The following is a 72,089-nucleotide window of genomic DNA, read 5'->3' as shown; positions in this document are numbered from 1 at the left end:
CAGACACTGAAAAAAGTTTCAAGAGTTACAAATATTGTCTTTCCATGTAGGAATGTAAACAGTTCAACTTTAGTAAGTCCCTTATGATTTCTCTTTCCTGTTTATTTTTCCATGCTTCTCTTGATTTTTGTGTTTGAAAGTCAAATTTTCTTTTCAACTCTGGTCTTTACATCAAGAATACTTGAATGCTTGAAAGCCCTCAATTTCACTGAAAGACCATTTTTTCCTGTGAAGTACTATGCTCAGTTTTTCTGGGAGGTGATTCTTGGTTTTAGTCCTAATTCCCTTTGACTTCTGGAATATCCTATTCCAAGGCCTTTGATTCCTTAATGTAGAAGCTGCTAGATCTTGTGTTATCCTGATTGTATTTCCACAATACTCAAATTGTTTCTTTCTAGCTGCTTGCAATATTTTCTCCTTCACCTGGGAACTTCGGAATTTGTCTACAATGTTCCTAAGAGTTTCTCTTTTCAGATCTCTTTCAGGAGGTGATCTGTGGATTCTTTCAATATTTATTTTTCCCTCTGGTTCTAGAATATCAGGGCAGTGTTCCTTGATAATTTCATGAAAGATTACGTCTAGGCTCTTTTTTTTTTTGATCATGGCTTTCAGGTAGTCCCATAATTTTTAAATTGTCTCTCCTGGATCTATTTTCTAGGTCAGTTGTTTTTTCAATGAGATATTTCACATTATTTTCCATGTTTTCATTCTTTTGGTTTTGTTTTGTGATTTCTTGGTTTCTCATAAAGTCATTAGCCTTCATTTGTTACATTCTAATTTTCAAAGAACTATAAGCTTTTGAACCTCCTTTTTCCATTTGGCTAATTTTGCTTTTTAAAGCATTCTTCTCTTCATTGGCTTTTTGAACCTCTGTTGTCAATTGAGTTAGCCTATTTTTCAAGGTGTTATTTTCTTCAGCATTTTGTTGGGTCTTTTTTAGCAAGGTGTTGACCCACTTATCATGCTTTTCTTGCATCTCTCTCATTTCTCTTCCCAATTTTTCTTCCACCTTCCTTGCTTGATTTTCAAAATCTTTTTTGAGCTCTTCCATGGCCTGAGCCCATTGAATATTTATTTTGGATGTTTGGGATACAGAAGCCTTGACTTTTATGTCTTTCTCTGATGGTAATCATTGTTGTTCCTAATTGAAAGGAATGGAGAAGTTGTCTGTTCACCAAGAAAGTAACCTTCTAGAGGCTTATTTTTTTTCTTTTTTCTGGGCATTTTCCTAGCCAGTTATTTGACTTTTGGTTCCTTTGTCAAGAGTAGGGTATACTCTGGGAATCTATAAGATCTCAGTTCCTCCAAGGAGACACAATCAAGCATTTACACTGGTCTGGGAGCAACCAGAAACTTTTGTGCCCAGAATCTGTGAGTATTAGTTTCCTCTCCACAACCACCTGGCCTCTATTTCCACCAAGCCAGCACTGGGGGCTGAGATTCAGATAAGCTTCTCAATTCCCCCAGAGGCTTTAGGTCAGGGCAGGGCAGCCATTCAGTGTGATATAAAGATCAACTGCTCAATTCCCCCAGGAGCATTAGGTGGGCCAGTGCAGCCACACAGGGCTGAGGTAAGGATCAGCTGCTTAGTTCCCCCAAGGACTTTACAATCTAGTAATGGATGTTGGCTGCTATGGGAGCTGCTGCTACCTGATGCAGCCTCTACAGCTGCCACTTGAGGGCAGAGCTATGGGAAGACCCTGTTCCCTTCTCAGCCAGCTGAAACAACCCTCTCACTGACCTGTGGTGCCTGTGGGTTGAGGGGTCTGCAAACCCCACTACTGACACTGGGGATTCTGCCCCCAGGCCTGCTTGGGTCCTCCTACCAGTGCCATGTCTGCAGCCAAGGCTGGGCGGGGCTTTGCTCTGCATCCCATGTAACAGACCTTTCCCATAAGTCTTTCAGGTCAACCTGGCCTGGAAATCTCCTCCATTCTGTTGTTCTGTGGCTTCTGCTGCTCTAGAATTTGTTGAGAGTCTTTCTTTACAGGTATTTTATGGGCTGTGGGGGAAGAGCTAGTGTATATGCATCTTTGTACTCCACTATCTTGGCTCTGCCCCCTGGCATTCTCTTTTTCAAAAGTATTTAAGTCTTTTAGGCTCTCCATGGTTTTGCCTTTGGTTACTGAGAAAAACTCTTCACCATCAATTTATTGCTTGTTGGCTAGCCTAATTAGTAGATCATTAATTACCCAGAAACTCTGTCTTTCTGGGGTTTTTCATCCCTCATCATTTCAAGTCTTTCCCCCTCTCTAAATTCCTTTTCCCATGCAATGTTTTTTTTTTTTTTTTGGAAGCTGGAAATAGAAACATAGACTTAGAGATTTAGAGGTCAAAGGGAAATTAGAGGGTATGTAGTCCAACCATTTTATTTTATAGATAGGAAAACTGAAGTCCAGAAAGATTATATGGTTTGTTGAATGCTACAAAGTTAGTAGCAGGGAAAGGATCTGAATTCATATCCACGAACTCCAAATTCAGTACTCTTTCTCCTGAACCATGAAACCTTTTAGATATGTTTTTTCCTGATCTGCCAGTTTGGTGGTGTTACAAAGAAAAGAACTCATGCTAATCCAGTATGATTTCAATTCAATAATGATTTAATGCCTACAATGAGCAAGATGACATTCCAAGTGCTGGGGACAAGGAAAAAAATAAAACCTAGTTCTTGTTCAAGGTCTACTAGGGATAAGAAGCCACACACACAAATACTACAAAAGAGAATGAGTGCAAATAAAAGATTCAGACTTAGTGCCATAAGAAATTCTAAGAGGAAGAAAGGATTTTCTGTGAGGTTTGGGGTGATGTTATAAGAATTCAGGACCAAACACAATTTCCCTTCCTCTTTTTCACTCTCCCATTATTTTGCTTACCAAATATTCTCCCTTTTCATCTCTGGCTCCTGGCATATTTGGCTTCCTTTCATTCTCAGAAAAACTTTTACATTCTATAATAATCCTTTCCTCATTCCCTTTAATACTAATGCCTTCTCTATGTGATTGCCTCCTTGTCATGCTGTCTATATTTTATTTGTACATAGTTCTTTGCTTATTTTTCTCCCTCATTATATTGGGAGCCTTTTGAGGTCAGGAACTTCTCTCTTTCCTTTCTCTTTGTATCCCTAGCTTTAGTATATTATCTGGCACATAGCAGAAAAAAATAATACTTGTTGACTTGACTTAGTGTGGAAGGGAGGACCAAGGAAATCTTCAGAGAGAAAGCAACATTGGAGACTGGAAATGGAATTGGAAATGGAGGAGGAATTTCAATAGGTAGATAGGGGGTCAGGATCACTTCAGTCACAGTGAATAGAAGAAGGAAAGGTATAGGGATGAGAGAGGGCCAGGGAAGAATGAGTAAGTAATCCAATTTGTCTCGATATAGACAGAACTTATTAAGAGGAAGTTGAGAGATAAAGCTGAAAGATCATTTTGAAACACATTGTCAAAGACCTTTAGATCATAAAAAGCTATTGCTCTTTTCCATACATAATGAGAATGTTTCCATTATTTCAGAACACTGGAATGGTGTGACAATATTTCTGTACTGAGTACCATTATCAGAAATAGACATGTTAGAGAGAGGGTATGTGTTTTCAAGAGAAAGATAAAAAAATTAATTTGAAATATGTTGAGTATCAGATAGATATTGGAGATTTTTTATCTTAACCAACCTGTGTTGGCTTCTAGTTGCCGTGAGTTCTTTTCATGTAATTAGAAAAAAAATTCCTTTAATAATCAGTTCTAGGATTTTTCTAAGAATCATTAACAAACTCACTAGACATAATTTGAATCATTCTTTTTCTTCCTTTTAATTTTCTTTTTAAATTGGCACATTTGTGGTCTCTGGTTATGTAGCACACTTCCCACTCCTCACCACTCTTCAAAGATTATCTTTGGCAGTTTAACGATCACTTATCAAAATCACTTCAGTTCCTTTCATTCATTATGAAAAAGTGACTTAAATGCTTTGAAAGCAGCTGTCTTACTATCTCATTTATACTGCCTTTCAACTACCCATTAGCCATTTTTATTATATATATATTTATATATATAAATAAAATACATATATATAATATATATTTATATATAAATAAAATAAAATATATAATAAATATAATTAAATATTATAATTTACATACACATAATTATATATAAAAATTATAATAAAATAAAATATAAAAATAAAGAAAAAATATATATATATATAAAACCGAATATATTTTTCCCTTGATAGAGAAAACAGAAACAAATTAGAAGTTTAATAATTTTGCCTTCTGTTTCATTAGCTCTAAGTACGGGTTTTCCTTTCCTTCTTCTTCCTATTATACTCACAAAATGTTGTTTTCTATAACATTTTTTCATTGTCCTCTATATTTATCAAGATCCTCAATTTGCCTTCTTGACACCTTTTCTCGTAATTTACCATCCTTTTTTATTTGCCCTGAGATACCTTTTGCCATTTCCACATTTTATACATATTCTTTCTAAATCTGTACTGGCCAATAAACCTCTGCAGTCACATCAGTCTCCTTAGATTTTTTCCCAACCCCCTTTTGCTTTATTTTTGTTAGAATTTTGTCCATGGAAGTCTTTTCATCTCCCTTGAGCAGGTTTCTTTCAGGGTATCAAGCCATGAAATACTATCTGTCCTTTTTTTCAACCTCTGAAATCTGCTCTCTTAAAACCTAGAATATCAGCAGATAATTTCTGGTTTATTCATTATTTACAATGAATGCTAAGATTGTGGGTCTAAGATCATCCCAAGATTCCCAGCATTTCTACTTTTACAATTAGTTGCTAATCAATAGTCATCAATTTCAACCCTAATTCTTGCATAACAATATATTTTTCTGAGCAACTCTTTATAGGAAATGAACTCAGGAAGATGCATAAAAAATTACACATAAGAATAAAAAGTGCATGAAAGATATCAAGATTCTTTTTAAAAATTTAAAAAGTAGAATATCATCATCTAGAATCTTTCTTCTTCTAATTTCCTCTCCTTTCTGTAGGACAAAATTATTAGCAAAGAAAAGTGGGAATTTACCATCTGCTCTGTTTAGAGCAGAGAGGAGTCCAGCAGATGACTTGTCAAAGATTTGTTTTATATTTGTTAGAGACTGAGCTGCAGTTCCTTTTCCTTTACATCCACTCACTTTTTTGGCTGAATGTGACAAAATGCTCCACTGGGGCAATTAGTAAACATTCTAATCTCATCAGAGCTATACCATTCTTGACTTAGTATATAACAGACCACAATGTTAATGAGGAAAGGGGCTCCCTGTATGACTCATGTGATTGAACCCCATTATACATGGAGTGCCACAAATGCCAATATTTGGAACAATCCTACAACCAATGACTGCTAACATCCAGGTATCATTCTCTCATTCATTATCATCATTGGTCAATTAATCTCTGCTGAGAAATGTAAGAAACATTATAGGATGAGCAGAAAAAGAATTAAAGAGATCACACAACTTGTTATAGCTTTTTAGATCCCTAAAGACCTGAGTGACAATGTGAGGAACAATAACAGCTAATCAGAGTTTATCTTCTAACATAATTAAACAGAAAGAAATGGAAATGAAATTGCTGGGATTAAAATGAGGTCACTCATCTTATCATGATAGGCTTCTATAGTATGGCATATCACATTATTTTCTCATCCTAGTAATGAAATAATTGACTGAATTCCCTTGCTTTTTACCATTTAATTCATGAAAGTAGTGTTAGTTGGGGATCCTGAATGAGGATACATTTTGGATTTTGCTAAACAGTAGTCTTGATTCCTTAGCATTGAAAATACTTGATCCAGTATGGGGAAAATGGCTTGGATTCTGTAAATGGGCTTAGACTGCCTTTATCAGATTTTGCTCTGTTCATTCTTTACCAGTCACCTGCTCTAGTTAGAGGTTCTCTTGCCATGGTCATAGAATGTTATTGTGGCCTAGAGCCTGACCTTATACAAACCAGAGATTGGTTTGCAGTCCCAGGTAGTGGGCTCCGAGATGGAGATTTATAGGTATGAGGAGTTAGTAGGTCGAAGGGGGAAGAATATTGGTCCTACAGTCAGAAAAACTGGGGTCAAGTCCCAGCACCACTACCTATGCACCATATGTATACTCTTGGGCAAATGATAAGACTAAATTTTTTTGTAAGAGTATTAACCTAGATTTTCTGTGAGGTCTGTTCAGCCCAAAGCAAGCCTTTGGACAAGAATAAAAAAAATTAGAAACAGGCTTAGTGGGAAGCAAAATTTCAAATAATGTTGAAAAAGCAATGAAATAAACATTTTTGGTGGTGTTCCACTCATTAGTTTCTTATTTTATATTTATTTTCTTGTGCCAGAGAGGACCCTTAGATGTTCCACAGGCATCCTAAGGACTCCAAAACTCTTACATCATTCCTGCTAGAGTCATCTAGTTGTCAGGAAACAGTGTAGGAAAGAAAGTAATACTGGAATGCTATGTAAATTTTTGATAGCTGCATCTTGAGAATGACATAATTAAGCCAGAAAAGGATAAGTAAAGAGACCAAAGGGATGAAGGGAATTGTTTAAGAATATGCTAAAACATCTGAAATCCTTTGCTGAGAAAGATGAAGATGTGACTAAAGTTCATAAAATCATGATAAGTATGAATAGATGAAAATATACTAATTCATTCAATTTCAAGCTTTGAGGTTCGACTGTGAGTCTCTCTTAAAGGTTTCCACATCTCCAGCTGCCTTTTTGACATTTCCAAATAAATGTACCAGAGTCATCTCAATACATCCACAGCAGAACCCACTGCCTTTCCCAAAATCCCATCCCCATCTCTTCCTCACTTGTCTATTTCTTTTTGCAACCTCTAATTCTTCCCTCTCCCTCACCTCACATGAACAATTAGTTCTCATGGCTTGTCAATTCTACTTCTACAATATCTCTCACATCTGTCTCCTCCACTCACCTGACTATCACCTCTTCCTGCTTGGACTATTGCAAAGATCTCCTTATTGGTTTATCTAGATTGCCTCCACCTCTAATCTTTCCCTTTTACAATTAATTGATTCTTCACACAACTGCCAAAAGTACTGGTGCCACTCCTCTGCTCAAGAAAACCCTGTGGCTCCTTCTTGTCTATAAGATAGGAGTGAAACTTCTAATTTACTTTTAAACCCCTTTACACATCATCTCCAGCCTAACTTTCCTTCTCTGCTTGCACATTACTGTCCCTCACATATTCTATTTGCCAGATAAACTCCCTTACTTATTCCCTGTGCCCTATATTTCACCTTAAATTTCTATTATTTTGCACAAGTTGTTCTCCCACACTTAAAATACATTTGCCATACATCTCTGCCTTGTAGAATCATGTTACTTTCAAGACTTAGGTAAAGTATTTTCTTTCACAGGATACCTATTCTGAACTATGCAGGTGCTAATGTCCCATACAATGGAAATTACTTTGTCTCTACTTTGTATATATCTTGAATATACTTATCTATATTCTTGTTGTTCTTCAGCCTCTCCACTAAGCACTAATAAAATGTAAGTTCCTTGAGAACAGAGACTATTTTATTTTTTTTGACACATAGCAGGTGCTTAATAACTGCTACCAAAACAAACAAAAATATACTAAATTTAGAATCAAGTTTGCTTCTGACTAGTGCTTTGACCTTGAGGAAGTCTCTGGTTTTCTCTTGGTTCCAGTCTTCTCGTTTGTAAAATAAGGCGATCAGTCAAGAATCATAACATCCAAATTAACTACAAAGGACATATGAAGGAAAATGTTATCTATATCCAGAGAAAGAACTAATAAATAGAAGAAAGTATGGAATGATTTTTACGTTAGAGAGATACACACACACACACATACACACACACATACACACACACACACACACACACACACACACACATATATATATATATATATATATATATATATATATATATATACATAATATAATATATACATATTTGTGTCTGATAGTAGCCGTCTTCATGGAGGAGTGGGAACACAAGAAAAAATAAAGAAAATGTACATAATAACTTTATTATATTTAAAAGGAATACCTAGTTGCTATTTGCATTTTCATGTGCAATCATCTTTTTTATTGTACTTTGTTATGGAAATGCTTCCTTTATTCCATAAATTTAAAAGAAAATAAATAAAAATTAAAGAGAAAAAGAATCATAAGTTCATAGACATAGAGTTGAAAAGGACCATGAAACACATTTGATACAAACGTTTCATTTGATGAAGAAACTGAGACCCAGGAAGGGGAAGTGGTTTTCTAAAGTAAAAAAAATAAAGGACATATTGTCAAAACTGGAGATCAAAATCAGCTCCTCTCACTTTAAAGTTAACATTCATTCCACTGCACAAATTCTGTGGTCCTTTGAAACCCCATGATCCTTGAACTAGAAAGCCACCTTTGAAACTTATAAAAAATTGTCATGTAAGATGACCATGGTTTATTTAACATAAGACATTAGTGGGTACCATTGCCAGGGATGGTATATGGAGATAAAAGGGACATTAATTATTCTCTTCTAGAATGATGGTCCCTATACTCCTATGAATCAGGGGAGTGATTAATACAGGCTCTTCAGAGAAAGGCTAACATCATTAGCCAAAGGAAAGCCCTCCATGCATAGAACAGGAGGGACTATCTGCTTACCTCAGTCTCTTAAATATAGACACTACTTTCTACTAGTTACATCATCCTGTTGTAACTTGCCTTTTGTGATCTAGCCATGTAGGTCTGACCATGGATATCAGGGTTCCAGAAAATTGCAGGAAGGTGGTCTTGGAGCTGACCTGGAGACTAATGGTCTTGAAAGTAGGGCATATAAGTTGCATTGGTAATAGTTAACTGAATGACTGAACAACAAACCCTTCACTGCTTTGTTGTGGCAGAGGGGCTTGAGTAGCTCAGTGAAACAATGAGCTATGAGTTGTAGTGTTACCCAAGATGGACAAATCATAGTGGAGAGTACTGGCAAAATGTTGTCCATAGGAGAAGGAAATGCCAAACCACTCCAGTATCTTTTTTTAAAAAGTAATTTATTGGTAGAGCTAACTGCTAAGATTCTGGGCACAAAAATCTCTTCCTGCTGCCAGACCAGTGTACACGCTTGATTGTGCCACCTTGGAGGAACTGAGATATTACAGATCCCCCAGAGTATACTCTACTCTTGACAAAGGACCCAAAAGTCAAATAACTGGTTGGGAGATTGCCCAAAAAAGGGAAAAAATAAGACTATAGAAGGTTACTTTCTTGGTGAACAGATATCTTTTCCCATCCTTTCTGATGAGGAAGAACAATGCTTACCATCAGAGAAAGACATAAAAGTCAAGGCTTCTGTATCCCAAACATCTAAAATAAATATTAAATGGTCTCAGGCCATGGAAGAGCTTAAAAAGGATTTTGAAAATCAAGTTAGAGAGGTGGAGGAAAAACTGGAAAGAGAAATGAGAGAGATGCAAGAAAAGTATGAAAAGCAGGTCAACACCTTGCTAAAGGAGACCTAAAAAAATGCTGAAGAAAATAACACCTTGAAAAATAGGCTAACAATTGCCAAAAGAGGTTCAAAAAACCAACGAAGAGAAGAATGCTTTCAAAAGCAGAATTAGCCAAATGGAAAAGGAGGTTCAAAAGCTCACTGAAGAAAATAGTACTTTAAAAATTAGAATGGAACAGATGGAGGCTAATGACTTTACGAGAAACCAAGAAATCACAAAACAAAGCCAAAAGAATGAAAAAATGGAAGATAATGTGAAATATCTCATTGGAAAATCAACTGACCTGGAAAATAGATCCAGGAGAGACAATTTAAAAATTATGGGACTACCTGAAAGCCATGATCAAAAAAAAGAGCCTAGACATCATTTTTCATGAAATTATCAAGGAAAACTGACCTGATATTCTAGAACCAGGGAGGAAAATAAATATTGAAAGAATCCACAGATCACCTCCTGAAAGAGATCTGAAAAGAGAAACTCCTAGGAACACTGTGGCCAAATTCCAAAGTTTCCAGATCAAGGAAAAAATATTGCAAGCAGCTAGAAAGAAACAATTCAAGTATTGTGGAAATACAATCAGGATAACACAAGATCAAGCAGCTTCTACATTAAGGAATCAAAGGCCTTGGAATAGGATATTCCAGAAGTCAAAGGAACTAGGACTAAAACCAAGAATCACCTACCCAGCAAAACTGAGTATAATACTTGAGGGGAAAAATGGTCTTTCAGTGAAATAGAGGACTTTTAAGCATTCTTGATGTAAATACCAAAGCTGAAAAGAAAATTTGACTTTCAAACACAAGAATCAAGAGAAGCATGAAAAGGTAAACAGGAAAGAGAAATCATAAGGGACTTACTAAAGTTGAACTATTTACATTCCTACATGGAAAGACAATATTTGTAACTTGAAATTTTTTTCAGTATCTGGGTAGTTGGTGGGATTACACACACACACACACACACACACACACACTCACACACACACAGACACATACAGAGACAGAGTGCACAGGGTGAATTGAATAGGATGTGATCATATCTTTAAAAAATGAAATTAAGCGGTGAAAGACAAATATATTGGGAGCAGAAAGGGAGAAATGGAATGGGGCAAATTATCTCTCCTAAAAGAGGCAAGTAAAAGACTTTTCAGTGGAGGGCAAAAGAGGGGAGGTGAGAGAAAAAACATGAAGCTTACTCTAATCACATTCAACTAAAGGAAGGAATAAAATGCACCCTCATTTTGGTATGAAAATCTATCTTATAATACAGGAAAGTGGGGCAGAAAGGGATAAGCAGAATGAGGGGGATGATGAAAGGGAGGGAAGTGGGAGTAGGGGGCAACTTGAAGTCAACACTCTTGGGGAGGGACAGGATCAAAAGAAAGAATAGAAGAAATGGGGGGCAGGATAGGATGAAGGGAAATATAGTTAGTCTTACACAACACGACTATTATGGAAGTCATTTGCAAAACTACACAGATATGGCCTATATTGAATTACTTGCCTTCCCAAAAGGAATGGGTGGGGAGGGAGGGATGAAGAGAAGCTGAAACTCAAAGTTTTAGGAATAACTGTTGAGTATTGTTCTTGCAACTAGGAAATAAGAAATACAGGTAATGGGGTATAGAAAGTTATCTTGCTCTATAGGACAAAAGAGAAGTTGGGGATAAGGGAAGGGAGAGATGTTAGAAGGGAGGGCAGATTGGTGATAGGGGTAATTAGAATGCTCAGCATTTTGGGGTGGGGAGAGCGGAGAAATGGGGAGAAAATTTGGAACTCAAAATTTTGTGGAAATGAATGTTGAAAACTTAAATAAATAAATTTTTATAACAGTAATTTATTTATTTCTAGTTTTCAACATTTACTTCCATAATTTTTTATTTTCTCCCCTTCCCTCACCAAGGCAACACACAATTTGAGATAGTCTCTACACATGCATTCTTATTAAAAACATTCACATTAGTCATGTTGCATAGAAGAATTATACTGAATGGGAGAAACCATGAGAAAGAAAACAAAACAAAGGAGAAAAGAGCCTGCTTCACTCTGCAATCCAACTCCATAATTCTTTCTCTAGATGTGGGTGGAATTTTCCATCATGAATCCTTTGGAAAAGTTTTAGGTTCATGTATTGCTGAGAAAGGGCTAAGTCTATCAAAAAAAAGCCCTTGCATAGTATGGCTGTTACTGTGTATAATGTTCTCCTGACCCTGTTCACTTCAGTCAGCATCAGGTCATATAAGTCTTTCCTGATTTTCCCAGTCTGCTCGCTCATCATTTCTTATAGCACAATAGTATTCCATTACATTCACATACTACAACTTGTTCAGCCATTTCCCAATTGATGGGCATTCCCTAGATTTCCAGTTCTTGGCCACCACAAAAAGAGGTGCTATAAATATTTTTGTACATGTGGGTTCTTTTCTCATTTGTATGATCTTTGGGATAAAGCCGTAGAAGTGATATTGCCAGGTCAAAGGGTATGCACATTTTTATAGCCCTTTGGGCATAGTTCCAAATTACTCTCCAGAATGGTTGGATCAGGTTATAGCTCCACCAATAATGAATTAATGTTCCAACTTTCACACATCTTCTCCAACATGTATCATTTTCCTCTTTTGTCATGTTAGCCAATCTGATAGGTGTGATATCTCAAAGTTGTTTTGATTTGTATCTCTCTAATCAATAGTCTCTTAGAGCATTTTTTCATATAACTATAGATAGCTCTCATTTCTCCCTCTGAAAATTCCCTGGTCATATCCTTTGACCATTTATCAATTGGGGAATGACTTGCATTCTTGTAAATTTGACTCAGTTCTCTATATATTTTAGAAATGATGCCTTTATTAGAGACACTAATTATAAAAATTCTTTCCCGGTTTTCTGCTTCCCTCCTAATCTTAGTTGCATTGGCTCTGTTTGTACAAAAGTTTTTCAATTTAGTGTAATCAAAATGATCTATTTTGTATTTCATATTTTCTCTATCTCTTGTTGCATCATAAATTCCTCCATTCTTCATAAATCTAACAAATAAACTATTCTTTGCTCCCCTCATTTGTTTACAGTATCAACCTTTATAACTAGACCATGTACCCATTTGGACTTTATTCTGTATACAGTTGATACTGTATTTTGATCTATGTCCAGTTTCTGTTATACTATTTTCCAGCTTTCCCAGCAGCTTTTGTCAAACAGTGAGTTCTTACCCAGAAGCTGGGATCTTTGGGTTAATAAAGAGTAGATTGCTATTAGTCCAGTATCTTTGTCAAGAAAACCCCATGGACAGTATTAGGGCCTGACATGCTATGAACCACAAGGTCATGAAGAGCGAGATATGACTGAACAAGTAGTAGTAGCAGTGGTAGTATTAGTATTGGTAGTAGTAGTAGTATAGTAGTACTAACAACAACAAATTAACATTTATATAACATTAAGGTTTGCAAAGCTCTTGACAGATATTATCTCATTTTATCTTCATAGCAACTGTGGGACATAAGTGCTATTATTTTCTCCATTTTCGATATGATATGAAGAAACTGAGACTAAGGGAAGTTAGGTGATTTACCTAGAATCACATAGCGAGAAAGAGTTTAATGCAGTCTTGGAACCCAGGTAATAGAAATGAAGTATCATAGCTGTAGAACTGGAAGGGACATTAGAGGCCTTTGGGTCATCCTCTCGTCCCCTATTTTATTGCTAAAGAAACTGAGGCCCAGAAAAGTTAAGTGGCAAATCTAATTACATGAAAGTTAAGAGTAACACTCAAATCAACTCAACAAATAATCATTGAGTGCCAACTATAAGTAATGCACTGTGCGGCATTAAAAAAAAAGTATAAGATTAGAGCCAGAACTGGGATAGTGTCCCTGCTCTGACAGTTATTAGCAACTTTAATGCAAATATTATATGGCATTTAAATAGATGTTTAAAGTTTTCAAAGTACTTTTATCACATTATCTCATTTGAGGTCATGAGATAGACACGACATTTACAAATTGAGTTGAAAGAGATCTTGGAGTTATTTTAAACCAACTCCCTCATTTTCAGATGAGGAAACTGAAGTTCAGAGACATTCAGCGAGTTGTTGATTGCACATTTAGTAAGTATCGAAATGAGGATTCCATCTTGGAGTCTTCTGATGTCAGACTCCAGCACTCTAGCAACTATGCAGTGCTCCCCTAAGCCTGAGTGCTCCTGCCTCACAGGGTTGTTATGAGAAAAGTCCTTGGTAAACCACAAAGTACAATACAAACGTAAAATACTGCTTTTTTCCCTTGCAGAAATAAAATCCAAAGCTGTGAATAGCTAAATAATAATAAAATAATTAGCTCATTAAAGAAAATAATGTGATGCCATTAAATAGTATTTATTTGATAGTTAAATTAATTATTAATTAACAATTTGTATAGGATTTCTGTAGTTGGCACAGTGGATAAAGTGCTGGGCCTTGAGTCAGGAAAGCTTAGCTCAAATCTGGCCCCAGATACTTACTGACTGCGTGAGTGGGCAAGTCACTTAGCCCTATTTGCCTCAGTTTCTTCATCTGTAAAATGAGCTGGAGAAGAAAATGGGAAACCACTCCAGTATCTTTGCCAAGAAAACCCCAAATAGGGTCATGAAGAATTGGGCATGGCTGAAAATGTCTGAACAACACTAAAGAAGGTTTCAGAAGGAGGAGAGAGTGTGCCAGTTTGGAATAGTCCAAGAAGAAAGTTTAATTTAAATGAAATTTTGAGAGACACCTTGAATCTAACTCTCTTTTCTCTCAATACTTCTCCATCCTCACAAACACAAATACATCTTTTACATTATCAGCAGGGTAGTGTATCATATTTCACCATTCTACCCCAATAGTCCAGGACAGTACCTGGTACACAGTAGCTTCTTAATAAATACGTGTTGAAATGAGTGTATCTTCATGGAGAAGGGGATAGAGAGAAGTGAGACAGTGAGGAGATAGTCTTCTCATACTGTATTGTCATTATTTTGCAACCTTGTTCTTTCTGAGGCACCTGCAGGGGTCTGTTTTCCATGATGTTCCTTGGGTTGAGAAGGTCCCCAGGTGTTTGCTTGTGTAGAAAGTGCTGTGTGCATTAGATGTGTCAGTGATACAGTGATTCCACAGCCTATGACATAGGCATGTCTCAGAAAATAAGATTTAGTAGTTGTTATCAAAGGATCTCAGACTGAGATATTGATGCTACCTTGGAGGACCACTGAGAGATTGAATGACTTGCCCATGGTCATACATCAAGTAAGTGTCTGAGGCTAGATTTGAACCCATGTCTTCCTGATTCTAAGTTCAATGCTGTAATCACTACTCTATTCCTCCCCTCCCCCTTTTGGAATAATTTTCAGTGGAAGATTCCATTTTCAGTGATGAATGAATGCATGCATTCACACACATAGAGAGGGAGAACACTTATTTAGTGCTCATTATGTGCCCAAACCCAATAAATATATAAGAAAGATAGTCCTTGGCCTTACAGAATTTAATTTGAAAAGGGGGAGACAGCATATATATAGTAGAGGCTAGGGAAGGGAGAAATGTAAGGGAGGGCAAATGGAGTCCTATGACCACTGACTGACCCGTTCTTCTCAGAGGAATCGAGGTTGGAGTGGGGAGGCAGGAGGGACCATGGTGACCAGAAGATGAAGCAAGTGACACAGCAAGATCAGGTGGCTAAGGGATTGCCAGATGCTGCAAGCTCTCACTAATCATCATGACCCTAGGGCAGGAAGACTGCTTGTGAATGACCTTGTGATACATGCTCAGTGCTTTGATATACTTTGCCCAACCACAATAGCTCCTAGCATAGCCAAATGCATAAGACCCCTTCCCCCCTTCTACACACACTACATGAAAGAAAATAAACACAGGCACATAAGAAAAGCCACTCAAGTGACCAGACTTTCCAGAGAGGTATACAAAGTAGTCCCGCCTGATTCTTTTCATCCCTTCTCTCAATCAAATCAATTCTGTAGCCATAGTATGAGAGGACAAGGGTAGTTTAGAGGCCTAGAAGACCAGAGTAGACTGGAGGCCTGTGCTTTCATGGTATTCATGTAATGCTACAGATAGCTGGAGAAGGGGAGAGGTTCATCTCATTAGGCTTAGTGGAAGCAGCTGGCACTTCCCTTGTTTCCATGGCTTATCTTTCCTCCTTTCCTAATTGTGGGGTTCTATGCTAAACAAATCTGAAGGCAGAGAAGTAGAAAACAATAAGGACAGAGTGGGATAAGAATATGGAATGGGGCAGAAGAGAAATAGAAGGGCAGAGATGAGAAGAAGAATAGAGAGAAGGAAGATGGAGAAGGAAAAAGGCTCTATTTTATTTTGTAATAGGTTGTCATGACTAGCTTTTCTGTAACAGGATTTAATTGCTCAGGGCTAGAAATGATTGACAGTTGTGGCCCCCAGGGGATGGAGGCTATAGCAGGCTGGTTTCTTTAGAATTGAGACTCATGGAAGAACTTGTTGGTGCTTTTCACAATAGAGTTCTCTCCCTCTCCTCCCTTCTTCACCACCTTCTCAAATATCTGGGTGCTAGGAACAAGGACACTATGTGAGAAAAAAAGGTAGAGAATGCTACATTGAGCTCAGCTCCTTCCCCTTTGAAGGAAATCCTATTAATATTCCATTAAAAATTCACCACCAAGTTCATCTAAACTCTAGGTTAGGTATAGTTATTTTCCTCTAGAGAAATTACTCTGTTTCAGGGCCACAGATATTCACCTGGGAATAGTCCTTAATTAAAGTCTATTATTATAGGGGAAATTCTTCCTCTGAGAGAAATGGTTGAAAACAAAGAGGCAGGTTGAAGATGAATTCAGACACACCAAGGAAGGAAGTTGGGTTTCTTTAATTGCTAAAGGCAACATGGAGTCCTAGTTAAGGACACTTCTGGTTAGGCTATTAGGTCACGTATACAGCAAGAAATAGCAAATCCACTACCTTTCTGCTGGTTCTCTTGGGAAAGTATAACTATGAGAGCAGTAGAATCTGCTAGGGTTGGGCTTGTTTTCAGTAAAAGTCAGAGAAGTTTTCCTTGAGACATGATTAGTCAAGGGAATGAGGGCTTCTTGGTTACCTAGAGCATAAAAATCTAGCCCCTGAAAGGTATGGGCCCCTCATACTTTATTGAACAGATCCCACTTATATCCAAGTCAAAGCAAAACATTGATCTGACAAGATGCATTTCTATACGGACACGAGAAAGGGACTTAGATTTAAAGAAAAGGGACAAAGAGCTATTTATACAGGAAGATTTATAACAGGTTTTTTTTTTTTTGTGGTGGCAAAGAATTGGAAATTGAGGGGATGTCCATCAATTGGGGAATGGCTGAAAAAGGAGTGGTATATGATTGTGATGGAATACTTGATGCTATAAGAAATGATGAACAGGATGGTTTCAGGAAAACATGGTATGATGTATACAAACTGATGCAGAGTCAAGTGAGCAGAACCAGAAGAACATACACATTAAAGCAATATGGCAAACATGAAAAACTGTGAAAGACTTAGCTACTCTGAGCAAGAAATGATCCAATGATCCAACTGCAAGGAACCCATGATGGATAATGCTGTCCATCTTCAGAGAGATAATGGACGAATTCTGAGTAATGATGGAAGCATACTTTTTTAAATTCTTTATTTTTCTCTGTGTGTGTACACACATGTATGTGCGCATATTTTCTTTTTTAATGTGGCTAATTAGAAATATATTTGACATGACTTCACTTGGATAATCAATGTCATACTCCTTGCCTTCTCACGGGGTGGTTAAGGAGAGAAAGAGAGAATTTGGAACTCAAAATTTTAGAAAATGAATGTTTAAATTTTTATATGTTATTGGGAAATATTTAATGAAATTAAAATATATTTTTTTTTAAAAAAAGAAATGAATTCATTTGAACCAAAGGAGAATCCTTGATAACTTTCTTTTCCATAATATAGTTAAGGGCCCCCTAATTGTCGATCCTGGGTCATTTCTTTTTCCATTTGTAAGTTGATGATTCTCAGATTTATTTGTGTAGACCTCCGTCTTGCATTGGCCCTAATCTTGCATATTCACTTTCCAATTAGACATCTTGATCTGGATATCCCAGAGTCAAATTACAGTCAATGTGTCCAAACTTGGAATCATCACCCCTCCCTAACTTTTCCTCCTCTTAACATCCTGTTTGAGGGTATGACCATTCTTTCAGACACCCAAGCTAACAATCTAGATGCCACCTTTGACTCCTCATTCTCTCTCATCCTCTATATTCAATCAGTTGCCAATTGATTCTATTTTTGTCTCACCTCTCATATCTCTTATTCTCCTTGGATACTACTACCATCACCCTGGTGCAAGTTCTCATTATCTCATACCTGGAATATTGCATTCATCTACTGGTTGCTCTCACTTCTACAAGTCACTTTATCTATCTTCCAATCAGCAGTCAAATTGATTTTCATAAAGTGAAGATCTGACCATGTCAGTCTCCTATTCAATAGTCCACAGTGACTTCATATAATCTCCAGGATCCCATAGAAAATCCTGTTTTTAATGCCCTTGATAACCTTTCTAGTTTTTTTCTTCTACCTTACTTTTTTCCATCTACTTTGTGATCCAGGAATACTGACCTCCTGTTCCTTGCATGTGACACTCCATCTCCCAACCCTGTCCAATTTTACTGGCTCTATCTCATTCCTGGAAATCTCTCCCTCCTCATCATTTACCCCTGGCTTCACTGACTTTCTTCAGGTCCCAAATAAAATTTATCCTTTGCAACAAACGTTTCCTGATTTTCCCTTGATTATTAATGTCTCCCCTCTTTTCATGATTTCCATTTTATCCTATCTATATTTTCCTTGTACATATAGCTGTACAACTTTAGACTTGTGTCTTCAAACAACTCACTTCCCACCTGGTTGCACTCATTTTGGACTACTTTGACCTCTCTGGCAGCACTCAATTCACACTCCACCAATCTCTCTGGCATCATTTACTTTGGACTCCTCTCACAGCATTCATTTCTGAACTTCTTTGATCTTATACCCCTGAAACCTACATCATCCTCCCCTCACGCTCGACCTCAGACTTTCAGCTTCTTTCCCCCATTGTAATATAAGCTCCTTAAGAGAAGGGACTATCTTTCTTGTTTTGTATTTATATCTGAAGCACTTATCATATTAGATAGTGTGAATGGAGAGTTAGAAAGAAGGAAATGGCTTCCAGAGATAATTGTGAGGTAGTATTAATGACACTTCACAACTGCTTGAATGTGAAAGGTGAGGAAGAATAAAGTATCTAGGATGAGTCCAAGGCTGTTAATTTGTGTAACTGGAATGACAGGGGTGGTCATGGCAGAAATAGGTAATTTAGGAAGAGAAGTGGGTTTAGAAGAAAAATGTTGAGTTTGAGTTTAGACAAGTTGAGCCTGAGAAACTTAAGATACTTTCAATTGTGAATGTCAAATAGGCATTTGGTGAAGTTGGTCTATAGTCTTGGAGAGATACTGGTGTTGGTTGGATCTTAGAGTCTTTCACATAGGTCAGGGTTGAATGCATGGGAGCTGATGAGATAATGTCACACTTCACTGACACAAGGGAATTGAAGGGAGAGAGTAAATGCATCACTTCGCAGATACTTAATTAGAGAAGAGTAATACTCACAGAAGCTAACATTTCACATTGAATTCATACTTCTGGGATTACCTAAGTTTATAAAAATAAAAGGTGAGAATTAAGATACTCCAGAAGTTTACTATGCATAGTTAATTGAAAAAGTTGTTCTAAATCAGACAATTCACTTAATATCTTGAGGCTTACTTTTTTATCATCATGGTGGAGTTGATCTATGTCATGCCTAAGGTCCCATCCAACTTGAAATGAAAAAGAATCCATTGTGAATGTCTCCAATGAACTGCTATATCAAAAAGGCTTATGGAATAATTTTTCATATAACCACCTGTTGGTAATAAAATGTTTATAAGTATAATTAAAATGGATATTTCTGAGTTTTTCAAAGATTCAATTCAGTAAGTGTAATTATTTGTAAGGTACTAGAGATACAAAGATAAAATGTAGAACATTTCCTGCCCTTAAGAAGCTTACATTCAATGGAATGCTATTGCACTGTAAAAAAAACGATGAGCAGGTGGATTTCAGAAAAACCTGGAGACCTGTATGAACTGATGCTTAGTGAAGTGAGCAGAACCAGGAGAACATTATATACAGTAACAATAACACTGTGATGATTATGATTGATTTAGCTCTTCTCAACCATATAATGAGCCAAGGCAGTTCCAAAAGACTCATGATGGAAAATGCCATCTACATCCAGAGAAAGAAATATGGAGTCTAAATGCAGATCAAAGTATATTACTTTCACCTTTTTTGTGGCTTTTTCCTTTTGTTCTGTTTCTGCTTTCACAACCTAATGAGGAAATATGCTTTCATGATATAGCCTATATCAGATTTCTTGCTGTTTTGGGGAAGGGGGAGCGAAGGGAGGGAGGAAGAAAAATTTAGAGCTCAAAATCTTATAAAATGAATGTTAAAACTATCAGGAAATGTAATTTAAAAAATTATATATATATACATATATATATATATAATTTTTAAAGAAGTTTACATATTCTTGGGGGGAACCAACAGATAACTACATAAGTGTATATATCTATATCTTTATCTATATCTATCTATCTATCTATCTATCTATCTATCTATCTATCTATCTATCTATCTATCTATCTATCACCTCCTCTGGTTCACTCTTACATTCCAAACTTGAACTAGTAGAAGGTAACAAACTACTCCTTCCTTCAATGTTCTATGGGTAATGCAAAGGGTTGGAGCTTCTAGTGCTCACAAACCCTACTTCTGTCCTGCTTTGTCCAATATTGATTAACCAGCTGATACCAATTGGCTTTTACAAAGGGATATTTAATTAAAAATTATACCAAAGATAGAAATTACCAAAATAGGGAGGCATATTTTCTTATCTGCAAACACTCAGTTCCCAGGAAACGTGGGTTCAAAATTAAAGGACACAGGTACAGAAGTAGCTAACTCATCGGGCCAAGGGAAACCTTTTTGCCTCCCGGCCCAGTAGTACCTTTCTTTTTTTCACTCCATCAAATTGACTTGTCTATGTGTTGCTCAACTAGGTCAGCTTTTTGATGTTTCAGCTGTCTGGATCAATCCACTCCTGAGCTAGATCAAGTAACATGTCAGCACATGTTTCTTACTAGACTCAATTATTGTTTCTACTAGCCTTTGTGGTCTCTTCTACTGACCACTGTTGATTCTTTTGACTTTTCCAAGCATATAAATTGGCAATCTTGTCAGTTCTGTCACTAGACATATTCATCTAAGATGGGGAAAGAAAAAAAAGGTAGAGGAGAAACAGACACTGTAACACAGGAGCTTTTGGGCTCCAGCCTCTAACAGGTTCACTCTTGTTCCTGGCAGTCAGAAGGATGACAATGGAGACATGATAAAGGTTTAATTTACTTTATTTTTCCCAATGGCAGTGGTTTGGGAGGTTGTGGGGGAGCTCAGCTCCTCTAGCACCTATCTAGTCACACTTCTTTTAGAGGCTAGCAAGAATAGGAGCAACAACTGACCAGTGCTCACTTGCTTTATAAAGGAGCACACAAAGAAGTCATCTTGCCAACAATCAGCTCATAAGTTTACATTAACTTTGGCAATATCATGGTGACAGCATAGAACACATACAATGGGCTGTTTACAACTTGAACTCAAATGTTTACATTATCTTGGTTACATAATGGTATGCAAGTACAGTGAGATTGTTTATAGCCATGATGTTGGGAACTAGTACCTTAAAAAGAAAACAAATTCACCTTACATACACACTCAGGGATAATGACAGCTAGGTAAGGAGATAAGGTAGCTTCTATCATTACCCCTCCCCAGTTCTCAATATGTATATTTTTTCCTCACTCAAAAGCTGCTTAGGTTTAAAAAAAAAGAGGTGTATAAAACTTTTGGTTGTGGCCTCTTCGTAATTACTTCTGACTCCAAATATAGCAAGAAAATTCCTTGTCATCACAAAGCACTTCAGTCACTCATGACCAATAGAACATTCTCTAAGTTAATTGTATGCAATTAAAACAGTACATGCTCTTAGGACTGAGTCAGTCCTCTACTTCATAAATATAAAACATACTAAAGAAAATATCAAGTAATTTCTGGGGGAGAGAGTTAACAATCAGTGAAGACTACATGCAGGAGCTACAGATATGAGCTGAGATTTCAAGGGAGATATAGAGGGTGAGAAGGGAGTTGGCTGCAAGATCGGAAGTGGAATGAGAGATCTGAATTTGGAGTAAGGAGGGATCCATTTCTGTGTTCAGTCTCTGGAACCTTTTAGCTATGTGGCTATGGGCAAGACATCATACTTTTTTTTCAGGTTCAAGTTTTTGGTTAGCATCTGTAGCATCTTGATCCTTGGGTACACTGCTGAGAAAGCAAACTTAAAATCAGGTGATATTCTAAAGAGGTGGTCCAAATGTGAGAAGTGCCATGTAGTTCCATGAAACTAAAGTCATATTTTTTGAAATGAGTAAGCGAGCTCACTGTTACCACCTAATGATGAAAATGAGGAAGTGTCCTAAACAACCTGGAGTTATTTGGCTAAATGAGAACAATTATGCCATTTACTATGGTCATGTCCTAGAAAATGGGGAAAATTCATCTCACCCTGGTGAATTTGTCAGAATCCCTTATTTTACAAAGTTATGAGGTTAAATTCTTGGTTCCCAGGTCAAAATTTTAGTAAAGAATCTTGTACCTTTTATTATTGTAGTTAAATGAACAGATCTTTCGTCATCTCCCACTTAAGGGTTATGTGACCATGTTTTAATTCAAGGTGATGTTATGTATAAACATTCAAGTCATCTGTATGAAGCATCTTTCTTTAGCCCATGTATAAGACTTTACATTTACCCCTACTAGAATTGATTCTCTTAGATTCTACTCAATGTTCTAGTCTGCAAAGTTATTTTTGAATTCGAACCTTATTGTCCATTGTGTTTATTATCCATTTCAATCTTTTTCCATTTGCTAAAATAGTAGTATATGCTTTTCTGAATACTTCCTTAAGGTAAGATACTGTGTTGGACACTAAGGAGGATACAAAAATGAATAAAATATGCTTTTTATTCTGGAAAAGTGACAGCATGAGCTTGAAGTTGTTGCAGCATGCAGAAAATTCCAAGATGAAGAAGAGATTTTCTGCTTTGATGAAAGGGGGCTTAGATACTTTGCCTCTGTTAGCAAAATTGGACCAGAAGTACAGATAAAGGGAGAGAGGTGCTAGAAAATGCAGTTTAACTGTATGTATTGGCTTGAGAAATCTGAGAAATCGATGGGACGAGACCTATGATTTCTTTTCCTTCCTAGTAAGGAAACATCCTCTACTAATGCATATCAGGTAGTACCAGGCAACTTAATGATCTTAGATAGTTGCCTACAGACCCTGAGCAGTTAAATGACTTGCCCAGGGTTACACTTAGACCCACATAAGACTCACCTGTCAGAGGTGAGAACTGAACCTAGGCTTTCCTGATTTGAGGAAGACTTTCTGTGAACTATGGCATGCTATCACTCTTTAAGAAATTTTGTATAACAAAAAAATACAATCAGTTCCTTTAACTAATAGTTGCTTTAAGATTCACAAAGTGCTTCACAAATATTATCTCATTTGTCCTCACAACAACCCTGGGAGGTAAATACTTTACAGATGAGGAAACTGAGACAGACAAAAGTTAAGTGATTTTCCCAAGGTCACAAAGAGGTCTGAATTTGGATTTGAACTCAGGTCTCCTGGATTCCAGGTCCAGGAATCTAGCCACTGTTCCTTTAGAAAGGAAATCATTTTCACCCATCTTGAAGAGAGACTTTGGCACATGTGTGCTCTTTCCAAAGCTTTTTTGGAATCTTAGGTGAGAGAACAGGTACTTTTAAGAATTACAAACATTGAGATGGTGACCTGATTTTATTGGAATTCTTGTGGCCCCTGGACTGTATTGAATACAATTCTGAAACCTTCAGATATGGATCAGTGCATTGCAGTCTCCTTGGTGTGTCCAATTAGCTCTGTGTTGTAATAGGCAGTGAGCGCCCACACAGTAATATTTCCCAGTGCTGGTCAAGTTCATCAAAGCCCAGTGGGCTGTTAAATGAATCCTAATGTCTAACTAAAACAAAGATTAGAGTAAATTAGTATTTCATACTTCAATTGTTATCTCTGATCATTTCCTTATTAAAAAAAATAATGAAAACATTGAATGATTTTTTAAAAATGTGCAGCATCTAATCCAATACAATAAACATTTCTTAAGTGTTGGTACAGAGCACCCAGCCAAGTGCTGGAGATACCAAGACAAGATGAAAAGCAGACCTTGACTTGATGGAGCATGTGGCAGAAATGCTCTATGCAACAAAATGCAGACACGATAATTTGATGAGGAAGAAGAAAGTATTAACAACCGAGGGCATCAGGAAAGGCTCTCAAAGGAAATAGTACATGAGAAAAACTCCTGAAGGATACTGGGAATTCCAAGAGGTGAAGATGAGAAAGTAGCATATAGAAGACAAACTAGATGAAGATAGAGAAGGGGGAAATGGAGTACTAGAGTACCAAGTTCAGAGAATTTCAAATAGGCCAATTCAGCTGAAATGTAGAGTGTGGGAAGGGGAGTCAGGGCCACTAAGCCTGAAAAGGTAGCTTGATGCCAGATTGTAAAGGGTTCTGAGGGTAAAGCTGAAGAGTATGTATATTATACTACAGCAGAGCTTCTTAAACTTTTTTTACTTGAGACCCCTTTTTGCTTTTTGAGAGCGTTTGTTGGTGTCACGTGGCCTGCGGACATGTGCAGCGCAAAGTACCCATGCTTTGTATTCAGAACCAAGGCTACAGTGAAGTTGTAGATGCAACATGGGCAAGCACTGCCAGAAACAACTCAGACTTATTACCCATTTGATTTTTAATAATTTTTTTGGTCATTCCTTGTTCAGAAATGCTTTGCTGTTGCCAACCGTTTCATGACCCCATTTGGGGAAACTATTGAATTTTCTTGAGCTAGGTAGTAACAAGGTTACATACTTTAGGAAGTTTTTATTTTGTTTTGTTTTGCATCAATATGGAGGATGAATTAGAAAGAAGAGACAGCAATCTAAGAGCTCAATTAGGAGGCTACTGTTATAGCTTGAGTGTGAGATGATTGCAAGGAGTTTGCTGATCTGTGGAGGTTCCTGAATAAAATTATTTTGGCTGTGATGTGAAGGTGAAATGAGAAGCTAGGTGTCCAATTAGGAGGTAAGTGAAGGGAGGAGAGAGACAATTCTTGACCCACTGGAAAGTAGTAATAGATTGACAGCTATGTGAGAAGGGCTAGATGGGAGAGAGATTGTGGAAGAGACTCTACAAGACGAAGAAACAAATTCAACATGGAAGATATAAGACAGAGAATAAGTGAAGGGACCATGCTATCATTATCAGGGATATAGACTATTTCACCCAAAACAGTTTATTGAGTTCTGAAAAGATATTTTTATCATTTTTGCTGCCATATAGATGCGCAACAAAACAAGATTTTGATCAAAATGTTTTATACAATATCTCCATATAGAGACAATAACTCTCTGTAGAGACACTCTTACTCTCTATATGGAAGAATCCTAAGAAAAACTTTATCAATTTATAATCATTTTTACTTACTTAATCTGAAAATAACTATTATTTGGATGATTTGTAAGTAGCTTCTTGTACTAATTAAGAGGAATCAAACCATATTTCAATAATTTTTTTTTTCTAAATACTAATTTGAGATTAAGCTAATTTATTACTAGGCATATATTTTACTTTAAAATCTGTAATATTCCATTTCCATGTTCATGACCCTGGTTTACATCATCATTACTCACCAGGTATAATTCTATAAGAGCCTTCCAATCAAACTCTGTGTTCCCTATCTCCCCTTCAATCTCTCCCTCCCTCCATGTATGCTACAAATGAGAAATCCTTCCTTTTGTCACTGTCTGTGAGACCTTGAATCAGTATTTTAGTCTCTCTGAACCCTAGTTTCCTGATCCGTAAAATGAGAGGATTGGACCAAATAGCCTTAAATGTTCTTTTCAGCTATTTGTCTGATACAGAGGTCTGACCACTGATCATTAGATGTGAAACACCTTTCTAAAGGTCAGAGGTAGTATTGATACCCATGTCTTCCAAACTGCATATCTGGTACTCTTCAAGTCTATCTTGAAATCCATCTCATTCTTTGAAACCCAGCTCAAACACCTCTTCCTCTATGACTTCTTTCCTAGGCATAAAGCAGAAGTACTTTCTTCTGTGAGTTCCTTCAGCATTCTCTCATGACCCTTATCATATTTTGCCTCTTTCCTTAGGCTCTTTGCTTTTTATTTTTATTTTTCTGTACATGCATTAATTAACTAGATTGTATTTCCAGGGGGATGAAGATGTTTCCCTTTTTTTTTTTTTTGTATTTTCATAGTGTCAAGCATTAATAAGTACTCGATAAATATGATTATTTGTTTAAACTAGAATGAATTACAAAGCAGCTTTAATGGTTTAGTTTAAAATAGTGATTGGGAAATATCTCAAAATTTGTAGTAGCATTAATTTCACATATATTTATTTAAATTAAAGCAACTTTGGTAGACTCCAAAGAAAAATAAAAGTTTATTTTTCCTAATTTAGATATGAACCCATAAGAAAATAAAACCTACCTGTCAAGAGTTATAGATGTGTATAAATAGCATTTGTCAGTGGAGTAGAAATATATTACAATGCAATCCTACAACCAGTTCTCAAATATAATTAGACTGCCAAAAGTCTATCCAGGCAAAATTTGAATTATGAAATTCGTAATCAATCAGTGAGTAGAGAAGGATTTTGAGGAGGTAATAAGTGTCTTGTTAGAGCTCCTGCAATAGAGTATATAGGCAGTGGATTGCCATGGTTCCTGTAGGCATGCCTCAACTTATTACACCAAATAAAACAAATTAAAAACCCAACACATATACCCATGAAAATGGAATAGAAGGTTTAGAACAGAATCCTGTATTTCCATGTAACATCTAGGTTTTTATAAACTGTATCATTTGCTTTCCTTTAATCATTCACATCCCTTAAATTTTCCCCATTCTTTTCCCTCCCTCTGCTCTTGCCTCTTCTTCCTTTCATCCCACCATTTCTATTAAGCCTTTGATATATTAATAAGGGGAGGCAGCAAAGCAAGCAATTATTAAAGACCTACTATGTGCCAAGTACTATGTGAAGTTCTTTATATAGTTTTTTCTCATTTGATCCTCACAACACCCTGTAAGGTGGATGCTATTACTATCCCCTTTTACAGTTGAAGAAATTGAGATAGACACAGAAGTAAGTGACCTGCCCAGAGTCATACAAATGGCAATGTTCTCAGGCTGAATTTGAACTCAGATCTTCCTGATTTCATTCATCTCTTGTTCTTTCCAAAGGCTAATGCTTTTATATGTATTTTGTGTGTATCTTATATTTGCCTAGATAACTACACATGTATTCCCCATTATGTTCCTGGAAAGAAAGGACTATTTTTGTTTTTCTTTGTACCATTAGCACTTATCTCAGTGCTTGACATGCAGCAAGCACTTAATAAATGTTTATCAACCAATAAATCCATTGATTTTAGTACAGAGCAGCAGTCTTGAAGAGGAGCCATAGAGGAAAAGAGGTTAGCCCTGAGTTTCAGGAGAAGATTGTCCTCCTCGCTGTCCGTTTCCACCTTCTCCTGAGCAGAAGGTTTCTGTCAGTGAAACAGACACAGTGAAGGTTTCTTGTCGGTAACCCTCAAGGCGCCTTCAAATACCACCTTCCTAATTAGGCTGCCCAAGGTAAGCTGGTAGCCCTCAGGTGCCCTGAATCAAAAAACGTAACAGAATCTCTTAGGCTCCTATTGGAATGACAATTGCTGCAGACCTTTCCCAGTTTACAGAGAACTCTAAGATAGTAATTGATGTTCTTGAGGCTTCCTCATAGATGTTGAAGACTCTGAGACTCTTTTGAGAGAGTTTTTTTTTTTTTAACCTTACTCTGTTTCCTTGTTTTCTGAGGGTCACTTTGGTTACTTCAGTAGCATGTGAGAATATTTCAGTAGGAAAATCTCTGAATCTTTGGAATGAAAAAAATCTGGATTTAAATCCAGACTCTGATCCTATCTCCTGATATGAGCTTGGACAAGTCAGTCTATATCTCTGGGCCTCAGTTTCCACACCTGTTAAAACGGAGGGTGGTGGTGGGGTGGTTTACTAGAGGAGATGTAAGGTCCCTTCTGGCCTGAATCTGATGTTCTTTTAGAATCCCATTTCTTCTGACCTGAGACTGTGTAAGCATATCCAGGTAGATCACATTGACCAGTTAAAAGAAACGGACTTGATATGTACACATTGCACAGCAGGAGAGGCCCTATCTCAAGGAAAAAAAATCATCACCTTAGTAAATATTGTCTAATTACATATGAAAAATGGAAATGACCTAAAACAGAACAGTAGCTCTGCAGAAATTCGTTAGACAATTGTCTTTTCAGTTATCCATCAAGGAGTCTGATTAGATTTTCAAGGGCAATCATGTGAAAGGGTGAATTCCATTATAGCACAAAGCAATCACAAATGACCACAAATGCCACAAATCCAAAATAAGTAACTTGTTTACCCCTTAGAGGGTAGGCTGTGAACTTAATAAAAAATGTGAGACAATTGCCCTTCCTTCAGTTTGCACAACAGATGATGGAACGATAGTATTACTTTTCTATGAAATTCAATGATCATTTAAATGAAATTAAGGTTTTATGGAGGAAAAGTATTAAATGAATGCTGCACCAAGAAGTAGCAAATTCATTCAGTTTTCTAGTACGAATCCCAGACCTTCTGTTGATAGAACACAGAGGTCCATATTTCCACTTTGTGATTGGGGTTTTAATGATCACACTCAGGTGTCAACATTTACAGTGGGTTGCTACGGTAACTATAAGGGAAACCCCTGATCAGAACCCCTTCTGGATGAAGATAACATCCTAACCATGGATGCCATCTATGAGGCAACTAAGAGAGATGAGGGGCACTACAAAAGAACATTCTCTCTATATGATGCTCCTTGTGTCTCTTCTTCTCCAAATTGTAAAGAGCTCTCATACCTCACCAAACCCTCCTTCAGTCATGGAGTATGAAAACCAAGTTCCTAAGTCCAAATCCCAGATTCTGTTATAGAGTTATAGTTGTAGAGTTATAGAGGTATAGTTATATGGTTATCATAATCTTTAAAGCAGACATATCGATGGACATGGAATATGTAATCTATACTTATATCCTGTGTGTCTTAGGCTCTTAATATCTGTGTAACTATAGGGCAATCTCATGTCAAAGAGCCTTGGTTTCCTGTTCTGTAAAATAAAGGCTAAAACATTTGTACTGCTCATTTCACAGAGTTGTTGTGAGGAAATTAAAAAAAAAACCTTAAACTGTTATATAAAATTTATTACTATTATAGTTATTGTTGTTATTTGAGGCAGGGAGATAATTAAAGGAATATATCAATCTGTCCATCAGTCTTCAATACTTCAGTACTTCTGGTCCTCAGTTTCTTCACTATTAAATTGAAAGGAGTAAGATTAGATCATCTGTAGGGCCCTTTCCTATGATGGAACTCTATGATTAGTGTAGCACTTGTTTGCTACCCAGTCCTGGCCTGAGTTGAGTATAATGGAAGATGTTAGAGAATTATAAAGCTACAGTCCTCAATTAGCATAGAGTATGGTTATGGGAGCAACATGACTCTGCGTGAAAAAAAAAAAGAACAATTAAGGCTAACATAAGAAAAATATATAATAGTATATAATGCAATGTTGAATTGTATAGTGCAGGATATACATTCACTAGCCTGAGAGTTTAAATGGACACCTAAGTGACATAGCAGATAGAGTGTTGGCCTGGAATCAGAAAGACTCATTTTGCTGAGTTCAAATCTGGCTTCAGACACTTACTAACTGTGTGACCCTGGGAAAGTCATTTAACCCTGTTTGCCTCAGTTTCCTCATTGGTCAAAAGAGCTGGAAAAGAAATGGCAACCCACTCCAGTATCTTTGCCAAGAGAACCTCAAATGGGGTCATGAAGAGTTGGACACAACTGAAAATGACTGAACAACAGCAAAGCCCAAGAGTTCAGGGAGGGTACTGGAGAAAAAAAGTAACCACTTGCATTAGTATGCAAGAACCTCATCTGGAGGTTCATTATGTGAATGAAATTATAGGTCCAGTCCCTATGCCTATACATCACTAAGGGACCCGAAGGTTTGGTCTGGGGCAAGGGTTCTTAAACCTTTTTTGTGCCATGGATACCATTAACAACCTAATAAAGCCTATATACCTGTTTTTAGAATAATGTTTTATAATAATTGAAGGAAGAGCTAAATTTCACTTAGAAGTTAGTGAAAATAAAGATATAATTTCCCTCCTCCAAGTTACAGAACTTTCTGAAATGTGTTTGCATTGCAAACTTTAAATTATAATTATCTGCTATCACTGTCATCATCATCCTTATCCTCATCCACTGATCCTTGTTTAAGAATCTTTGGTCTGGAGTCTAAGCTGCAGAAAATTGGGAGGAAAGGAAGAGATAAAATTGGGTGGTCAGTGACTAGGTAATGACTGTAGAAAGGACACTGCATGAAATCATGCGAAAACTAAGAGAAACAAATCTTTGCTTTCACTTTCTCCTCCTTCCTTTTGTCTTCCTTCCTCCACTTTTCCTTCTTTGTCTCTTTGTCTCTGTCTCTGTCTCTGTCTCTGTCTCTGTCTCTGTCTCTGTCTCTCTCTCTCTCTCTCTCTCTCTCTCTCTCTCTCTCACACACACACACACACACACACACACACACACACACACACACACACACACACACACACACAGACGCTTCTCTGGATGCTGCAAATTCACAGCATCTTCTCCAAGGCCCTTCTTTGATTCCATTTCTGTCAGCATGAGTCCATTTATAAAAGCATATTCTTAGATTATTTTATGTTTCTACTGTAGGCATTATAGTTATCTGGAAGGGTCTCCATCGAGTCAGGGCCAGAAGGGTACTGACAGCAGCCACCGAATGAATGGTCTGCTTGGTTTGTTCAGTGCCACAGATACTGAGAGTGTGGGGATATGATCATTCCTAATGCACAAACTCAAATTTCATGGAGTTATAGCTCTGTATTCTGAGGTGCTACATTGCTTCCTATTCCTGTGGTTATATCCTTCTCTTTAATAAAGAAATTTCTGTCTAGACTTGATATAATATTAATTAAATATTCTACTTAAAATACCTCATATTCTTAGAGGTTTCAACAGAAGGGAAGAGCAAATCAGGAAAAAAAAAAACAGCCTGATATATTAGTTATTTGTAGAGTACATTCAGGTCTATGCAGACAATAGCTTTAGGATATATCTCCCTTTTTCTATTTTGCTTAGCATTTTTCTTTGTTTATTTGTCTAAGCCCTTAGACTTACGTGGTGATTTCAAAATGAGTTGGCTTCCAGCTCTTACCTCCTGAATTCCATAGCTGAAATTGCTTCTCTTTGGGCTTTCTTCTTTATTTCTTTTCCCATCCTCTTCCTTCCCCACCTCCATCCCTGAAACTCAAGCTCATCTCCAGATGGAAGGACTTCAGTTACCTTGCTTTTGGAAAGAGATTCAAGCTTCTGAAAAAGAAGAGCCCAGTTGGCTGCAGTTCACTTCTCTTTCATAAATGCTCAAACACCTGCTCCTGTTGAGGAGTTCTCTTTTAGTACTTGCATATAAACAGCCCTGGCCCTTGGACTATTCCTCTTAGACAAACACTGGTCAGAGAGGAAGGAGTCCTGGTGGCCTGAGTCTGATTGTGATTACATCAGCTCAAGGGGAGGACTGCATGCTGCACCTGTGGTTTGGCAGGATCACTTCCCCCATAGAATGCCAGCAGGGAGCGGCCCTAGAAATAATGGTACAGAGGAGGAAACTGAGGATGAGAGAGGTGAAGAGATTTGTTTAATATGGAGAGTTAATGGTGGAATTTAGACCAGAATCTCAGTTCTCCTGACTCATAGGCCATTGTTCTTTGTACCACATCTGTCCTCTTTGCCTCGGTGTACTTAAGGTCTTGGTGGCAGCTTGATGCACAGGAAAAAGGGCACTAGCTTTGGACTGAGGAGTGAAAGGACCCAGGTTTGAATCCTGCCTCTGATGATGACTATCTAAGTGACCTTGGATGAGATGCAACTTTTCTGTACCCATTTTTCTTCACTGCCAGATGAGGAGGTCCATATTATGCCTTGGAGATTCCTTATGTCCCTGATAGCTGATAAAGTCCAATGAATTTGATTATTCAGGATCTATCACTTCATCAGCCTTTATCCTCTTCACTACCCACCCCTGACCAGCCTCCCAAACATTACTTAGGTGAGTTTTTCATAAACGTCACAAAATTGTGCCTGGGATCTGGTTGAGTCCTGAAGAAATTCATAGCAGCCTCTGTCATGTTAATATGGCTTCTTGGTCAACTAAGGGCAGGGATATATTAATAAATGTTTATTAACAGTCTCTCTATAGGGGGAAATGTATTCATGATACACATTCCAAGTTTAACCTGCATTATTAAATTTTTCTCTATCACTTTCTTAAGTCTAGACAATCAACAAGATGATTTCTTAGATGCAAATTCTTATGATGAAAATTTAACAATCAGTTCTCCCCAGCCAATATGAACTGATTCCTACATACCACTGCTTAGGCATCAAAAGTTATACCTACCTGTAGTCCAAGTCACTTAGATTTTGGGGAAAACCCTGGTAGATATTTTTCTTATCATGGCAACTCATGAAATGTTTGAAAGCATATGTTAACATATATCACAAATATGAACAGAGACACTTCTCTTCCTTTATATATGCTAGGCAATGTTGGCAATAAAAAGCAAAGTGCCCGAGAATGGCATAATCCTGATGCCCCTCAAGCCCATACCTCCAACTGTCTGAAGAATTTAGGTAATCTCAAGATCACTTATTTTATTCCCCATGACTAGATAGGGCTCTATTCAAATCACTCCCCCAAAACTATCAGTCTATCATCATAGACTCATATAATGTTAAAGTAGGAAGGGTCATCAGAGATCTTATTATCCAAACTCCTCATATTATCAGCCGAAGTAATAAGCCTACAAAATAGGGTGACTTGTTGAAAAATCACAGAGCTAGCTAATTCAGAGTAGAGATTTCTGACTCCAAGCCACCCTATCCTCTGTCTTATGTCTAGGATAAAATATCTTTTCTATTTATAAAGTTTTACTTAGAACCCATGACTTAGAACCCATGTGAATGTGGATGTGTGCATGTGTGCATATGTGTGTGTGAGAGAGAGAGAAAGAGAGAGAGAAATAGAGAGATATAGAGAGACAGAAGACTAAACCAGCTCTCTCTTTTTTTAATAAGAGGAAGATATATTTAGCATACAGTCTTTAAAAAATGATAATTTTATTCCTTTCATGAAAAGGTTAAATTGGCTATTAATTGGGGTCACAAGAAAGGGATTAACACAACATCAAGTCTGGTTAACAATTTTCAATTGAATCCCCTCTGTGACTTGACACAAGCAGGAAGACTGGAAACAGTATTTTCCTCTTCTCACATGGAGGGGTTGGTGCTATTGGCACAAGGGACCAGGAACCCTAATTACTCTGATTTCTGTCTCCCAGACTTTTGTAAATATTCAGCATTGGCTAATGGCAAAACATAAATGTCAGAAGCTAGATTTGAATTCATAAAGAGGAGTCTTCCTGACTCCAGGCAGAGCGCTGCACCCACTACACCACCCAACTGCCCCGCCTAGGAACATTAAAAAAGTCCTTATATAAAATGACACACCAGAGATGAGCCTGGGGGTGGAATTAAAAACTCAAAGTTGGCATGGATGAGGACATGTATGCTAGGTATGGGAGACAGCCTGTCCAAATTTTTGGAGATGAGAGATGACTTATTATGCTCAGGAAGAAGTAAATAAGACAGTTTCCCTGGACCATAAAAGAAGTAGAAGGGAATAACATAAAATAAGTCTGAAAAGGTAGGCTAGATCCAGATAGTGAAGGGCTTGAAATGCCAAACTGAAAATTTTTCATTTTATCATAGAGAGATTGTGATGATTTTTGAACCCTACATAATGCCAACACATCTGAAGGAGAAGTGAAAATAAATCTAATGAATTATTTGGAAATATTTTCTTTATGATGCCACAAATTTGGGTTGTTTACAAATAGGCACTTCCAATTATTAGTGATCTCATGTAGACAAGGCTTTGGATTAGGCATGAATTTTCTTTCTTTTAATTGGGGGGGGGGTAAATCCATTTTACTGAAAAGAAACTAACCAAAAAAAAAAAAAAACCAAAATGAAAAAGCCCTGTTAATAATTTTGTGTAAGCTTTTCAAGGTGTAATGCTTTCCTCACCATAACTCTGTAAAATACATGAATGAATAGTTAAATAAATAACTATTTATCCCCTTGATTAGAAAAGGGGACAGATTAAGTGACTTGCTTCTGTCTACACAGTTAGTGTGTATCAAAAGATTCCCATGCAGGTATCTGTAGATACCAGATTTAGGATCCTTTTCACTACATCACATTGTCATTCTTTATGAGCTATGTATACAGGGTTTGCTCTGCCACCTGAAAAGTGAAGTCGATATAATTAGCCAACTATACAGTGGAGATGTTTCAGGGAGAGAATTTGGGGACTTTGGATGACATTGATTGAAAGGCTAAAATAAGAAAATCTATTGGATAATTTCCTTTTTCCCTATGTGCCTTGGCCTCCCTAGTAACAGATCTAGAGAATAAACGTGTGGGGAACAAACATGACATTAAAAAATTAATGCCATATTTGAAAAATCTTTTATTTCCAGTTTTCTAAAGTAGAAGTCTTGAGCATATTTTCAGGAATACCTAACAGCTAATTTTGGCACAAATACCTAAGGAGAGAGATCTTTATATTTGTGAGGACCCTGTTAAAAAAAATCTTTCCTCCTGCCCTTTTCCTTCCCTCTCTTCCTTCCTTCCTCCCTTTTCTTCTTTCCTCCCCTCCCTCCCTCTCTTTCCTTCCTTTCCTCCTTCCCTTCCCTTCCCTTCCCTTCCTTCCTTCCTTCCTTCCTTCCTTCCTTCCTTCCTTCCTTCCTTCCTTCCTTCCTTCCTTCCTTCCTTCCTTCCTTCCTTCCTTCCTTTCTTCCTTCCTTCCTTCCTTCCTTCTTTCCTTTTTTCCTTCCTCCCTTTTTCTTTCTCTCTGGGGAGGGAGAATTAGAGAAGATGGTATGGACCCATGAGGTTATTACTGTAGGGAACTCCCAGTGTGGAAACTTCCTCCACAGAAAGGGATAGGAAACCTTTTGTCTGTAATTTAGGGATTTACACACCTGTGAGATATTTAGAAATTAACTAATTTGTTGAAGATCACTAATCCAGCATAGGTCAGAAGCGAGACTTGAACAGAAATCTTCCAAGAATGATTCCTTATCCATGATGTTACGCTATTTTCCATGATAATCTTTACTAATAAAAATGATCATAAAATGGGTATTTTTGTAAACATAGCCTCAAAGGAATATCTATCTATCTATCTATCTATCTATCTATCTATCTATCTATCTGTCTGTCTGTCTGTCTGTCTGTCTGTCTGTCTGTCTGTCTCTCTGTCTCTCTGTCTCTCTGTCTGTCTGTCTATCCATCTTCCTATCCATCCAGTCAGCCATCCATCCACCCATCCATCCACCCATCCATCCATCCATCCATCCATCCATCCATCCATCCATCCATCCATCCATCCATCCATCCATCCATGCATCCATGCATCCATCTATGCATCCATCCAGCTATCTATCTATCTATCTATCTATCTATCTATCTATCTATCTATCTATCTATCTATCTATCTATCTATCTGTCTGTCTGTCTGTCTGTCTGTCTGTCTGTCTGTCTGTCTGTCTGTCTGTCTATCTATCTATCTATCTATCTATCTATCTATCTATCTATCTATCTATCTATCTGCCTACCTACCTATTGCTGTATAAGGAAGATAGAACTTGACATTGGTATTATATATTTTTTCTTTTTAATTGACTTCTTCATTCATTTGAGGTGTTTATCAAATGAAAACATGGAAGCAAATTCTGAGAACACAAATGGATTTTGTATTTTGAATCCTGGGACCCTGGGATTTTCTTTCTGCCCTTCATGAAGAGGAATAAGTAACTGTACCAGTCAGACTAGTTAAACCACTCATGATTAGTTATAGGTCAGTAACTGTGTATTTAGTCAAAAGTATTGAATGATTTCATATATATATATATGTATATACACACATATGATATATGATAGCCATCTGTAGGGCAAGGGAAGAAAAAACTAAAATTTCCATGATAAATTGATTCTATATTTAAAAGGAATAGCAAGTTGTACATAATATGTATGTAGTTTCATGTGCAATTACCTTTTCATTGTTCTATGTTATAGAAATGCTTGTTTTATTTCAAAAATGGAAAATAAAATAGAAAAAGTATTGAACTACTATGTTTGGGATTGATACAGTCTCACTGTTTCCCAGAGGCTCAAAGAATTCGTGATGGGTACAGACAAGGACTTGGGCCTCCAACTGGAGGCCCCACATGAATGTCTTTTTATCAGTAGATATTTCCCAGAAAAGAATGAAAGGTATTATTTATATGAGAGGAAAGAAATCAAAGCATACAGCAATAAATGTGCTCAATATCTTTGTTCAACACCTGTATAATTTTCTAACCTAACAAACGTTTCCTTATAAATGCGTATCAGGCAATTTGGGTCTCTTTCTCTGGCAGCTGTAGAATAATAAGAGAAGTTATAAACACCTGTGCCCAGTACTTTGCTCTCATAGTCTCAAGGACTAGGATGTTTGGGGTAAAGTTCCATATTTTGATGACATTTTAAAGAAGGCTCTAGTGAAAATGGGAGTTTTTTCCCTACCAGGTGAAATCCTGAGAGGCAGCATCTGGAAGAAACTCTTCAGGGATTTAACATCAATATAGAAAGGCAAGATTTCATCAATTCTTTTATCTTTAAGTAACCATGCTATCATTGAGGAAGTCAGTTTCCCTGGCTACTTTAAGGACTTCCTGTCTGTTAAAAAGGCACGTATTCAGAAAAGCAGTATATAAGCAAAAAAAGAAACACTGGAAGAAACACAAAAACCTTTCCAGATTATTTCCAATTTGCCTTGTATATATCTGGTTGTTACATACGTTTGCATGTTGTCTCTCCCATTCAACTGGGAATTCCTTGAGAGTTGGGACTATTTTTTTCCTGAAGCTTGTTGCCAAGTAGATAGAGTGATGGACCTGGACTTAGGAAGACTTGAGTTCAAATCTCACTTCAGTTGTTTACTAGCGGTGACTTTGGGCATTTGCTTCAGTTTCCTCAACCATAAATTAAGGACAAAAATGATACTTACATCTCAGAATTTTTATGAAGATCAAATGAGATAATACTTTTAAAAAACTTGCCGCATTGGCAGACATTGTATAGTAGTAGTAGGTGTATATGCATGCTAACTAAAATGATAGTAGTAATGATGATAATAATGACAATAATGACAAGGATTTTGCCTTTGATTCCCCAGCACTTAATACAGTGTCTGGCACATATTAGATATTTTATATATGTTAGTTGATTGACTGATGCAGAGGCATAAGTAATTGGTAACATATTCCATTGCTGGCTAGCTCCAATTGTTGGAAAGATCTTCCTTTTACTGAGCCCAACCCTGTCTCCCATCAGATTCTTATCACTTATAATTCTGCCCTCTAGGGTTAAAACTAAATCTACTCCCTCTTCCACATGATAGCTCTTCAGATGTTTGAATAGTTATCATACCCTTCATCTTCTCTTCTTCAGGCTAAATGTCCATAGTTTCTTCAACTTTTCCTTGGATGGCAGGAATTGTTTTGAGTCCCTTTGCCATTCTGGCTGTCCTCTGGACCCACCAGTTTTATAACTTATCAAAAGGTGATACCAATACGACAACAATAATAGCATATTGCACATAAATTGCCAATATTGAAAGAATTAAAATGAAATAAATCACACTTGGACATCTGAAAGCCAAAAGGGCAGAGAAAGCAGGAAATCACCTAAACTCTCCTAACTTTACCAATGACTATAAAATAGTTCCCCAAAGTAAATTCTGGAAAGGCAGAACTGATAAAAAGATGGGAGGAAACAATTTTCCAGCCCAAGAAAACTTGGAAGGTTGAAAGGAAAGGTCTATATCACTGCAGTAAAGGGGAAGCACCATACGGTGGAGGCAGTATCCCAGTAATCCATCAGCAACCTTGCTATATTAAGCCAGAGGAAAACCTGAGCCCCAGTTCAGGTCAGTGACTGAGGCACAGTGGTACCGGTATAGCAGGAGGCAAGTTGCCTTTCGACAATCCAGGGCACCAGCTCTACACCAGTCCTTGGAAAAGCCCTATTGGCACCAACATGGCACCAGAGAAAGTGCAGTTCCAGAGCCCTTGCAACCCCAGCACAACATCAGGCAAACAGTCAAGGTCTGTAGTACCCAACAAAAGAAGCTTGGAATAATGCCCCCCTCCACCTTGGGAGCAGAGTTCAACTTTGAAAGTAATGGAATAGAAAAATGAGCAAAAACCAATAGCCATAGAAAGTTATTACAGTGACATGGGAAATCAATACAGAAACTCAGAAGAGTGCAACAATATTTAAACACCTACAATCAAAACCACAAAGAAAATTGAGAATTGATTGCAGGTCCCAAAAGAACTCCTAGAAGAGCTCAAAAAGGACTTCAAAAAAACACATGAGAGGTAGAAGAAAACAAAGGGAACAGAAATGAGAATGATGCAAGAGAATCAAGAGAAAAAGAGTTAACATCTTGATAAAGGAAGCATAAAAAGGGAGGGAAATGTACAAAAATTTACTGAAGAAATCAACTCTTCAAAAAGATGAATTGGGCAAATGGAAAATGTGGTAAAAAGAAAAATGAAGAAAATAACTCATTGAAAATTAGAAATGGATGTCTGGAAACTTATGACTTCATGAGGCATCAAGAATCAAAATCAAAAGAATGAAAAAAATAGAAGAAAATGTAAAATATTTCATTGGAAAAACAACTGACTTAGAAAATAGATCCTGGAGAGAGAATTTAAAAATTATAGGACTTTTTGAAAACCATGATAAAAAAGAAGGACCTGAACATCATACTTCAAGAGATTATCAAAGAAGACTGTCCTGATATTCCAGTACCAGAAGGTAAAATAGACATTGAAAAAACCCACTGATCACCTTCTGAAAGAGATACCCAAATATAAACCCCCTAAGAACATTATAACCAAATTTCAGAAATCCCAGATCACAGTCAGGCTTACATAGCATTTAGCAGCTTCCACAGTAAAGGATTAGAGGTTGTGGGATATGATATTTTGGAAGGCAAAGGAGCTAGGACTACAACCAAGAATCATCTATCCAACTAAACTGAGCAGTCTTTTTTTGGGGTGGGGGAAGAGAATGGTCATTAAAAGAATTAGAAGACTTTCAAACTTTCTCAATGAGAAGACTGGAGATGAGCAAAAAGTTTGCTCTTCAAGTACAAGACTGAAGCAAAGCATTTAACAGGTAAAAATGACAGAGCAAATATGCAGGATACAATAAGGCTAAACTGTTAGCATCCTAATAAGAAGATAATACTTGTAACTCTTAACAATTGTATCACTAATAGTACAATTAGAAGGAGTATCCATGGATGGAATTTGGAGGAATAAAGTGACTTTGATGAGATGATAGAAAAAAAGAAAGGGTACAAAAGAGAATTACACTGAGATAGAAAGAGGGGAGAGGTAAAACGGGCTAAATTATCTCAGATAAAGGAGCTGCAAAAGACCTATTACAATGGAGGGAAAGATGGGAGAGGAGACAATGGACATTGCATGAATCTTACCCATCAGAACTGGCCCAAAGAGGGCATAACATACACAATCAGTTGGGTATAGAAATTTTTCTTACTGTATAGGAAAGTAGAAGAGAAGAGTGTCAAGAAAAGGATGGGGAGGACTGACAGAAGGGAAGAAAGATTAGAGTTAGTGGTGGTCAGAAGCAAAACACTTTTGAGAAGAGAAAAAGTAAAAAGAGGGAAAGAAAAACAAATGGGAACAAATAGAATGGAGAAATATATAGTTAGCAATTATAAATGTAAAAAAATTATAGCAAGACCTAATTTCCCAAATATAGAGAAACTGAGTCAAATATGTAAGAATACAGGTCATTCCCCAATTGATAAATGGCCAAATAACATGAATATGCAGTTTTTAGACGATGAAATCAAAGCTATATATAGTTATTTGAAAAAAAATGTTCTAAATCACTATTTAAAACTTTAACTACTATTTTATTTTTTCCCAACTACATGTCAAAACAATTTTAAGCATTCATTTTTATAAGATTTTGAAATCCAAATTTTTCTCCCTCCCTCTCTTCCTCCTCCATCCTCTTCCTAAAATGGTGAACAATGGGGACAGAGCCAAGATAGCAGAGTAGAAGCAGGGACCTACCTGAGCTCTCCCTCCAAATCCCTCAAAATACCTGAAAAATTACTCTAAACAAATTCTAGAGCAGCAGAAGCTACAAAATGATGGAATGAAACATATTTCCAGCCCAAGATAATCTGACAGAAGGATGACAGAAAGGATCTATTGTACCAGACTCTAAGTGGAGTACAGCCCAGAGTAGGCCACACTGGTACAGACAGGATTGGAGCAGGACTTGGGGTGCTGAATCACTGGCCTAGTAGTGGTTTGCAAACTTCTTAAAACCCACAAATGTCAAAGACAGTTTCAAAAGTCAGTGGAAAAGCCCTCTCACCTGGGTGAGAGAGGAATGTGGTCCAATCCCAGTCTCAGCCCCAGTCCCAGGACTGCAGGAGGCACTGCTGCAGCTGTGGCTTCTTTTGGAACTCTTAGCCTACAGACAGTAGGGGAATTTAGTAATTGATATGGGTTACAGTGCTGGGTGGTGGACCTGGGACAAGGAGGAGCACAGACATGGCAAAACTGGTGGCAGCTATGGAGAGGGAATTCCATTTGCAGTTTCAGGGCAGAAAAGAGTGCTTGTGATTTCTCACAGATCAGAGCACAGGCCAGGAGAGGAATAAATGCCTCACTTTTGGTTATACCATTTTGAAGAAACTGAGAATTTAACAGGTCTCTAGAGATACCTCAGAAAACAGCTGCAGAAAACTCCTGAAATTTGGGGCAGTATACCTTCCACTTAACAAAGAGCTCAAAAGTCAAGGAAATGGCTGGGGAAATGACCACAAAGGGGGAAAAATGATACTATGGACAGTGACTTTCTTGGTAAAAAGGTATTTTCCTATGAGGAGGAAGATCAAAGCATACAACCAAAGGAAGACATCAAGGTCCTGGTTCCCACATCCAAAACTTCCAAGAAAAACAGGAAATAGTCTCAGGCCATAGAACAGTTCAAAAAGAATTTTGAAAATCAAGTAAGAGTAAAGGAATAATTGGGAAGTGAAATGAGAGTGATGCAAGATAGTCATGAAAAACAAGTCAACAGTTTGCTAAAGGAGACTCATCCCCCAAAAAATGCTGAAAAAATAACACCTTTAAAAATAGACTAACACAAATGGCAAAAGAGATCCAAAAATCCAATGAGGAGAAGAATTGTCAGAAGAAAAAGCAGAATCAGCCAAATAGAAAAGGAAGTCCCAAGAAAATAGCTCCTTAAAAATTAGAATGGAGCAAATGGAAGCTAATGACTGTATGAGAAATCAAGAAGTTACAAAACCAAACCAAAAGAATGAAGAAAATAGATGACAATGTGAAAAAGTTTATTGAAGAAACAACTGACCTGGGAAATAGATTCAGGAGAGAAAATTTGAAAATTATTGATCTACCTGAAAACCATAATAAAAAAAGAGCCTAGACATCATCTTTTAAGAAATTATCAAGGAAAACTGCCCTGATATTATAGAACCAGAGGGTAAAAGAGAAATGGAGATAATCCACTGATCACGCCCTTAAAGAGATCCCCAAAGGAAAACTTCTAGGAATATTGTAGTCAAATTTAGAGTTTCCAGGTCAAGAAGAAAACATTACAAGCAGCCAGAAAGAAACAATTCAAGTATTGTGGAAATACAATTAAGATAACACAGGATTTAGCAGCTTCAACACTAAGAGGTTTAAAGGCTTAGAATATGATATTCCAGAGATCAAAGGAGATAGGGTTAAAACCAAGAATCACCTATCTAGCAAAACTGAGTATAATATTGTGTTCACAAGGCAATATTCACTGAGGGCAATGATGAATATACTGGTATAATTCTGAATAGCAGAGTATAACAGATTCTCCATATAGAAAGCAGAAGAAAAAACATTTATTCAGACACCAGAAAGCCAAATCAACCACAGTAACCAAGAAGCCAATACACATTAAGACTGCAGGGGACAAAGCTATTTGCAAGTCTCCTACCCCACCCCCAACCTGGGTTCTTCCCACAAACAAACACTCACAAGCCTAACTGTGCCTCCTTGCTTGTATCCTCTCTTTCCTCTGCCCTAACTGCTCTCCAACTTCCACCCAGTTCTGCTCCATCCTTTCTATTCTACTAGTTCATCAAGTTCCTCTCATCACATGTGACTTAGGCTTCCATGTGGCTTAAGTAGGTCACATGAGCCTATTAATGAATGGGAAAGATCTTACATACATTACACATACTTCAGGAAAAAATGGAATTTCCATGAAATAGAGGATTTCCAAGTATTCCTATTGAAAAGACCAAAGCTGAATGCAAAATTTGACTTTCAAATACAAGAATTCAGAGAAACATGAAAAGGTACACAGGAAAGAGAAGCCATAAGGGACTCATTAAAGTAGAACTGTTTATATTCTTACATGTAAAGATGATATGTGCAACTCATGAGATCCTTCTCAGTACTAGTGTAGTTAGAGGGAATACATATATACATACACACATATGTATATGTATATTATATGTATATATATGTGTGTATATGTATGTATATATCATATATTGTATGTATATGTGTATGTGCATGTGTGTATATGTGTGTGTGTATGTGTAGACAGAGGGCACAGTGTGAGCTGAATATGAAGGGAGCATACCGAAGAAATAAAATTAAGTGTTGAGAGTAATGTGCTGGCAGACAGAGAAAGAGAGAAATAGAATGTAGAAAATCATCTCACATAAAAGAGGCAAGGAAGAGCTTTTACAAAAGACAGGAAGAGGGGGAGGTGAGAAGGAATAAGTGAATCTTTTTCTCATTGGATTTGGCTGAAGGAGGGAATAGCACATATTCAAATGGGTATGGAAATCTATCTTACATTGCAGGAAGGCAGGGGGTAAGGGCATAGGAGAGGAAGGACAATAGAAGGGACGGCTGATTAGGGGAAGGGGTAATCAGAAACAAAGACTATTGTGAGGGGAGAGAATGATATCAATGGAAGGCAGGACAAGATAGAGGGAAATATGGTTAGTCTTTTGCAACATGACCATTATGGCTACATATATATGACCTATATCGTATTGCTTGCTCTTTCAATGAAGACTGAAGAGGAGGGAGGAAAGCAGAAAATGTGGAACTCAAAGCTTTAAAAATAAATGTTAAAATTGCTCTTGTGTACAACTGGTAAATAAGTTTTATAGGCAATGGGATATAGAAATCCATTTTGCCCTACCGGAAAATAGAAGGATGGAGATGTAAGAAGGAGAGCGGTAAGAAAAGGGAGGGAAGATTGGGGAAAGGGGTGGTTGAGGCAAATACTGTCCTGAGGTGGGGGGAGGGGAGAGATGGGAAGAAAATTTGGAATTCAAAATCTTGTGGAAGTGAAAGCTGAGAATGGAAAATATATTAAGAAGGAAAAAATAAAATGAAGTGGTAGGCAGTTTGACATAAGCTATACATGTGCTATCATGTAAAACATACTTTCATATTAGTTACAGGTGTGAAAGAAAAAACAGACCTAAAAAAAACAAAACAAAACAAGAAAGAGAATAAAGTTGGTGAAAAAATTATGCTTCAATCTCCATTCAGATTCTATCAGTTTTTTTAATCTGGATGTGGATAGCATCTTCCTTTGTGATTTCTTTGTACTTGTCTTGGATCATTGTGTTGCTGAAAAGAGGTGAATCATTCATAATTAATAGTCACACAATATTGCTGATGCTACATGACCATGCTTGGCTTATTCTGCTCAAACATATTTTAAAGAAAGTTTCATTTATTCTAATGCTCTCATATTTTTAATAGGAATGGTTGTGTTTTCTCAAAAGTCTTCAGCATCTATTGAGATAATTTCTATTGGTTTTGTTATGGACATAATCAATTATGTTGGTAGTTTCCTTAAAACTGAATGAATACTACATTGGTATAATCTCCTTACTAGTATTTTGTTCAAAATTTTTTAAAATTTATTTGTTTCAGCTTTCAACATTCATTTTCACAAAATTTTGGGTTCCAAATTTTCTCCCCATTTCTCCCCTCCCCTCACCCCCAAATGCTGAGCACTCTAATTATACCTATCACCAATCTGCCCTCCCTTCTAACGTCCCTCCTTTCCCTTATCCCCATCTTCTCTTTTGTCCTTTAGGGCAAGATAACTTTCTATACTCCATTACCTGTATTTCTTATTTCCAAGTTGCAAGAACAATACTCAACAGTTGTTCCTAAAACTTTGAGTTCCAACATTCCCTCATCCCTTCCTCCCCACCCATCCCCTTTGGGAAGGCAAATAACTCAATATAAGCCATATCTATGAAGTTTTGCAAATGACTTCCATAATAGTCGTGTTGTGTAAGACTACCTATATTTTCCTCCATCTTGTCCTGCCCCCATTTATTCTATTCTCTCTTTTGATTCTGTCCCTCCCCAAGAGTGTTGACTTCTACTTGCTCCCTCCTCCCATTGCTCTCCCTTCCATCATCCCCACCACCTTGCTTATCCCCTTCTCCCCCTCTTTCCTGTATTGTAAGATAGGTTTTCACACCAAAATAAGTGTGCATTTTATTCCTTCATTTAGTCAAATGTGATGAGAGTAAGCTTCACGTTTTTTTTCTCACCTCCCTACTTTGTCCCTCCACTGAAAAGTCTTTTACTTGCCTCTTATATGAGACATGATTTGCCCCATTCCATTTCTCCCTTTCTTCTCCCAATATATTTCTCTCTTGCCCCTTAATTTCATTTTTTAAGATATGATTCCATCCTATTCAATTCACCCTGTGTTCTGTGTGTGTGTGTGTATGTGTGTGTAATCCCACCAACTACCCAAACACTGAAAAAAGTTTCAAGAGTTACAAATATTGTCTTTCCATGTAGGAATGTAAAAGTTCAACTTCAGTAAGTCCCTTATGATTTCTCTTTACTGTTTACCTTTTGATGCTTCTCTTCATTCTTGTCTTTGAAAGTCAAATTTTCTTTTCAACTCTGGTCTTTTCATCAAGAATGCTTGAAAGTCCTCTATTTCATTGAAAGACCATTTTTTCCACTGAAGTATTATACTCAGTTTTACTGGGTAGGTGATTCTTGGTTTTAATCCTAGTTCCTTTGACTTCTGGAATATCCTCTTCCATGCCCTTCAATCCCTTAATGTAGAAGCTGTTAGATCTTGTGTTATCCTGATTGTATTTCCACAATACTTGAATTGTTTCTTTCTAGCTGCTTGCAATATTTTCTCCTTGACCAGGCAACTCTGGAATTTGGACACAGTGTTCCTAGGATCTCTTTCAGGAGGTGGTCGGTGGATTCTTTCAATATTTATTTTGCCCCCAGGTTCTAGAATATCAGGGCAGTTTTCCTTGATAATTTCATGAAAGATGATGTCTAAGCTCTTTTTTTGATCATGGCTTTCAGGTAGTCCCATAATTTTTAAATTGTCTCTCCTGGATCTGTTTTCCAGGTCAGTTGTTTTTCCAATGAGATATTTCACATTCTCTTCCATTTTTTCAGTCTTTTGGTTTTGTTTTGTGATTTCTTGGTTTCTCATAAAGTCATTAGCCTCCATCTATTCCATTCTAATTTTGAAAGTACCATTTTCTTCAGTGAGTTTTTGAACCTCCTTTTCCATTTGGCTAATTCTGCTTTCTAAAGCATTCTTCTCCTCATTGGCTTTTTGAACCTCTTTTGCCAATTGAGTTAGCCTATTTTTCAAGGTGTTATTTTCTTCAGAAATTTTTTGGGTCCCCTTTAGCAAGGTGTTGACCCACTTATCATGATTTTCTTGCATCTCTCTCATTTCTCTTCCCAATTTTTCCTCCACCTATCTTACTTGATTTTCAAAATCCTTTTTGACCTTTTACATGACCTGAGACCACTGAATATTTATATTGGATGTTTGGGCCAAAGAAGACTTGACTTTTATGTCTTTCCCTGATGGTAAGCATTGTTCTTCCTCATCTGAAAGGATGGGAGAAGATATTTGTTCACCAAGAAAGTAACCTTCTGTAGTCTTATTTTTTTTCCCTTTTTTGGGCATTTTCCCAACCGGTTACTTGACTTTTAGGTCCTTTGTCAAGCGTAGGGTATACTCTGGGCATCTGTAAGATCTCAGTTCCTCCAAGGTGGCACAATCCAGTGTGTACTCCAATCTGGAAGCAGGGAGAGATTTTTGTGTCCAGAATCTTAGCAGTTTCTTCTCCACAACCACCTGGCCTCCAGTTACTCCAAGTCAGTGCTGGGGGCTGATTTTCAGATAAGCTGGATGGGCAGGGCCACCATTCAGTGTGAGACAAAGACCAGCTCCAGCAAGGCCTCTACACACGGCTGAGGTAATATTCAGCTCCTCAGTGCCCCCAGGGGTTTTTAGGATCCAACAATGGATGTCGGTGGCTGTAGGGGCTACTGTGAGAACTGCTGTGGCCAGACTGATGTGGCCTCTGTGGGCCGCTACCTGAGGCCAGAGCTATGGGAAGTCCCTTTTCCCTTCCCAGCCAGCTGAAAAAACCTCGTCACTGACCTTTGGCGCCTGTGGGTTGAGGGATCTGTGGACCTACTGATGCTGGGACTGGGGATTCCACGACTGGAGATTCCACCCCCCAAGAGCTGTTCGTGAGCCTCTAGCACCCTGGCCAAGGCCAGGCTGGGCTCTGTGCTCCACTCTGCATCCAGTGCAACTGATGTTTCCCGTGGGCCTTTCAGGTCACCTTGGGCTGGAAATCTCCTCCATTCTGTTGTTCTCCACTTCTGCTGCTCCAAATTTTGTTGAGAGTCCCTCTGTACAGGTATTTTATGGGCTGTGTAGGGAGACCCTGCGTATGTGTGTCTTTCTACTCCACCATCTTGGCTCCGCCCCATGTTCAAAATTTTTGCATGAATACTCATTCAGAAAATTGGTCTATTATTTTCTTTCTCTCTTTTAGCTGTTCCTGGTTGAGGTATCAGCATCACATTTGTGTTGTAAAAGGAATTTGGAAGGGTTACATCTATTTTTCCCAATAATTTATATACTACTGAAATTAATTGTTCTTTAAATTGGTGGTAGAATTCACATGTGAGATCGTCTGGCTCTGGGGACTTTTTCTTAAGGAGGTCATTAATGACTTATTCTGCATTTGTATTTTGATCTTTCCTGTCACCATAATAACTCTCTATGGTGAGAATCTAATTTTGTTTTTTGCTCATCTTTTTTGGCCTTTTCTCTTTCTTTTAAATTTTAGTCCTACTCCTGGAGTCCACCCCATGGGGCACTGTCTTTGACTTCTTGTGCTAAGGGATGCATAACCTGGCTGATTTAGCTGTTGCTGCACTGATATGTTGCTCTGATATCCACATGGGACCCTCAAGTCTGGTACTGCATTGAAGGAGGTGAGGGTGGGGGAATGACTAGTGCTGCTGGAGGCCTTAAAGGTCTGTCAACTTACCTGGTGCTTGACCAGGTGCTAGGGTCTGGCATATTCTGAGATTGTTGGGGTGCTTCTACCTTTCTTGGTGGCTACACTGAAGCATGTGGCAGTCTGGCCACTGATGGCTGCCTGTTTGCCTTGGGCTACACTAGAGCACATGACAGAGGTCTGGCACTGGTTGCAGCACATTTGCATTAACATGCATATGATTGATGTTGATCTGTTTGCCCATGGTTACACTAAACCAGTTGGCAGTTCTTGAAGCTGGAGTCTGCTCATTCCCCTAGCTATGCTGAAGCTTGTGGTATCCTAGAGTTGACCTTTGCTTGTTTCACTGCACTAGGGCTCAGGATCTCCCCCTGGTTTGCTGAGGTAGGGCTTGCTGCTGGCTTACAGAGATGCTTCCTATACTAGACTGTATTACTCTTTTACTGTAGTGTGACAAACCTTTCCTGTCAATACCTAAGTTTCTTGGGCTAAAAGATTATTTCACCCATCTTTTTTTCTGGTTCTGATGTTAGAGGATTTGCTTTGCAGGTGTTATTTTATCATAGTTTGGAGATGAATATGGAAAATTTACCGTGATTTACTGTTTACTCTGGCCCTCTTGGCTCCTGGAAGTGAATTCTCTAATTAGATTTGAGAAATGCACATTAAAATAACACAAAAGTATCTTGTCTCATGTATCACAGTGACTAATATGACAGAAAAGGAAAATGATAAATGTTGGAAAGAATGTGGGAAAATTGGACCTCTAATGGTGTAGTTGTGAATTGATCTAACCATTCTAGAGAGCAATTTAGAACTGCCCAAAGGGCAATCAAGCTCTGCGTACCCTTTGATCTAGCAATACAACTATTACATCTGCATCCCAAAAAGATTTTTTTTTTTAAAAAGGAAAAAGGACCTATTTGTACAAAAATACTTATAACAGGATGTTTTGTGGTATCAAAGAATTGGACATTAGGGGATGTCCATTGTTTGGGGAATGGGTGAACAAGTTGGGTATATGAAGTAATGGAATACTATGTTGATGTAAGAAATTAAAATGAGGTGGATGTCATAAAAACCTGGAAAAACTTACATAAACTGATGCAAAATGAAGTGAGCAGAACCAGCAAAACATTGTACATAGTAACAGCAATGATGTATGATTATCAACTATGAATGACTTAGCTGTTCTGATCAAGGCACTAATCTAAGAAATTCTAAAAGTCTTGTGAGGAAAAAATGCTATTCACATGCAGAGAAAGAACTGATGGAGTCTGAATGTGAATTGAACAATGTTATTTTTACTTTTTTATCTTTTTTGTGGTTTCTTCCTTTTGGCCTGTTTCTTCTTTCACAACATGACTATTATGGAAATGTGCTCTACATGATTGCATGTAAATGCAATCTATATCAAATTGTTACCATTTTAAACAGGAGCGAATTTAGTGAGGGAGAAAGAAATTTCAGAATTCAAAATTTTTAAATGAATTTTAAAATTTGTCTTTATGTGCAATTAGACAAAATAAAATACTATAATTTTTAAATAAAGCACACTTGAGACAAACTAGAACAAATTTATCTTAACCTTTCGTTAATGATTCAAGATGGTTCTTCTGATTACCAGTTATCTTGAGACTTTTGAAGTATAGAATAATTATTTCAAGAATGCTATGTAACAGCCTATTTCTTTGAAATATATGTAACCTGCTGAACTTTTTCTGTCATTGTTCCTTCATAGTAACCATGATGAAAGAAAAGATTTTTTGCAAAAGATTCTTTTCTATCTCAAACTACAGCCAGGTCATTGACATCCTGGGGCTGTAATAGCTCTGATTCTTTCTTCACCACCAGATCTTTCTTCTATAACAATTGATTCCCTGTTGTTTTGTCCCAAGGCTTTTACATGTTTTTATGGTTTTCATTATTAACTATGCATTCATCTATGTAATTTTACTTCTTAAAATTATTAATGTTGTTTATATTCCCTCATAGGTGTTCTCTTGTTAAAAAAAAATCAAAAAAGAAAACAAGAACATTTTAAGTCAAATCACACAGACACACCTATGTATACACACAAACCCAACCTATCTATGTACATAAAAAGATTTGGTTTCATATGTTTATATCTAATGAATGACAAATATTCTGAACTAAATTTCAAGAGCACTATTGTGACCAACAAAAAGGTACTTTTCCCCTATTCTTTGAATAACACAAAATAATAGTAATTGAGACTTTAATAGACTACCCAAGACATCTGATTATAGTAACCCACAGGACACTGAACAGATAGGCAAAAGGGAATAAAGAAGAAAGAAATAGAAAGTTAAGGAGGGTGGAGGCTAAGGATATGATTTTTAAAAGTGAAACATGGAAAGCAGGGGGATTGAAGGAGTAGTCAAGGGAAGGGATAAATGCCCCAAATTAACGGAAGCAATAGAAAGAACCTATCATAAAGTACAAAAACAAAACAAACAAACAAAAACAACCCAAGAATCAGGACTAGGGCATACTGAAAATGGGAAAACATTTTAATGGCAGGTAGTCTTCGCTATTTCCAATTTTAAATTCTAAATTTCACCCTTGAGAAATAAAATTGCAAAGTATCTGAAACAAAAGTAGCTTCTTTGACCCTTATCTTAGCCACCAAGGCTATAGTTACAAGTATCAGGATAGAGCAAACACTTGCAGGACTGGAATATTTTCTTCTACAAATGTAAACTTGGCTTGTCTTAATTCTAATCAACTTCCCATCTGTAACTTGGCCCTGCACTCAACAGAAGTTTTGATGATAGGAGGCATTAGACCCATGAGAAGGTGGGGTGGTGATTAAGCACCTGAAATCATAATACTGTGTCTACCATGTGTTGTGTTTGTCCTTCATTCCATGATGTCAAGATGATGACATGACTTGCACTTGACTTTGATTGGAAGGAGGGAGAGTTATGCAAGGTCACCAGTCTCATTTTCTTCTCCAGAGTCATCTGGGTCCAGTGGCCTGATATTCATCATGATGACTGGAAATGGCTCGGAATGCAATGGGAGACCCTTCCCATTTGAGGTTAAGGTCTTATCAGATTCTCACTTTGAGTGAGATGTACCCATTCAACGAATAGGCCTCTTTAAGTAATTGTTCAAGGGATGGCACCTTTTAGTAAAAGGAAAAAATAACCAAAAAATCAAACTGGGAAGGGAAGACCCTCAGGGTTCCTGGATAAAAGAGAAATAGTTGCTATTTAGTAATTACATTCACTCTGTGCTAGGTGGATGGGGACCTGGTGTCCAATCTATGAGCTCCAGAGTGAATTGGGCTTTAGGCTTGTTCTTTGAGCAAGGAATGTAGTCAGTAAACCCAAAGAAGGGGAAGTGAGGGGAGAGAGAGAGATGAAGCTATAGCTGTGGATGCATCAGTATTTAGTAGACAAATTCAAACTAGCAAAATAGATAGTTTTATTGCATGCATTTGTTAAATCATTGCATTTTTTTCATGGAATCCCCTTGAGCTGCTTGGAGGGGTACTGATGCATGAATATACAGCACAGGAGATAAAAATATTCAAACATATATGCATTGTATTTTGTAATATATAGGACTTTATAAATCCCATGAAATGTTTACAATTTCTTTGCATAGAAATAGGAAACTGCCATATGCATTATGGATTGGGAATCAAAGAAGTACTCATAAGGCAAAAAATATTCCAGCCATCCCTTTAAGGAAACTCAAGTTTTAGCTAGCAATGGGGCATGATAATGAGGGAAATATGTTACAGACAAAAGGAGTAGTATGAGCAAAACATGGAGATGGAAAAATAGGGTATCTCAGAATCTTAGAGTTGTGAAGGACTTCATAGACTATCTTGTTCTACCTTTACAAAAAATCTTATCCATGCTGTATCCAACAAATTTTCCTATAACTTTTCCTTATGTGTATCTAATGAATGATTTCTTCCTCAGTGGAGGAAATCTTCAAGAAAAGCTTACCAATTTGTTTATATTTCCCAATATAATAAAAATTGTAATTCTTCATGAATTCTTTTATTTACTTATTGTCCCATACCAAACAATTTTATAGATCTAGAAAAATTTTTTTTTATTAATTTTTAACATTTATTTTCACACAATTTTGGGTTACAAATTTTCTCCCCTTTTATCCCCTCCCCCCCCAAACCCGAGCTTCCTAATTGCCCCTGTGACCTATCTGCTCTCTCCTCTATCCTCCCTCCCTGCCCTTGTCTCCGTCTTCTCTTTTGTCCTGTAGGACCAGATAGCTTTCGTGACCCCTTAACCTGTATTTCTTGTTACCCAGTGGTAAGAACATTACATTTGGTCCTAACACTTTGAGTTCTAACCTCCTTAGCTCCCTCCCTCTCCACCCCTTCCCCTTGAAAGACAGGCAATTCAATATAGGCCATATCTGTTTAGTTTTGCAAATGATTTTCATACTAGTTGTGTTGTATAGGACTAATTATATTTCCATCCATCCTATCCTGTCCCCCATTACTTCTATTTTCTTATGGTCCTTTCCCTCCCCATGAGTGTCGACCTCGTATTGCATTCTCCTCCCCATGCCCTCCCCTCCATCCTCCCCCCCACCCTGCTTGTGCCCCTGTCTCCCACTCTCCTGTATTATGAGATAGGTTTTCCTATCAAAATGAGTGTGCATTATATTCTTTCCTTTAGTGGAATGTGATGAGAGTAGACCTCATGTTTTTCTCTTGCCTCCCCTCTTTATCCCACCACTAATAAGTCTTTTGCTTGCCTCTTTTATGAGAGATAATTTGCCCGATATAACTTCTCCCTTTCTCCTCCCAATATTTCTCTCTCACTGCTTGATTTCATTTTTTTTTAATATATGATCCCATCCTCTTCAATTCACTCTGTGCACTCTGTCCCTATGTATGTGTGCGTGTGTGCATGTGTGTGTGTGTGTACTCCCACCCAGTGCCCAGATACTGAAATGTTTCAAGAGTTATAAATATTGTCTTTCCATGTAGGAATGTAAACAGTTCAACTTTAGTAAGTCCCTTATGACTTCTCTTTGCTGTTTACCTTTTCATGGTTCTCTTCATTCTTATGTTAGAAAGTCAAATTTTCTTTCCAGCTCTGGTCTTTTCATCAGGAAAATTTGAAAGTCTTCTATTTCATTGAAAGACCATTTTTTCTCCTGAAGTATTATACTCAGTTTTGCTGGGTAGGTGATTCTTGGCTTCAGTCCTAGTTCCTTTGACTTCTGGAATATCCTATTCCATTCCCTTCTATCCCTCAATGTAGAGGGTGCCAGATCTTGTGCTATCCTGATTGTATTTCCACAATACTTGCATTGTTTCTTTCTAGCTGCTGGCAATATTTTCTCTTTCTCCTGGGAATTCTGGAATTTGGCCACAATGCTCGTAGGAGTTTCTCTTTTTGCATCTCTTTCATGCGGTGTTCTGCGGATTCCTTGAATATTTGTTTTGCCTTCTGGTTCTAGAATCTCAGGGCAGTTTTCCTTGATAATTTCATGGAAGATGATGTCTAGGCTCTTCTTTTGATCATGGTTTTCAGGTAGTCCCAGAATTTTTACATTGTCTCTCCTGATTCTATTTTCCAGGTCAGTTGTTTTTCCAATAAGATATTTCACATTATCTTCCATTTTTTGAATCTGCGCGGTATATTCTGAGATATCTGTCTTTCTCGAAAAGTCCTTAGCGTCCATCCGTACCATTCCAGTTTTGAAAGATCTATTTTCTTCAGTGAGCTTTTGAATCTCCTTTTCCATTTGGTTAGTTCTGCTTTTGAAAGCATTCTTCTCCTCATTGGCCCCTTGCACCTCCCTTGCCAGCTGAGTTAGGCTAGTTCTTAAGGTGCCAATTTCTTCAAGATTTTTTTGGTTCTCCTTTAGCAGGGAGCTGATCTGCTTTTCATGCTTCTCCCTCATCCCTCTCATTTCTCTTCCCAGTCTTTCCTCCACCTCTCTAACTTGATTTTCAAAATTCCTCTTGAGGTCTTCCATGGCCCGAGCCCATTGGGTGGGCTGGGACACAGAATCCTCGATTTCTGTGTCTTTGCCTGATGGCAAGCATTGTTCCTCCCCATCAGAAAGGAAGGGAGGAAGTGTCTTTTCTCCGGTAAAGTACCCTTCAATAGTTTTATTTCTTTTCCCTTTTCTTGGCGTTTTCTCCAACCAGTGGCCTGACCTCTGAATGTTCTCCTCACACCCACCTCGCCTCCTGGTCCTCCCAGCCAGCATTTGGGGACTGAGATTCAAATGCTGCTTCCCGCCTTAGGATTTTTGGTGGGGGCAGGGCTGCTATTCAGTGTGAGAATTAAGTTCAGGTGGTCAGGGGCAGGGCTGCCTCTCAGGCATAGTTCCCTCTGGGGGTTTATGCACAGACCTTCCACAATGGATCCAGGCTCCTGCCCGTTTGGGGAGCCCCCGTCCGCAGCCGCCTCTCAGCCCCCACCTCCTGGGGGGGCCCGAGCCTTGGGGGCACCCCACTCCCCTCTCAACCTGCCAAAGAGACTCTCTCACCCACCCCCGTCAGTCACCTGTTGGTGGGGGTGCCCGTGCCGCCGCTGAAGATCCCGCCTCCAGAGCCCTCTCAGATCTGTGCCTCTCGGAGCCATGGCCGCGGCCGCCGCTGCCGCAGGTCCGGGCTGGGCTCCGCGTCTGCAGCGTGACGGACCTTTTGCGAGAGGTTTGCAGGTCCCTCTCTGGGTGGGGGGACCCGCGTGGTCACTGGAGATCCCATCCCCGTAGCCTTCTTGGATCTCCTCCCCTCAGTGTGGCGGCCGCGACAGGGCCGCACTCCGCTCCCTGTCCTGGCGCCCAGTCCGTGGCGCGAAGGACCCCCCGCGAGAGGTCCGCAGGTCTCTCCGGAGCAGGAATCTCCCTCGCTCCAATACTCCGTGGTCTCTGGGTGCAGAATTCGCCCTGGCTTGGTCCCCTCTAGCCGTTCTGTGGTTTGTGTGTTCGGAGATATGTGTATGTGCGTCTTTCTACTTCGCCATCTTGGCTCCGCCCCCCTCGATCTAGAAAAATTAATATCACAATTCATCTACAAAATCAAATGGTCAAGATTATCAAGGAAATCAAGTGTGAATAAAGGTGACCTAGATGTACCAGATTTCAAACTATATTACAGAGTGGTAGTCATCAAAACCATCTGGTAGTGGTTAAGAAAAGAGAAGTAGATCAGTGTAATAGATTAGGTATGCAATTCATAGTAGTAAATGAACACTGTAATCTCATATTTGATATACCCAGAGATCCAGATTTTGGGTCTAAGAACTCACTATGTGACAAAAATTCCTGGAAAAACTCAAAAGTAGTTTCATGGAAACTAGGTGTAGACCAATATCTCATACCATATACCAAGATAAGATGAAACGGATAAATGATTTAGATGAAAAAGGTAATATAATAAGTAAATTAGGGGACCATGAGGTAGTTTAGCTGTCAGATCAATGGATAAGGGAATAATTTCTGACCAAATAAGAGACAGAGAGAATAAAGGGAAGCAAAACAGAAAATTTTGATTACATGAAATTAAATAGTTTTTACAGAAATAGGCCAATGGAGCCAAAGTTAGAAGGAAATTTTTATAGCAGATTTCATAAAGGCTTCCTATTTTAGGTAAAGAACTGAGCCAAATTCTTAAAAGTAATAGCGATTTCCCAATTGGCAAGTGGTCAAAAGACATGAACAGGCAGTTTTCAGATGAAGAAATCAAAATTATCTATAATCACATGAAAAAAATGCTCTAAATCACTATTTATTAGTGAAAAGCAAACTAAAACAACTCTGAGGTACCACCTCACATTTATGAGGTTGAGTAACATGATATAAAAGGAAAATCATAAATTCTGAGGAGTTATAGAGAATTAGGTACAATAATGCATTTTTGGTGGAGTTATGAACTGGACCAACCATTCTGAACAAGTATTTGAAACTATGCCTAAGGGACTATAAAACTGTGTTTTTTAAGCCAGCAATAATATCACTATTAAATCTATAACCCAAAGAGATCAAAGAAAAAGAAAAACAAATGAACAAAAATATTCATAGCAACCCTTTTGTGGTGGCAAAAATAAAGAAATGTAGACCTATTTCCAAAAACTTTGTGTCCACGTTTTTTAAGTATTGCAAATTATATACCTGTGAACATTTTTTAAAGTGAGATTTCTCTTTCTGTCATTAAGTTTTTAAAGAACATAGCCTAGCAGTGGGGTCTCTGGGTCAAATGATATGAAAAAAATTTAGTAACATTTCTTGCATAATTTAAATTGTTATTCAGAAAGGTTACAGAAATTTACTGTATCACCAGGCATGGAAGTGACTCTGTCTTAATGAAAGCCATCCATCACTCAATTTTCTTTTCCTTCCTAACTTTTGTAGTTTTATGTGCGTAACATAATATCTCAGAAGTGTCTCTTGAATCATGTGGAGCATTTTTGATTAATGTGGATGGTTCATGTTTCAACTTTTGATAATTTCTAGCAAAATCTATGTCTATTTATTTATAGAGGAGTGTCTCTTAATATTGTAGTTTCAGATCAATTTGTTATAGCTTTTGGATGCCAGATTTTTATCAGAAATATCTAATATAAAGAGGTTCTTTTTACCCAATATATTTTCTTTTGTTCTAAGTGCACTTATTTTGGTTATGCAAGAGCTGTAAAATTTTATGAAGTTGAAAATATCTATTTTGCCTTTAACAAGTTACCCAATTGTATCTCATTATGAATTCTTCCCTCAATCTACAGCTGTGAATGATACAGCATTCTGTTCTTTTTATTTTGTGTGTGTGCACATGTGTGTGCATGCACATGTGTATACATGTGTGCTATAACTGAATATTTAGGTCATTTATACATTTTGGTGTTTATTGTAGCACATTGTATAGAATTCTGGTCTAAATTCATTTTTCACAAATTACTTTCAAGTATTCACAAAAATCTTTTTTCTCTTAGTAGTTTATGTTCTTGGATTTATGGGCTACTGGGCTACTGGATACATTTGATTTCTACATTGTAATCTTTTGGTCTCTTCAACTAACCTTTTTTTTTTTCTACAGTTAGATAACTTTAGCAATTACTATCTAGTATTATTATTTGAGATTGGATAACCTCTCTCTTTCGGCATTTCCCTTGATATTCTGCACCTTTTTTCCTCCGTAACAAAATTTCCTATTATGTCAATTGGTTCTATTAAGTCATTATTGTTTAGTCATTTTCATTCATGTCCAACTCTTTGTGACCTCATTTGGGGTTTTCTTGGCAAGGATACTGGAGTGGTTTGCCATTTCATTTTCCAGCTCATTTTATAGATGAGGAAACTGAGGCAAATAGGATTAAATGACTTGCCCAAAGTTACATAGCTAATAATGTCTGAAACCATATTTGAACTCAAGAAGATGAGTCTTCCTGAATCCAGAGCACTCTAACCACTGTCACACCTAGCTGCCTCAATTCTATGAGGTACTATTTATTAATTTTATAAGTATATTGCCAAATCTACAAATTAATTTGGGTAGTAATATAATTTTTATTTAATTTTTCAGCCACGGACATTTAACATATTGCCAAATATTTAGGACTTTATTTCTGCAAATATTTTGTTTTTATACAAGTAAATAATAAGCATATACATTTTGTTTCTACGTCTTTTTCTTTCTTTCTTTTTTTTTTTTTACTGTACCTGTGATTTCATTGTTATCAGGATATTTGAGTGAGGAAGCTTTCTCTATAAATTCATGTCACCACCTTCTCTGCCACTTAGCATTAGAGGAGTTGCTTGGGATACTGACAGGTTCAGTGATTTGCCTGGGGTCACACAACCATTGGTTACAGCAAAAGGAGAAGTTTTGAATGCAGTGGATAAGTTCACTTACCTTGGTACTTTCCAGGGGTGTACACATTATTAATGAAGTTGACACAGACATTCCCAGAACTAGCTCAGTGTTTGGGAGACTCTGAAGGAAAGTATGGAAGAGAAGAGGTATTAGACTGAGTACCAAACTGAAAGTCTACAGAGCTGTTGTGCTGACCTCATTCTTATATGCCTGTGAAACCTGGACAGCGTATCAGCACCAACTCAGGAAGCTGAATCACTTTCATTTGAATTACCTTAGGAAGATTTGGAAGATGACCTGGCAGGATAAGATAGCAGACACTGAGGTCCTGTCTCAAACTAACCTAAGCATTCCAACTCTGCTTCATAGAATGCAACTCTGGTAGGCTGGCCACATTGTTCAAATGAAAAACTTAAGCATGCCAAAAAACCACAATTTTATGGAGAACTCACACAGGGCAAGTGTTCACATGGTGGTCAGATGAAGCAATAGAAGGACACTTGCAAGGTGTCTCTTAAGAGCTTTAGAATTGACTATGTGAGATGGGAGACACTGGCAGAGGACTGCTCAGCATAACATGAGAAGGTGCTGTGCTCTATGAGTAAATCAGAATTGAAACAGTTCAAAAGAAACACAGAATGTGCAAATTTAGAGAATCCACCCAGATGTTTACACAATTTCAGAGCATTTCGAGCTCATATTGGTGTGATCAGCCTCAGTCAGACACACTGAAACTTGATTCTAGCAGAGTGATGTCATTTTGGTCCTCTTTTAGAGCAGAGGACAACCACCAAGAGTTGAACCCAGATCTTTCTTACTTCAAGGCTAGTTCTCTATTCCTTCTGCTGATATGTTTGTGGATGTGTGCTGTGTCTATTTGTTAATAAAAATCCTATACCTGTCTTGGGAAATTGATTCAAAATATTTAATACCATTTTGCAATGATTTTAAATGAGACTTCTCTGTATCACTTACTTTTCTTTTGTTAAGAATATATAAAAATATTAATGATTCTAGTGGATTCTTTTGCATCCTGTTGCTTTAATGAAGCTTTTGTTTCAAATAATTTAAAGATTCTTTAGGTTTCTAGTTAATAATATCAGCTACAAATAGAGATTAATTTTTGTTTACTCTTTGTCAATGTTAATTCCTGTAATTATTTCTCAATTTTTCATTGCTGTAGCTAGCATTTCTAGCATTAAATCAAATAATTGTCAAAATAAAGGCCATGTTAGTTTCAACTCTGAATCTACTGGGAAAACTCTCCGTGTTCATTGCAAATGGTTAAATCCTTTTTTTAGATAAATGATTTTATTTACAAGGCAACATTATTTTTATGCTTTCATGGTCTTTTTTAAAAAATTAAACACACTTTTAAAAGTCATTTAAATATTTGTCAAATTTGTTTCTTCATCTAAGAGGTCTCTACTAAAAGGTTTGGACAAAATGATGCATGACACCCCTAACAGCTCTTGATCTGATATCTTGATCCCCTAAATGGGTGGTCTGGTTTATCAAAGTCTACCTACCACCCCCATTCTTTTGCTATAATCACATTTAATTTATTATATTCATTGTTTATCTAATGTTGAATTATTCTTACATTCTTGTCATAATTCTAATGTCTTCTTAAGGAATACAGTTTTATATATTTCTCTAGCCACTTTGCCATCACTTTATTCATTGTTTTTACATCAGTATACGTTGGTGATAGTTGTGAAACTGAACCATATCTTTCTTACAGAACTTTAGCATATTAAGGTATCTTTTCTCTCTATTTTTGCAAGTAGTTTCTGCAGTATAAACATTAATTTTTTGTTTCAATGTTTCATTCAAAATATATCTGGGACATATTTAAATCTCTAGGGATTAAATAGGTTTATATTATATATTTCATTCATGTGGTTTTTAAATTTTTTTGCAGATATTATTTACTTGCCTTTGGTCTATAATTAAGAATAGTAACTTTTGATACTTCTTTCTTTTTAACTTTTCATTTACTGTAAATGCCTCTCTTTTACTTTTAATTTTGATGAAGAGGCATGGCTAATAGAGTTTGGGGGTTAAGATGACCTGATCCTACTTTAGACACTTATTATGTGACCAAACACACATTATTTAGCCCTTTATGTTTAGCTTCCTTACTTGTAAACTGGGCATAATGTTTGCACCTTCTTCCCACAGTAGTTTTGAGGACCAAATTAGATAATGTAAAATGTTTGTAAAACCTGAAAGTGATATACAATTTCAAATACTGTTATTTTGATTCATTAAATTAGCTAGACATCAATAGGTTTCATTTGTCGGTTATTTTAAGCTCATTGTTTAATCTATCCATTGTCATTTTCAATTTTGTTTTTCTTTTCATTGATTTTCAGATTCTTTTCTTTTGTGTTTATTTTTTGCTCTTCATTTTGTTGGGCAGCTAGGTGGTGCTGTGAATTCCTGGAGCCAAGAAGACATGAGTTCAAATCTGACATCAGACATTTACTACTTGTGTGATCCTGGGCAAATCTCTTAACCCTATTGGCGTCAGTTCCTCATCTGTAAAATGAGCTGGAGAAGAAAATGGCAAACCGCTCTGTATCAAGAAAACCCCAATGAGGGTCACAGAGTGGGGCACAGTTGAGAAATGACAGGACAAACAATAACAACAACAACAACAACGACAACGACAACAACAGAATTGCAGGTTCAAACCATTAGTCTTCTTTTTTTCTCTTTGGATAATATGCATTGAGTGTGTGTGTGTGTGTGTGTGTGTGTGTGTGTGAGAGAGAGAGACAGAGACAGAGAGACAGAGAGAGAAAGGGAGGGAGACAGAGAGAGAGAGAGAGAGAGAGAGAGAGAGAGAGAGAGAGAGAGATATTTTCCCTTGGAAGACAGCATTAGTCAACGTTCATTCAGTAAGCCTTTTTAAAGTGTTCATCATGTGCTAGAACTAGAGACTGGGCATGTAATGACAGCAATGAAACCATCTCTGTCTTTTTACATTCTACGTACATTTACCTTCAGTTTAAATTCTGTTGTGGGCATGGGGGTAGAAGGAGAATAGAGAGATAACATATATGCAAATAAATGAAAAAATATGCAAAATAGATTAAAAGGCCATTTCAGGGAGCAGGTAGGGAGCACAAATCAGGGGAATCAGGAAATGTCTTTTTAGAGCTGGTATATGATTTGAGTTTTAAATATAACTTAGGTATCCAAGAGTTATAGATGAGGAGAAAACATTCCAGTTATGGGGAATAGCTTACACAAAGGCCCTGCAAAGAGAATAGAATGTTGGTCAGTTTTCCTAAAATATAGACTATTATTTGGTAGCTGAGTGGAGGATGGATTGCGTGTGAGTTCATCCTTCGTTGCCAAAGAAGACCATGTTCTCAGAGAAATAATGACATGACTTGCACTTTGTTTTGAGTGAGGGAGGGCTGCGTAGGTCACCAGCCTCACTTCTCCTCCAGAGTCACCTGAATCCAGTGATCAGATATTCATCAAGATGACTGGAGATGACTCAGGCTGAGGCAATCGGGATTAAGTGACTTGCCCAAGGTCACAACAGCTAGTGAGTGTCAAGTGTCTGAAGTAAGATTTGAACTCAGGTCCTCCTGACTCCTGCACTGGCGCTCTATCCACTGTACCACCTAGCTGCCCAGGATGGATTGAAGCAGAGAAACAGTGAATGTTCAATCAGGAGAAGAATTCAATAGTCTAGGTGAAAGGGGATGTGGGTTTGAACTAGCGTAGTGGCTGCAGGTGTAGGTGGTTGATAAATACTTTAATTAATGTGTGTTGCTCTCTTACTAGCTTAATTAGTTAAGAAAAATATCTTCCAGGCATTAGGAATAGCACAAGTAAAGATTTGGAGAAAGGAATGAATCATATATGTCCCAAGACTGAGAATAGTCAGACCTGACTGGTCGCACTATAAAACTTTCACAGAGAAACAGGAGAATTTTTTATAAACAGTTTGGAATTAAATTGTTAAGGGCTTTGAACACCAACTTGAAGAATTTAAACCTTTAACTCTGGATAATGTGGAATGTAAGGTATTATTATGATGAATTATTATTTTATCACCATAATTCTAGGATGCATTTGTCACAGATCCTTATGAAAAAGATATAATACAGCTCCATGTTGGTATAATCACAGTTTAGCAGTGTAAAGTCTTAATTTTTCTCAGATGGAGGCACCTCAGTCTCAGCCACAACTCAGCCAGAGGGATACCAGTCTTGAGATGAAATGAAATGTTATCTCTTTTACTAGAAAATGTTTCCAGAATAATACAGACATGTTTACTCCCTCTTACCTACCTCAACCAGTTTTACAACATGATAAGCCAAGGAAGTTCACTAAGGTTCAGTCATGAGGACAAGGGGTACATGTCTATCTCTTTGGTATTTAGGAAATGCTATTCAATTATGTAATCTCCTCATCAGTGGGGAACACTCCTTTATTCCCCCCAGAGTGTCTCTCTGCCAGTGGTGGCATAGTGTGAAACTTCACCTGGAATGTGGTTTATTTTCCTCGTTTTGGGACTATTTTGCTTTACACCCCAAACTCAGGTTCACTGACGTTTGAATATTTCAAATCCAGCAAATGCCTTCACTGCTTATGTTTGGGAGCATTTCTCATTTTTTCTAGGCTTAAAGCATAACATTATGTCAGGTTTGTTCTAAGATCAATGAAGTGATAGGCATTTCTTAAGTACCTACTATGTTCTAAGCATTCTATTAGGTACTAGAGACACAAAGACAAAAATGGAAAATCTCTGACCTCAAAAGATAATTTCTCTATCACTAGTCCTTAGCATGTTCTGGCTTGTTTTTAAGTTGTAAATAAGAGAGAGCCTAAGATTCTGAACAACATTGCCTCAAACTGAACAAACTATCGATTTCATATCTGTTGTACTTTGTCTCTTTTATTAAGTTCTTCATGCTTGCTGCCTGAATAACACAATCTTATCAAATATTCCTGTTATTCTTGTTATCACAATAACACATTAATTAATTTATATTCTTTTATCTGATGCTCCTACACATACACTCACACATACACATTCACAACTAGGAAGTAAAAATAAATTAGATTGGTTTCTAATTACTAGGAGCAAATATTTTTCTAATACACCTTTTAAAAGCCCTAGTGTTTTTCAAGCAATTCTATTTCTTAAAATGACTAATTTAGTATCTTTATGTATATCAGTCATATTTGATGTGACATATGCTATTAGATTCCAATAATTGCATTAGAAAAGATCTCATAACAAATCACTGAAGAGATGTTTTTCATTAACTCATTTTATGTTCCTCTCAGGACCTTCATTATTCAATTTTACCAAAGCCTTGCTAGATGGTACTAAGGGCATGATGAAGTTAATATATGTGCCCCACTATGGTGTGTATGTCATGGGTCTCAGAACATAATCATGCTGTGATCTTAATATTGAGTTGAGTAACAACCACAGAAGACAAACTTTGACATCCAATGGGAAATCAATTTTAATGTAGTTATTTTTCATTTTAATGGAAAATGCCACTGTGATAAAAAAATCACAAATGACTACAGATAGTTTTAATTAATCTTCCTTTTTCATTTTTGAAATTTGAAATGATTGAAAATGTTCTGAGTTAGTAATGCTCTATTAATGACCTTTATCCTTTCCTATAGAAGATAGTGTCTTTGTTTCCCAATGTCCTGAAAGAGCCTAGTTATTTGTCATTCACTTTTAGGGCCCCTCTTGAATATTGGGAAAAATAGGAGAGTGATTGATTATAATTGCATTAGACTCTTAGAGGGGGATGGGCTTTTGGTCCAATTTTTTGATTTCTCACTTGCTCTCCAAGAAACAGAGTCTTGAAGAGATAACATGACTTATGCAAGGTCATTCATTCAATTCAATTTAATTTAATACAAAATGTATTTGGCATAAAAAAGGTGTGTTAAGGATGTAGGAAGCAAATAGAGTCCATGGCATGGACAAAACTAGGGCCCAAATTTCCTAATTATCATTTTGGTGCTTTGTAAACATTATCAAGCAAATTGGTGGCTCGAATTTCCTTGTTTGATTGGGAGACTAAAACAGTTTGTGTGTGAACAACCGCATTTCAGAAAAGGAAGGGTAAAAGAGACTCTGAGATGATTTAATTCAACCAACAGTTGATAGATGGTGATCCAGGATTTGCTTTAAGAACTTCAGTTTAGGGGAATCCACTCCATCCCACTTCGGATAGCTCTGTTAAGAAGGATTTCTCCCACAGAACTGAAATCTGCATTTCTTCAATTGCCACCCATTTCTTCTAATTCTGTTTCCTGAGATCCAGGTGTGACATTTAAAAAGTTCAAGAGACATAATTTCTGGGCAATTAATCATTTTACTAATAATGTTATCATATTACCGTTAAGTGGGTCAGTGACACTCTCAAATGCCAAAGACTAATCACAGTGGGGGGCTCACAGTTTAAATTCCCTGGAAGAGTGAATATCCCTGAGGGTGGTAATAAAATCTGATGGGTAGCAAGTAATGACAGAGAATGAATATTACAATAATAGGTGGCCCTGTTCGGGACTGGGGGATATAACTTTGATTGTGGCATTTACTTCTAAATTGGTCATCCTTGTGCAATCGAATCAAAGATTTTATCCCCACCCAAACCTGTGCAGAGCACAGTGGGCTTCCCTACCTTATATTAAATTCCTTGCAAGGTTTGGTAGGATGTGAAGAAGATGGAGGAGAAAGTTAATTCAATCCTACTATCTGCAAATTCCTTCAGAGATTGAATAGCCTACAAGCCTTTGAAAAATATCTTGGTCCTAATTCAATAATTGATTATTAGTATGAGCAAGAAATAACCATCTCTCACAAGAAAACAAGTCAAATACCTCATTCACGTGCTAGTCTTTCAAATACCTGAAAACAAATATTATCCTCTCTCCCCTCCAACTCTTCATATCTCCATGCTAAATAATATGAGTTCCTTCCACAGTTCTTACAGTGAAATCTCAAGACCCTTCCCCATCTTGGTAAATGTGCTCTGTATATTTCCAGCTGATCAATGTCTTTCCTAAAATGTGAAACTGAATGCAAAATGCCTCATGTCATCTGACCAGAATTAGCTATTACCTATTTCATACTGGACAATATGACTCTTTTAATGGAGTCTAATAACATAATACACATCTCCACCTTTTCACAGGTTGCTTCCTAAACCTGGAATTCTCTCCCTCCTCATTTCTGTGTCCTGATTTCCTTGGCTTCTTTCAAGTCCCAGCTAAAATCCCATGTTCTATAAGAAGTCTTTTTTTCTCCCCTTAATACTAATATCTTACCTGAGTAATCATTTCCAATTCATCATTTATATGTTATTTATGCATAATTGCTTGCATGCTATTTTTCCAATTAAACTGTGAGTTCCTTGAAAGCAAGAACTGCCTCCCCAGCATTTTCCCCCCTTCTCTTTGTATTTTCAACATTTAGCACAATGCCTGGCACCTACCAAGCACTTATCCACTACAACTCCCAGCTCTTTTTCAAACAAATCTATCTAGCCTGTTGTGTCACTTCCATTTTTTTTCCTTGTGAGGTTGGTTTTAGCTCAGGTATAATAAGATTTTCCACTTATCTCCACTGAATTTTTTTTTATTGAATTCAGCCCAACATTATAGTTTATTGAGATCTTTTGCTGTCCTACATCAGTTATCCAACATGTCTATCCTTTCCAACTTTGTCTCATCTTCCTATTTACAGGTCTGACATTAATACTTTTATCTTAGTCATTTAAAAAAAATATATTAAGGGGTGGAGCCAAGATGGCGGAGTAGAAACACACAAATTCGCTAGCTATGAACCCACAGCCCATGAAATATCTGTAGTAAAGAGCTGCCAATAAATTCGGGAGCAGGAGAAGCCACATAACAGCGGAGCGGATAAGATTTCTGTTCCAGAGAGCCTGAAAACCTCTCGCAAAAGGTTCTTTGCACAGCAGACTGGGAGCCGAGAATAGCCCTGCCACGGCCACCAAGGCCGAGAGGAGCAGATCCGAGCAGGCTTCAGGGACAGAATCTCCAGCAGCCGTGCGGGTCCCTCCACCCACAGGTGACAAGGGTCGGTGAGAGGGTCTTTTCGGTGGGTCAAGAGGGGAGTGAGGAGCCCCCATGACTCAGGTCCCCTCAGGAGACACCAGCGGAGGTGGGAGCAGACTGGGGCTCCCCAAGCAGGCAGGAGCCTAGATCCATTGTTGAAGGTCTCTGCATAAACCCCCTGAGGGAACTGAGACCGTGAGGCAGCCCTGCCCCAACCTGAGCACCTGAACTTGATCTCACACTGAATAGCAGCCCTGCCCCCCCCCCAAAGCCCTGAGGCTGGGAAGCAGCATGAGAGTCTCAGACCCCAAGCGCTGGCTGGGAGGATCTGGAGGCGAGGTGGGTGTGAGGAGAATATTCAGAGGTCAAGTCACTGGCTGGAAAAATGCCCAGAAAAGGGAAAAAAAACCAAGACTATAGAGGGTTACTTTCTTGGTGAGCAGGTTTCTCCTCCCCTCCTTTCTGATAAGAAAGAGTGGTGCTCACCACCAGGGAAAGACATGAAAGTCAGTGCTTCTACATCCCAGCCCACTCAATGGGATCTTACCTGGGAACAGCTCATAAAGAGTTCAAAAAATTTTCAAAATTATGTTAGAGAGGTGGAGGAAAAACTGGGAAGAGCAATAAAAGACTTACAAGCAAAGTATGAACAACAGATCAGCACCCTGCTAAAGGAGACCCAAAAAAATGCTGAAGAAAATAACACGCTGAAAAATAGGCTAACTCAATTGGCAAAGGAGGTTCAAGAAGCCAAGGAGGAGAAGAATGCTTTCAAAAGCAGAATTAGCCAAATGGAAAAGGAGATTCAAAAGCTCACTGAAGAAAATCGTTCTTTCAAAATTAGAATGGAACAGATGGAGGCTAATGACTTTATGAGAAACCAAGAAATCACAAAACAAAACCAAAAGAATGAAAAAATGGAAGATAATGTGAAATATCTCATTGGAAAAACAACTGACCTGGAAAATAGATCCAGGAGAGACAATTTAAAAATTACGGGCCTATCTGAAAGCTATGATCAAAAAAAGAGCCTAGACACCATCTTTCATGAAATTATCAAGGAAAACTGCCCTGATATTCTAGAACCAGAGGACAAAATAAATACTGAAAGAATCCACCGATCACCACCTGAAAAAGATCCAAAAAGAGAAACTCGTAGGAATATTGTGGCCAAATTCCAGAATTCCCAGGTCAAGGAGAAAATATTGCAAGCAGCTAGAAAGAAACAATTCAAGTACTGTGGAAATACAATCAGGATAACACAAGATCAAGCAGCTTCTACATTAAGGAATCAAAGGCCTTGGAATAGGATATTCCAGAAGTCAAAGGAACTAGGACTAAAACCAAGAATCACCTACCCAGCAAAACTGAGTATAATACTTCAGGGGAAAAATTGGTCTTTCAATGAAATAGAGGACTTTCAAGAATTCTTGATGAAAAGACCAGAGCTAAAAAGAAAATTTGACTTTCAAACACAAGAATGAAGAGAAGCATGAAAAGGTAAACAGCAAAGAGAAGTCATAAGGGACTTATAAAAGTTGAACTGTTTACATCCCTACATGGAAAGACAATATTAGTAACTCTTGAAACTATTCAGTATCTGGGTACTTGGTGGGATTACACACACACACATGCACATGCACATACTCATAGAGACAGAGTGAGCAGAGTGAATTGAATAGGATGGGATCATATCTTAAAAAAAATGAAATCAAGCAGTGAGAGAGAAATATATGGGAGGAGAAAGGGAGAAATGGAATGGGGCAAATTATCTCTCATAAAAGAGGCAAGCAAAAGATTTTTTTAGTTTGGGGAAAAAGAGGGGAGGTGAGAGAAAAACATGAAGTTTACTCTCATCACATTCCACTAAAGGAAGGAATAAAATGCACACTCATTTTGGTATGAAAACCTATCTTACAATACAGGAAGGTGGGGGACAAGGAGATAAACAGGGTGGGGGGGATGATGGAAGGGAGGGCATGGGGAGGAGGGAGCAATCTGAGGTCGACATTCACGGGGAGGGACAGGATCAAAAGAGAGAATAGAAGTAATTGGGGGCAGGATAGGATGAAGGGAAATATAGTTAGTCTTATACAACACGACTATTATGGAAGTCATTTGCAAAATTACACAGATTTGGCCTATATTGAATTGCTTGCCTTCCAAAGGGAAGGGGTGGGGAGGGAGGGAGGAAAAGAAGTTGGAACTCAAAGTTTTAGGAATAACTGTCAAGTACTGTTCTTGCAACTAGGAAATAAGAAATACAGGTAAAGGGGTATAGAAAGTCATTTGGCCCAACAGGACAGAGGAGAGGATGGAGACAAAGGCAGAGAGGAATGATGGAGGAGAGAGTGGAGTGGTGATGGGGGCAATTGGAATGCTCGGTGTTTTGGGGTGGGGGGAAAGGGACAAGGGGGGAGAAAATTTGGAGCCCAAACATTCTGTGAAAATGAATGTTAAAAGTGAAATAAATAAAAAAAATATTAAGCAATGAAGACTTAAGAAGAGATCCTAGGCACAACTCTACAGAGATATGCTTCTGTGTTGACATTGACTTTTTAATGGCTACTCCTGACTCCAGATTGAAAAGAACCACAACTGATATGAAAGAGATATATTTTAGAAATTTAGGACAGATAGCCCAGGGGAGAAATGAGAAATAATTATTTAGGTTTATATAGCATATTACAGTTTTAAAGGAAATTTCATATGAATAATCTCACTTTGTCCTCCCAACAACTATAATTTTAAAATAATTTTCTTTCAATTATCAAACATTTTTCTTTTCTTCCTTCACACCTTTACTACCCACTGATAAAAATGAAAAAAAGAGTTAAAAAGAAAAATACTTGTAGTCTATAAGCATAGTTGAGCACAAAAAATTCACATATTGGTCACATCCAAAAATCTGTTGCCTATTTTGCGTATTAGTACACTCAAAGAAGTTAAAAGAAATCATATATGTTCACTTCTTCAAGTTTCTGCAGGCTCTGCTCCTGATTCTACTGACCTTTTCCACCATAATTCAATAGCCTTCTCCCTCTACAAGTTCACATTTTCCTGGGGCCTCCTTGTCCTAGAATTTTACTCTGTTCCAATATCTCCCTCGAAACTCCATTTTAAGGAAAATTTTCAGGCCAGTCATGCTTACTCTTTTTTATAAAATATATAATTTATTTATTTTTCAGTTTCAGCATTCACTTCCACAAAAATTTGAATTCAAAATTTTTCCCCATCTCTCCCCTTGCCTCACCCCAGGAAAACATGCAACTGATCCACCCCTTCCTCCAGTCTGTCCTCCCTTCTATTATCCACCCTTCTTCTATCCCCCTTCCCCTCTGTTTTCCTGTAGGGCAAAATAGATTTCCATACTCCATTGTCTATGTATCTTAATTTCCACTTGCACGCTAAAACAATTTTTAGTATTCATTATTAAAGCTTTGAGTTCAATATTCTCTCCCTCCCTCTCCACCTACCCTCATTGAGAATAAAAGAAATTCAATATAGGTCATACATGTGTAACAATGCAAAGTACTTCCATAATAGTTATGTTGAAAAAGACTAACCACATTTCCCTCTGTCCTATCCTGCTTTCCATTTATTCCATCCTCTCCCTTGACCTATACTCCTACCATAATGTTTCCTTCTGATTATCCCTTTCCCCAATTTGCTGTCCCTTCTATTATCTTCTTTCTCTTATCCCCTTCCCCCTTGCTTTCCTGCAGGGCAAAATAGATTTCCATATCCAATTAAGTGTGTTACTCTTCCTTAATCCAAGTCACATAAGAGTAAGGCTCGCTTATTTCCTTTCATCTCCCCCCTCTTTCCATCCTTTGTAAAAGGTCTTTCTTCCTTCTTTTATGTGAGATGATTTGCTACTTTCTACCTCTCCCTTTCTCTTACTCCTTGTACATTCCATTCAACAGTAACATTTTTTCGGTATTCTCCCTTCATATTCAACTCACCCTTTGCCCTCTGTCTATGTGTACACACACACACACACACACACACACACACACACACACACACACACACACACACCCATGTACATATACATACCTACATATATATGATATATACATACATGCATACCCATACATACCTACATATATATATTCCCTCTAAGTGCCCTAATACTGAGAAAGGTCTTATGAGTTACAAATAACATCTTTCTGTATAGTAATGTAAACAGTTCCACTTTAAACTTTAATGAGTTCCTTAAGGCTTATCTTTCCTGTTTACCTTTTCATGTGTCTCTTGATTCTTGTATTTGAAAGTCATATTTTCTATTCAGCTCTCTTCTTTTCAACAAGAATACTTGGAAGTCTTCTATTTCATTAAAATTTCATTTTTTCCCCTGAAGCATTTTACTCAGTTTTGCTGTGCAAATGATTCTTGGTTTTAATCCTTTCTCCTTTGACCTCTGGAATATCATATTCCAAGCCCTTCGATTCCTTAGTGTAGAAGCTGCTAAATATTGTGTTATCCTGATTGTATTTCCACAATACTTGATTTGTTTCTTTCTGGCTGCTTGTAATATTTTCTCCTTGACCTGGGAACTCTGGAATTTGGTTGCAATATTCCTAGGAGTTTTCCTTTTGGGATTTCTTTTAGGAGGTTATTGGTGAATTCTTTCCATTTGTATTTTACCCTCTGGTTCTAGGATACATGGCAGTTCTCTTTGATAATTTCTTGGAAAATATGTCAAGGCTCTTTTTTTTATCATGGTTTTCAGGTAGATCAGTAATTTTTAAATTATCTCTCCTGGATCTATTTTCCAGATCAGTCATTTTTCCAATGAGATATTTTACATTGTCTTCTATTTTTTCATTCTTTTGTTTTTGTTTTATAATTTCTTGGTTTCTCCTAAAGTCATTAGCTTCCATCTGGTCCATTTTATTTTTTAAAGAAGTATTTTCTTCATTGAGCTTTTGAACCTCCTTTTCTATTTCGTCAATTCTGCTCTGTAAAGCATTCTTCTCCTCTTTGGCTTTTTGGACCTCTTTTGCCATTTGGGTTAGTCTTTTTAAAGGTGTTATTTTCTTCAGCATTTCTTTGGGTCTCCTTTTAGCAAGCTATTGACTTGTTTTTCATGATTTTCTTGCATCACTCTCATTTCTCTTCCCAATTTTTCCTCCACCTCTCTTACTTGATGTTCAAAATCCTTTTTGAGCTCTTCCATGATCTGAGACCATTGCATATTTTTTTGGAGGTTTTGGATGTAGAAGCCTTGACTTCAATGCCTTCCTCTGATGATATATTTTGTTCTTCCCCATTGAAAAGTATGGAAGAAAACACCTTTTCACCAAGAAAGTAACTTTGTATCATCTTCTTTTTTTCCCCTTTTTTGGGCATTTTCCCAGCCAGTTACTTGACTTTTGAGTCCTTTGTCAAGTGGAGAGTTTGTCACTCTAGGCCTCAGAGGTTTTCTGCAGCTGTTCTCTGTCTCTGTCTCTAGGGACCTGTAAGTTCTCAGTTCCTCCAAGGTGGCACAATCAAAGGAGAGGATTTTACTCCTCTCCTCTGTATTCTGGTCTGTGAGCAACCACAAACACTCTTTTCTGCCTTGGAACTGAGAGTAGGATTCCCTCCCACTGCTACCACAAGCTCCACCATGCCAGTGCTCCTCCTCACTCCAGGACTGCCAATCAGGACTGAGATTCAGATCAGCTGCTGGATTTCCCTGGGGTCTTTAGTGCAAGGTCTCCAAATGTGGATGCTGCTGCCACAGTGGGTGCTGGGGACTGACCATGTTCCCCTATCACCCAAGTGAAAAAGCTTTCTTACTGACCTTTGAAACTGTCTTTGGCATTTTTGGCTTGAGAAATCTGGGAATTGCAGCTGCTACCCATGATTTCACACCCTAAAGCCTCCTCCAGTCCTATTGTAGCTGTGCAGCCCAGGCTGGATTGCATTCTGTTCTGAGTCCAGTGTGATAGGCACTTACTGTCAGCCTTCCAGGCTGTCTTAGGCTGGAAATCTATTGCACTCTGTTTTTCTGTGACTTCTGCTGTTCTAGAATTCATTTAAAATGATTTTTACAGGTATTTTACAGGTTATGGGGGAGAGGTAGAGCAAGTTGATCCTTCTATATTTACTCTCTTTTTCATTTCTCTTCCTAAGTCACTGATCTTTCTCTACTCTTCCCCAGTAGTTTTCTTACCCTGGAAGACTACTTGTTCCCTAAAGTTCCTTACTGTGGTTGGTCAGTTCCTCCTGTACCCTCAGTTTTAAGAAAATTCCCAGGCCAGTCTTGTTCACTTCTTCATTCTTTTCCCATCTCCACTCAACCCTCTAGACTTCTCTCTCCACTATACCTATATACTTCCCCCACTTCCTTTCATCTTCCTTTCATGTGTTTTCTTTCCTCATTAGAATGTAAGATCCTTGAGAGCAGTCACTATCTTCCTTTTTACTTGTATTTGTATTCTCAGTGCTTAGTATAGTGCCCATCACATAGCAAATACTTAATAAATGCTTTTTCACTTAACATATATATTAAGTAGCTTATGCAAAACTAGAATTTTGGACTTTCAACTCTTTGTTCTAAAATTAATTAATTAATTAATCAACTTTTAGTTTTCATCATTCACTTCCATTAGCTTTTGAGTTTCAAATTTTCTTTGCATCCCTCTCTCCCTGCCTCCCCAAGGCAGTATGTGAT

Source organism: Notamacropus eugenii, chromosome 4 (assembly GCF_028372415.1).
Source record: "Notamacropus eugenii isolate mMacEug1 chromosome 4, mMacEug1.pri_v2, whole genome shotgun sequence".
Taxonomy (NCBI): domain Eukaryota; kingdom Metazoa; phylum Chordata; class Mammalia; order Diprotodontia; family Macropodidae; genus Notamacropus; species Notamacropus eugenii.
The sequence above is the reverse complement of the archived record's forward strand: the minus strand, read 5'-3'. Positions refer to the sequence as shown.